General features: G+C 39.3%; 3 protein-coding genes and 1 long non-coding RNA gene across 5 annotated transcripts; all 4 read right to left on the reverse strand.

Annotated features, from left to right (window-relative positions):
* Nucleotides 1-204: 204 nt before the first annotated feature.
* LOC122670791 (erlin-1-like) lies at nt 205-5675 on the reverse strand. Of its 2 annotated transcripts, XM_043867775.1 has the most exons (9): nt 5532-5674; nt 3870-3993; nt 3701-3768; nt 3242-3301; nt 2975-3133; nt 2507-2653; nt 805-1019; nt 567-675; nt 205-474 (listed from the first exon to the last, which is right to left on the reverse strand). In XM_043867775.1, the coding sequence occupies exons 1-9, from the start codon at nt 5643-5645 to the stop codon at nt 394-396; spliced, it is 1077 nt and encodes a 358-aa protein (XP_043723710.1). In that variant the 5' UTR covers nt 5646-5674; the 3' UTR covers nt 205-393. The 2 variants fall into 2 exon arrangements, with proteins under 2 accessions (XP_043723710.1, XP_043723711.1); XM_043867776.1 differs by lacking the exon at nt 2975-3133 and having other exon boundaries at nt 5532-5675.
* A 9378-nt stretch (nt 5676-15053) lies between these two features.
* On the reverse strand, nt 15054-17581 carry LOC122672115. The gene is made up of 4 exons (XM_043869613.1): nt 16792-17581; nt 15829-16696; nt 15468-15672; nt 15054-15323 (listed from the first exon to the last, which is right to left on the reverse strand). The coding sequence occupies exons 1-4, from the start codon at nt 17579-17581 to the stop codon at nt 15054-15056; spliced, it is 2133 nt and encodes a 710-aa protein (XP_043725548.1).
* Nucleotides 17582-19024: 1443 nt separating this feature from the next.
* LOC122672725 (mitochondrial-processing peptidase subunit alpha-like) lies at nt 19025-36273 on the reverse strand. The gene is made up of 13 exons (XM_043870199.1): nt 36199-36273; nt 35218-35460; nt 34847-35143; nt 34570-34737; nt 33692-33859; nt 33499-33579; nt 33224-33290; nt 30328-30425; nt 20402-20474; nt 20239-20309; nt 20069-20118; nt 19587-19699; nt 19025-19500 (listed from the first exon to the last, which is right to left on the reverse strand). Exons 1-13 carry the CDS (start codon nt 36238-36240, stop codon nt 19448-19450), a joined length of 1524 nt encoding a protein of 507 aa, XP_043726134.1. The 5' UTR covers nt 36241-36273; the 3' UTR covers nt 19025-19447.
* Nucleotides 36274-41810: 5537 nt separating this feature from the next.
* LOC122672614 lies at nt 41811-62811 on the reverse strand. The gene is made up of 3 exons (XR_006334442.1): nt 62800-62811; nt 62444-62448; nt 41811-41906 (listed from the first exon to the last, which is right to left on the reverse strand). It is a non-coding gene; the product is annotated as an uncharacterized LOC122672614 (long non-coding RNA).
* Between the last annotated feature and the right edge of the window lie 9278 nt (nt 62812-72089).

Here is a 72089-nt window from a genome sequence, read left to right on the forward strand (position 1 = left end):
CTTTCTGGATTGTTCAAAACATAAAAGACTGAATATTGATAGTAGCAGCATCATAGGATCACATTCACTGTAGGACTTGATTCTCTTAGGTGGGGCTCATTGAATTGCATGTTTTTATTGCCCAGTAATTGTAGAGAGGTATACCCAATACTGATAAGAGTACAAACACGTGAACAATTCATTTTCATTATTGATATCAATTAAGAAGAGTTGGAATTTACAATCCCTTACATCTAGTAGCTCAAGATGCACCATATAAAAGTGACAAAAACACATGAAATGTATTCTGAAAGAAACAGATTGTCCTTCTGTTTACCCCTTTCCCCTACCTGTGTCTAGCATTATCTGTAAAGTGTCATCTTACCTGATCATGAAGTTAAAATTGATCAAAACCTACATATCTGAGCTACCCTTCCTTGGAATGTCATTCAGAAAATTTCCGAGCAATCTCTGATCAAATACCATGCTTGGTACCTACACAGCAACATCAATACCATGATTACACACAATAGCCTGGAATAGTTAATATTGAAGAGAGCAGCCACAGATGAAGTATGTTATCAAACCTTGTCTCCAAAGAAGATCTTGGAATTATTCGTTATAGCTTCAATAAATTTCAGCTCAAGATACTCAGGTGTAAGCTTCAACTTGTTTGCTTCTGCCTCTTTAATCACTCTGGAAAAAGGAAATCAAGGATTGTACTGAGTGTATGTAGTATGACCACATCCATTGTGGAGATTGTAGAAAAGGAAGAGTTGGGAGTTCCACTTTCCTCTATTTTTTAAGCAGCCAAGAAATTTCTACCTGTAAAAGTCAGCATCAGTCAAGCTCTTCTGCCGGGCTATGTACATTTGGTTCTCTATTTCCTGCTGCATTCTGGCACTGTCCTTCTCCATCAACTTCTGCTCCATGAGAATCCTGCTAACCTGGGAATTCTTTTCTGCCTCTGTTAAAGCCATTTTCTTCGCTGTCTCGGCCTCTTTCTCAGCAACCCGTTGTTTCTCCATGGCAATCAATACCTACACAAGTAACACTACTCAGCCAGAAACTCTTAATTTAAAACATTATGAAGTAGAAAATCTACAAGTATTTAACATCAGAGCCTCAGTTAGTTTGGCATTAAGAATAATTAGCAAGATAAAGTCAACCAACCATGAGATAAATATAGATAATAATCTACATCCTGTGAGTTGGATTCTAGCAAAAAAGAAGGGGGGTGGATTAGCTCTCTGGATTGAGAACTTTCAGTCAAGTGGGTCACAACATGTTGCAATTGCAATAATAAAATTCAGAAGGAACTGGTACAACATGTAACATGAGAGTTTGATCATCAGTTGACCAAAACCGAGAAGTGCTAGAATAAACCGAATGAACTAGAGTCAACCCAATTGAACTTGAACCCAAACCTGATGGTTCTCAACCTCAAGATGACAAAGTTCACTTAGGATCGGGCTGATCAGCACTCTCCCATAAGACACCTGACAAATCCTATAATTAACTTAGAGCTATTAACTCCAGAGTAGTCCCTTCAAAATAAAGCCAAGTATATATGAATACAAGATATAACACATACACATCTACAATCTTGGAATTTGGGTCAGCTAAGGTTATGCAAGGCCTCAACCCAGGCCCAAGCCAGGCTCACATGGGTTACCATTTTCTGACACCAAGCCAAAACCAATGCTCGATCATGCAATCCCAACCTAAACAGAAGTTTCGGTTGGCTCCAAGTTGGCAGTCGTAGATGCAACTATAAAGAACTTACTGTGAGTATGGTGAAACAGATATGGCAACAATGGCGATTCTCAGACCATCTGAGCCATCCGGGTCTCACAATGCTGTACACACTCACTCTATTGGCTGTATACTTACTGTGACTACTAAATAAAGATAAGAGAATTTTTGGCTAGCAAGTAGCAAGTATCAGAAGTGTATATAGAAACAGTCTGGCAGATAAGTTGGCAGTTTACGAAGACTGGTAAAGCTAAAGCTTGGGCAGTTATGGATTTATTAATTTCTAGCAGCCCCTGCCCCTGTCACTGTTATGGAAGGCCACTTCCACATGAAGAACTTATGAGCACAAATAAGCACTCCAAAGGTATAGAGAATCAAAGACAAGCTTGTATCATCATATGAGAGCCCAACTGTTTCTTTTAGGCAAGGTCTATGGGAAGCAAATCCCATTGATGGACATGCTGACTACAAAAGACATGCATTAACCTCCTCCCCTTACTCCATGATGTAGTATGATATTAATTAAGCCTCCTGCCATTTCCTTGCCTATTCTAATTTTCAGATATGGTATTTAATCACCAAACCAAAAGGAAAGCAATGAACCAAAGGAAAGGGGAGGGAGGGGCTACTGACAGAGTTATTGATGGCATGGTGCTATCAAGGACTGGACTGGAAATTTCAGACTTACTGAATTCTTTCTCCATGTGTTTGAAAAAGTTCCTCCATGATCCCAAACTAGCCCATGTAATATTTAGACAGAAAAACCAAATACCTTAGTGCGTTCCTCTTCCATCTGTTCAAAATTGCGCCTTATGCTATCTGGAATTTTGGGTTTTGTGACACGCACACCGATAATTTCAATACCTGGGGCATAACGTGTACAATCATCCTGAAGATTTTCTTTCATCTTTTCATCAATCTGAAACAATTCCATTTGATAATTTTGTCAATTTTAATGAATGTTGCATAAAAACATAAAAGGTTCAATCTAGAAAAACTTTAAGAAAGAAAATTTACACAAAAAACATGAAAACACTAAAGAAATTTCAAGTGCAGTCTCGTGATTTGTCATCCCATAAAATCAGTCTTTGATTCTGACATAAGCAACCAACAGCAATTTCTTAACTGGTAGTTTGCAGATCATCGATATAGGGCATCCATGAGAACCTTCTTAAATCTCAAGTACCTTTTACAAGCTAACATAGTTAGCATTAACAGAATGCATGGTTCAGTTACTTGCCTGATCAAACATGTCTATATAAACTTGTTGAAGGGCATGAACACTGCAGAACTGATTGATTTCATGATGGATTTTATCATATATCCATGTATGATCATATTGTACCCCATAGTTGAGTAAAGTCTCATACACATAATCCTTACGAAGACGATTAACGACCTAGAGAAGCATTACAACCAATTCAAACACATGTCAAAACTTGGAATAAATGACCAGGACAATATTCCAATAGGCAATGAAAGATACAGAACAAGTTTTGAGGTTTACCTCTATTTTATCAAAAGTGATCATAACACCACCTTTTGTTCCACATGGGATGTCCTTAACCTGTTTATTGGGAAGGAAAGAAGACATATACGATGGTTAACAACTAAAGTAAAAAAGCACAAAAGAAATGAACACAATCCACAATCAAATAACAGGGAATCTTCACTTAGAATCCCTCAAAATGATACCGGCACATTTACAAGCAAGGTAGGTCTTCTTGTGCTTCCAAAACCATATATCAATTTGGGTGTTTGTATTCCCTCCGGAAAACAATTCGGCAAAAGGGTATGCCTTGTGGAACCATACATCTAATATGGCTGGAAGCATCATTATTGTCATCTCAACTGCCTACATTTTTCCTTTAGAAAAAGATGGCTATCAGCCTCCAGAAGAAATTTGACCAATGTCATAATGGCAATCTTAATATCCCCCACAGCCTAAAACGATAACAATATGCACCTGATCTGTCTGAATGGTCACTTGAATGGGCTCAAACTGAGTTATCAATGGCAGCTTCAAATGAAAACCTAGAAATCAAAATGACATCAAGCACAGAGTTTGTAGGCCTCAGCCCCTATACTTGAAACAAAAGGGTGTAGAGTTGGACCAATACAAAACATGGACAAACCTGGATCAGTAATTGTTTTTAGAAGGGCACCCCCCCTCCAATACACACCAACATGGCCTTCTGGAACTTGATGTAAAATCGTAAAGCTATTGCTTGTAGCTGAAAATGATGACGGGACCAAGATCTGCAATTATTATGAAATCACTGGTATGTTACTGGATTCAGTTGAAATATTGAGAGAAAAAAATTCTACTTATATGTGGTTTTGAGAAACTTTACCAAAGCAAAAAGAATCCATTGTAGTCTTTAGCTATGGTCTCCGTTAAATATCGTTTTTGTAGATTAAAATTTACAGCTATTGGCACAGCATGGCCATTTGTATCTCGTGGAAAGAATTTCTTACATGGGAAACACTATAGCTGATAAATTTTTTTGCAAAAATGGTAGTATTTCATATACTCAAGACTTTAAGAGCCTCCTTACCTGAAAAGAATTGGCAGCAAACTCCTGTAATTGACTACGAATTTTTTTTTACTGTTTTGACATTAGAATCTATGGATATGAGTAATCAGCGAAAGAGTAGACTTGGAGATTTGCAGGACCCAAGAACCTATTACAACAGTTTCATATTTCATTGGTTCCATCTACATGGATTCCATAAAAGTTCAGATCAGGTACTTGAAGAGCTCTGGAAGAGTTCCTTAGTAGTCACAACAATGTTGTGTCACAATCAAAAGGGAAAGGGTGTTCTGAAAACTATGCATGGGATAGGAAGGGCAGCCTAGAGGTTGGAGTTGTCAGACATAACATACACAGATGTGAGGCAGGCATACTTCATGAACACCTTGTTGACATGTACAATGAACTATGATAAGCAAGAACACCAGCCACAAGGGTACCAGACTAGCTGATCCTTCCACACCAGCATCCATCTATCATTTCCCAAAATCTTGATGCTAGGCCACCCCTGTCAGGTTCAACTAACCATCTAAATCTCTACATTTTTAAAGCCTACTTGTAAGTTGGATGGCTGAGTGCATAGCCTGCAATGTTTGTAGTGCTAGCATTACTCACCATCTAAACGCAACCATCTTAGCTCCCAAAAACAATTAATACCATTGCAACTCTATAGGATAACAATTTTATCTCAATGCCACTACTTTGTCATCATTATACAATTGCGTCTCAGTTGCACTTTCATATACATATTTCATTTGTGGAATATAAAATTGCCTACGTGAATAAATGGGGAGATTAGAGAAGCTTAAGTAAATGTTGACACCTTTTTTTTTTCTTTTTTTCTTTTTTTTTTTTGGGGGGGGGGGGGGGGGTTGGGAGGTGTAGGGGTGGGGGAGGTGACTGAACCAGCAGAAGCAATGGGCCAAGTGCTTGACTGAAGCGAAAAAATGTTCCAAGAGCTGATTGTTTATAAACCGTTAAATGGGTTTTCCAATGGTTTCCTAAGTTGGAACTAAAAGTAAGACCTAGACTACTCTGAAAATAGAATAAAACCTAGTTGTATAATCGGAAAAGAATCAACCACATAGAACAAGTTCTAACCCAACAACTGCACCAAAGGAGAAAAAGAATCCAACACTAAAATTAAAAGATGGAAATAAAAATATAAGTTTTGATTGCGATTCGAGGCATACAACCAAAGAATTTTTCGACCATGAAAGAATGAATCATGCAAGGAAAAAAAATGGATGGTATGAGTATTACCATGGCAGCGATGGAGAGGAAGGCGATCATTGCAGTAATATTGAAGGAGGAATCACCTGCTCCTCCTCCAGGAGGAGGCCGAGGAGCTCCCACTCGCTGCTGCTGTGGATCCATATCTCCAAGCAGTTCGACACACTTCTACATTTACTAACTTAGAACTCTTAGTCTAGGTAATCCAGATCCTCTACCGACACTGCCATGCTGCCATGTATGACTCGGCTCTGTTTCCTCCCCTTCTCTTTCTTTTTCCCGTCATTTGTGGTTAGAGTTACCAGCAGCAAGACAGCGTATTACACTCCACGAATGAACGGGGAGATCCGGAATTCCGGACTAGGTGCAGGAGGCTTCTTTTGTAACAAAGGAACGTGAGAAAGTACGAGAACGGCTCACAGCCGTTCAGATGGAATCGACTCTGTGGACCTACATAGAGTGGATTCCATCTAAACGGCTGTCAGCCGTTCTCGTACGTTCACGTTCATGAACCTGAGCCCGACTCCAAAGGAAATGGGTTATCCACTGGGGCCAATTTGTTAGTGTACTCCTATCATCATAGGATAAAAATCCTCTACAGTACCTACATCTTGCAGTGCAGCCTCCATAGAGTGCCACGTGGCCAGAGTGGATCGTATGGTTGTGATTCCTTTGGCACGTTTCAAATGGAAGACCCATTTAGACTACCGGGTTGAGGTTTTTCCCGCCCAACAAGTGAAGAGAAACTCATGAAAATTGAGTTCAAAATTCCCAAATCCCCTGGCCTCTTCTCTCTCTCTCGACAGTAGCTTCCCCTGAGATCTTCGAGCTTTCAGACAGAACTAAACCAGATCTCCTCCGGCGGCTTATCCCTTACGGCTTAAGCCTATTTCGCCAAAACATCTCCACAGGTTAGACATTTGCGATTTTTTGTTCAAGCTTTGTTAAGAACCCTAACTGATTGCCATCAATCAAGTTCTACTGTGATTTTTTATCCCATTTTCATGAGTTTGTCTTCTTCGATGTGTTTGAAAAGCAAAACGATCCGTCTCGCACTTGGCTCCACTGGCTTGAGAATAAGACTAGTACTGACCTGCTAAAGTTGGGATTTGATTGCCCAATCGTTGGAATAGAACTGAGAAGAAACCTTGCAAAAAAACCAGAGGAAATAATGGCAAACACAGTATAGTAGAGACCCTCCTTATGACTTAGGTAATCCATCCACTCGGTTGAGGAGAATCCACTCCTTAAGAGTACTGTGAATCCATACAGTTGAGCAGTAAACAGTAATTTTACTGAACTGAACTTGTGTCTGCAATATAATCAACAAAAATAGAAACTATTGTACATGACTAGAAAATAGAAACTAAGTTGGTGCTGCTGGAAATCTCTATAACTGGTACAAAAGTATGACAGTAACAGACAATTTTATGGCTTTATACACACATCCAGACAATAATGGCATTTCAATATGCTTCTACAGTTGATTTATAGCAGTATTTTTCTTCATCCTGATTAATAGATGATCTAAAACAGGTTGCCCTTCTTTGCCATAGGCTTTTTTGTTTTCATAGGACATAGAACAGTTTTAGTTGAAGGTCTATTGTCATTTTTTGTTCTTCCTCCTGACTAAGAGATTATCTGAAACAGGTTTCCCTTTTTGCAGAGTATTGATTGTCTGCCTTTATTTGGTTGATGGCACAATTTTGGGTCATGTGTTGTTGATGGATTAATGTTAATGTTGTTGAATTAGATGTAATGGCCTAAATATCAGTCACCCACCCTCCATGGAATTAGATTAGATGCTAGAAAACTAAGTAACAGCTTTATTATGATGTCCATCTTTCTTTCTTCTCCCCCCTCTCCCTCCCCCTCTTAAAATACTCTACATTACTTTTGGGTTCCAAAATTAAGCACTTTAAATTGATTCATCATGTTTGTTTGTTTTTTGTAGCATTCAGATACTAAGGTTATTTTGGATATTACATCAATCTAATATAATCATGGAAAATCGGACAATAAGCCCTGAAGCTGAGTTAGGTGGAAATGTTGAGTGTAAACCTCAGATCGGTATGTTATTTTATTCAAAAGAAGAGACTTATGATTTTTACAACAAATATGGAGGACGTCTTGGTTTTAGTATTAGGAGAGATTATGCAAATAAGAGCAAGAAAGATAAGACAACCATAACTTCACGGAGATTTGTATTTTATAAAGTTGGTTATCGACAAAAAGATAAGCGAGAAATTTACACAAGCAAGCCACGAGTTGAGACAAGAACAGATTATTTGGCACGGATGTCCATATATTTGTTAGAAAATAAAAAAATGAGTGATGCGACTTTGTTGAAGAACATTATCACATTCTTCATCTACCAACCTTTATCATCTAATGCCCAATATGGGTCTATATTACATTGTACAAAACAAATTCATAGTTTTTGATGTAAATGCTACTTAATCTAATATATATAGCTTTTTTTTCCATAAAAAAAAAAAAACCTACTACTCATATGATGTATTCACAGAGCAAAATTTCAAACATACATAACTATGAAATTGATTTGGTTGATGATTCGGAGATCAAACCTAAGGCCATACTATTCCATGGGTATGGTCCAACCATTCTTTTACAACTTGAAGCTCAAACTTAAGAGCAGCAACAGATAAGTCCTACAGAAAATGCCCCATCCATTGCTTGAGACTCTAACTCTTTTGTATTGGTCAAATCCTCTTGGGTATTGTTTTTTGATGAAAGTCTCTTGGGTATTAATAATAAAAGTAGAAAGAGAAATATATCGACAAGAAGTTTCAAATAAAATTGGTTAATATGGAACCAATAAATGAGAGAATCAATTACTTTTTCTGCTAGGATTGCTCCATTCCTCAGGTTCACAATGGTTGAGCCCAGTTGTCATGATATCCTTTACTAGTAAATCATATTGGAAAACTGTAGGACTTTGGATACCTAAGTACTTAAATCTTTGGGTTAGATATTTCTACAAGTAGATCCATTTTGACAATCCCAGTCAAGGTTTCGATGTAATCATTTTTGAGTAATGTTGCAAAAAAAAAGAATAAAACTTATAATCTCTCACAACATGGAACAATGTATGAATCTTGAGGGATTCGAACCATCATACTCTGGATAATTCCCAGGTGTTCTCCCATTTTGAGCCAAGGATTCACCTTTAAAAAAAAACATGTGTAGGTTCTGATTGTAAATAACATAAAAAAAAAAGAAATATAAACTTAGTACTTACCTCAAACATGCTCAAATTGGCCAAACACTCAGAAGTAACATAATACATTAGTCAACACAAAACACTATTAGAAGTAACATGAAAATATGACAATACATTAGTCATAACAAAGCATTGTTCAGACAATCAAAATTGAAGACATAAATTTTACCCAGACGTTGCATAAAATACATAGCACGAAAGAAACAATATCCAAATATAAAGAAAGATGGTCATTCCATAGTAATGGTTGAGTAACATCTGGTCCACAAGTATTTGGTTATGCACTTGTAAGCCAGATGCTCGTTGTGGAGCAACTGAATTCAATTGTGTGCGGTTGTTAACACTTTCATGTGATTGGCATGTCCCTGTGTCTACTGTGTCTACAATCCCCAATTCATTTCCTGAAATCTTATCCACCCAGATAAAAGCCTCTTGATGTTTTCCACTGACCGAACATCTGTAAAATTGTTGCCCAGGATTTTTTTACATATGGGAATTCCTCATGACCATCCTCCCTTGACCATAGCTATACATCGAAGGTTGTTCATCCAACCCTATTAAAATATAAGCTGATGGAAAGAGAGAATACCAGATTCATATGTGATCAAAAAAATAAGAACGATAATTGGAATTGGTACAACAAACCATGAACAATGTAGAAACCAAATGTAAGCTAATGAATGTATACATTCATGAACAATGCAACATTGGACAAAAACTAGAGAACTCAAAAAAAAATCATAGGGGAAGGAACTATTATATAGATGTAGCGGAGGAACCACCTAAAAATTACCGAAAGCAACCAAACAAGTATCAATTTCAAAATCTACTGGGAGAACCAATTAGGGTTTATGAAGTCCAACCCCTAACCAAATCGAGAATGAGGAGGTAATGGACAGATAAAAGGCTGAGACCAGTGGAGCCAAGTGTGAGATGAGTGGTTTTGCTTTTCAAACACATTGGAGAAGACAACCTATGAAAATGAGATAAAAAAAAAATCACAGTAGAACTTGATAGATAGCAAACAGTTAGGGTTCTTAAGAAAGCTTGAACAAAAAATCACAAAATGTCTTACATGTGGAGATGTTTTAGAGAAATAGGATTGAGCCGCAAGGGATAAGCTACCGGAGGAGATATGCTTTAGTTCCGTCTGAAGCTCAAAGATCTCAGGGGAATATATTATCGAGAGATAGGGAAGAGGCCAGGGGATTTGGGAATTTTGAACTCAATTTTCACGAGTTTCTCTTCACTCATCGGACAGGTAAACCTCAAACCAGTAGTCTAAATGGGTTTGCCATTTGAAATGTGCCAAAGGGCTCACAACCACACGATTCACTCTGGCCACGTGGTGCTCTATGGAGGCCGCACCGCAACGCACTGCAAGATGCAAGTACTATAGAGGATTTTTATCCATCACATCATCCACATGTCATACCCCACCTGAGGCTCGTGTTTTTTTTTTATGAAAACCCGAGGCTCATGTTGCACTGATAGGATTTGGGACTTGAAATAGGTTTTAAACTTGTATGTTTTCCTTTTTTTTTTGGTAGAAAAGAAGGCTATTCATTTATGCGCGCCCAACGCCAAACAAAGGAAAACAAAATACATAAGATAGATAGAGAGCATGATAAACACAAGGTATGAATATACGGTATCCAAAACCAAGGAGTGGAAATTGACCCAGTCTCACATGCCATTGATTGGGTCATCCAGAGTAGGGGATGAATTACAACCATATCCCTAGAGAAAAAGCTGTAGACACAGCTAAAGATAAGCGCATGCACATACGTGCCAATAAAGGGGGGCCCATACGTACTGAACAGACCAAAAACACCAGACTTCCCATGCGTGTTGACATGCTGCCACAGTCTAATTTCAAACAAACTTGCTAGAGAGACAAAGTTCTGCTGGATCGTCGAGTGGAGCTTCAATAGACAGTTAAAAAACCATCTGAAACGTTGCCACAGCCTACTTTCGAACAAATCCGCAAGGATCTTCTGGATCGGTGAGTGGATATTCATCCCGCGATAGGAGAGGTATGGTGAAGGTTGAACAGCAGCTGGAGTTTCTGAGTCGATGATAAACTCAGTGTCACCAGAACCTAGGTCAACCACACCTGCAAACAGACAAACAAAGAAAATGGAAAAGGCGGGGAGGTGATAAACCTTGAAAAAAGGGGTGGGTTTGTCGTCATTGTCGTCGGCATCGTCAATATCGTCACCGACGGTTCCAAGGATCATGGTGAACGGAGCAGAGAAGGAGAAGAGAAGTAATACACGCATAAACGACGGAGAAGAGACACGCCCAAACGGCGGAGAAATGGCACGCACAAACGGCGGAGAAGGGTTTCTATCAAGAAACCGGATGATGCAAACTTTGTATAACCGAGAAAGGGTTTCGGATGAGAAACCAGGAACTCGGCCGATGACAAGGATCAAAAGAGGTTTCGTTCAAAATACAAGTCGGCGCCCAAACCTTTAATTCATAGGGAGATCAAAAGCAGGCAAAGCAGCAGCAGGAGGTCAGGATCTTCATCGTATTTTGACGGCGGCCAAAACTATCTTGATAAACCCTTGTGAAAAGGGGTTTCAATCGATGTTCCTGCTTGTATTTTTCCCCGTTAGACCAAGTTTTCCTTCACCATGGGTGAAAGGAGAATTCCTTCAACCAGCTTTTTAGGGTACAACGTATTAGAATCATAAATACTACACCACTGAAATAAAGTACATGTATTATTATAAGATACAATGTAATTATACTTTATACTAATATGTATATAGTATACCTATGTATGGATCTACCTTATTTTATTAAAAAAATACAATAGATTGTATAATCCAAACTGAAATATGATATGTTGGAGAAAATAGGAAAAGATTCACGCCATTTTTGTTTCTTACTAGAAGGGAAGTTGTAGCACTTAGTGAAGAACAGTTGTAGTCGTCAACGATCAAAGAGATGATCGAAAGGGGAGAGAGAGAGAGAGAGAAAGTGTAAAAGTGTCTTGGTTCTCTTCAGTTTGGATGAATTTCCTATAACCTAGACACAATTATGTGGATTAAAGCAATTCCGAGTGGATTCATTATGGACAAATTCGTGGAAATCCACAACCATGAACTCGCTACCAAGAAAGACACATTCAGATTGCGGTTACATCAAGCATGGACTCCTGCCAAGGTTTGGATTAGAATGAACTGTAGTTAGCCCCAATCATGGTCTAAAAAATCATGCAGAAGTGGGAACTAAATGGAAAAGGTAGTGATAACAGTCATTCCAAGTTATGCCATGTTATTGCTGAAGCTCTTGCTAGGAGGGCCTTGTCCTTAGTAAGGAGGACAAATTGGCCTTTATCCGATCCCTGTCTCTTTGAAGATGGGAGTGCATCTCGCTCTTTTGAATATACTAGTTTTTAACCCAAAAAAAGTTATGTCATGCGCACCTTCAAGCTCTCAAAATCTACCCTCAAACAAATCTCAAGTGCAACCTCATATTTCTGATGGGAATAAAAAAAAAAATAGGAGACCAAAAGATGCACTCGATTAGTTGGCAAAAGCAAACTAGATGCAAGACCTACTCAAAATACTTCCTACCTGGCCAAGATGGGGTGGGGACCAATTACAAATTGAACTCCCTCTTGAGCCAAGTTATGAAGGGTCTCTTAGATCATTATCCTCTCTGGTTCCCTGCCCGAAACAGTAGTCCAGTTCCTCTCATAGGAGACCGAAACTGACGACCTAACCCCCTGCCCGAACACACTGCCCGAGTGAGGTTAAGTCGTCATTTTTACCTCCCTATGAGAGGAACTGGACAACTGTACCGGGCAGGGAACCAGACAGGATAAGAATTTGGGTCTCTCTACTTTGCTAATAACTCAAATTTTTTTCAAGCAACCATTTTTAGCCAGCCTTCATGGGCATGGCGAGGCTTAATTCATGGTCGTGACCTCTTCGTGGTAGTTTTCTTGGTCCATCGGCAATGGTCAAAGTCCTAATATTTGGGGAAAGGGGGGATGAATGGGTGTCAAGCCCTCCCAATGGGAAAATCCAAACCTCCAAGCTCCTGAACTGCTCTTTGATTAAGGCTTTTGAACTTATTGATGGCCAAAACCGGTCATGGAAAACTGATATCATCAACCAAGTTTTTCTTCCTTATGAAGCTGAACAGATTTTATAAATACATCTATCATTGCAAGTTAGAGAAGATAGACTTATTTGGGTTCTCAACACACATAGCTTATTTACTATAAAATCAGGGTATCATCTTCTAAAAGGCAAATGCTCATGAGGAGCTTCTACTAGCAATAACCAAAAGCCAATGGAGTTTTGAAGAAAACTTTGGAAGATAAATGACCCTCCAAAGCTAAGTTTGTTGTCGTTGTCACGATGCTATTGCAAATAGAAGCAACCTCCGGCGCAGCAAATGCAATGTTGAAGCCAACTTTCCAAGATATCCACAAGAAGAGGAGACAACAATGCATGTTGTTCTGCAATGCCAATTCACAAGATCAGTATGGTTTGTTTGTCCTCTTTCTTTGTGTTCTAATGCCGTCAAGCATAGTTTATCACCTGGCTTGAGAGTTGATTCCTTAATTCTACGAAAGATCTTTGGCAAGGTTGATTCTACTATGTTGTAAGAGATGGGAATCTGGTTTATCAGGGCCGAGAACTCCAATGAACTATTATTGATTATAAGAACTTGTACAATCTGAATTCAACGATCAGACACCTCCTCTATAGTACAGAAGAAAGACTATGTTACAAAATTTGCTTAACTTCCACCAATCCCAAACCCTTCCTCTTTTAAAGAGTTCTAAAACACGAGAGAATTCTAAAGAACTCAACTTCTCAAACAACTTAACTACTTTCTGTTTCTAACTCCAACTGTTGCCAGCTCATTTTAGTTAGTTACATAATCAACTAACTTGGCGTGCCTTGACGTTAGTCGACGACTTCTTCTAGTTGGACCTACACTTTCCATGGCGCCATCTCCAGCTTCAATTGTCTCAGATCGGGACATAACAATACCTTCCCCTATATCAAGAACCTTGTCCTCAAGGTTCAGCTTTGGATAGTCGTGTTGCAAAAGCACCAAGTCCTCCCACGATGTGTCTTCAAGTGCTAGCCCCTCCCACTGAATGAGAACCTGATGTAGTTGAATACCATTGTGTTGGATGACCCTGCGATCTAAGACAGCCAATGGTCGCACAATAGGATTAGCCCCTTCGGACATTGTAGGTAACGGAACTGGTGGAACCATTGGGTCTCCTTCGTAAGCTTTCAACAAGGAGACATGGAAAACCGGATGGATCTTGGCCGCCACAAGTAACAACAGCCGATATGCTACTTTCCCAATCTTCTTCTGTACTATGAAAGGCCCATAGTATGTCCTAGCAAATTTATGAGAAGAACGTTAAGCTAAGGAATTCTGTCTGTAGGGCTGCAACTTCACTGACACCCAATCCCCCTCTACAAAGATAACATCCTTCCTATGTTTATTGGCCTGAGTAGACATCACTTGCTGAGCATGCAACAAATTATTCTTCAATCGCTGCAGAACCAGCTCCCTATCATACAACTGTTGATCAACAGCCTCCACCTTGGACATTCCGGGATCATACCGCACCAACAGGGGAGGTGTCCTCTTATAAACTACTTCAAATGGAGTCATATGGGAAGAGGTGTGGAAAGAGGTATTAAACCAAAATTCAGCCCAAAGCAACATGTGAGTTCACCTAGAAGGTTGATCAGCGACAAAGGAACGCAAGTACATCTCCAAACATTTGTTGACAACCTTAGTTTAGTATCTGTTTGAGGGTGATAAGAACTGTTCATTCACAATGTAGTGCCTTGCAATCGAAATAGCTCTCTCCAAAAAATACTCAAGAATACAGGATCCCTATCACTCATAATGGATCTTGGAATACCATGTAGTTCACAAATTTCTAATGCAAATACCAATGCCACATTTACCGCAGTAATAGGGGCAAAGAGAGCATAAAAGTGAGAGTACTTACTCAGCCAATCTACCACCACAAAAATAACAAATTTACCTTGAGATAAAGGTAAATTGGTGATAAAATTCATTGCCACATCCTCCCAAATACCCTCAGAAATAGGCAAAGGCTGCAAAGACCCCCAGGAGCTGTAGTTTGATGCTTCATTTGTTGACAAACTACACAACTTCCCACGAAAGCCTTGACATCTTTTCGTAATCCAGGCCAGTGAAATAATATGGCCATCCTAGCCACAGTGCGGGTGATCCTTGAATGACCCCCCAATCAAAGAGGAGTGAAACTCTGCCAATAATTTTTACTGAATAGTATAATCATTAGGGACCACCAACTTGCCTTGAATTAATAACAAACCATTCCTAGTAGAATAATCCACCACCACAGCGTTGCCTTCCACCACTTGTTGCCATAGCAACCTTGTAGAAGCGTGAGAAGGATGAATCACCTTCAATTGATCCAACACATGAAAGAAAGGTGCAGAAAAACTCATGAAAGATATTGATTCAACCTCAGGCTGTCTGGACAAAGCATCAGCTACCAGGTTTTCCCTCCCCGGCTTGTACACAATCTGATATTTGAACCCCAACAACTTGGTAACCCATTCCTGTTGCTCACGAGTCTACACCACCTAAACCATCAAGTGTTCGAGGCTTTTGTGATCAGTCCGAATCACAAACGGATGTCCAAGTAAGTATTGTCTCCATTTCATTACGGATTCAGTGATGGCATACATTTCCCTGGCATAAGTAGCAGCCTTTTGCATCTGCGAAGTCAACTTCTTGCTAGAGAAGGCAATAGGGTGATAACCAGAACGCAAATCCAACTTAGAAAAATAGGTGGCTCCATGTAACTCATCTAACAGCTCATCAATAGTGGGTATAGGAAATCTGTCGGGTATTGTGATGGAGTTTAAAGCTCTGTAATCAGTACAAAATCAACAACTTTCATCTTTTTTCCTCACTAAAACCACAGGTGATGAGAAGGGGCTAACACTCAGTCTGATTATCCCCTTATCGAGCATTTCTTAAACCAATTTTTCAGTTTCAGTTTTCTGAAAATGAGGGTACCTATACGGTCTAACATTAACAAGCCTTGACCCTGGCACCAAGTGTATGGAGTGATCATGCAACCGATTAGGAGGTAAAGTTGTGGGCTCAGCAAACACATCCTCAAACTGCCGTAACACTTCTTCTATCTCAGTATTGACAGTGTTGGGATTCTCGGTGAGCATCCAATCCTCAACTTGTTGCAATTGACACCACCAATCTATAGCTTCTGCCTGCACCAATCTTCTTAAACAATTAAACTGCGCAGGTGCCTTTTCCAACATCACTTCGCCTTGCAAGTGAACTTGTTGGTTCCCCCATTGGAACTCCATAGTCAAATTCCTGTAATCACTAACAATTGGCCCTAATGTTTCTAGCCAATCCACCCCCAATACTACCTCAGCCCCTTTAATGGGTAAAACATATAAATCCAACTCAAACTTATGGTGTTGCAATTTGAGCAGGACCTTTTTGCAAACACCTGAACACATTAGCAAATCCCCATTTCCTAACATCACAGGAAATGGCTCAATATAGTATACCGCCACTTTCAAGTACCTAGCTACTCTTTCTTGAATGAAATTAGTGGTGCTACCTCCATCAATTAACACCATGACCTCCTTTCCAACCACCCTGCCCTTGACCCAAAGTGTCTTGGCCGATACAGCTCCCTCCAAAGCATTATACGAAATCTTTGGGGTACTTCTACTACACTCTCCAGCCGTAGGCACAACCTCAGACCGTTGTTCGTCCCTCTCACTTGCATCACTATCCTCCTCCCCATCATCATTAGATGTTAACATCAAGAGCTGTTTCACCTTGCATCTATGCCCAGGTGAAAATTTCTCTTCACAATTATAGCACAGCCCTTTATCCCTCTTAGCTTGTAGTTCAGCTGGAGTTAGCTTTTAATAGGAAGTTTGGTTACTGTAATTGAGGCAACGGATGGTGCAGCTGCACCACCTGGTGAAGGGTTGGTGATAAAATTACCTCCACCCTTCCAATTTCCCCCTCCTTTCCTAGTTAACTTTCGTAACTCAAGCACCTTAGCCTCATGAACTTTTGCTAAGGCTATAGCTTGCTGCAATGATTGTGGTCTAGCCACCACAACCTCAGTTCTGATTTTAGTCTTCAAGCCCGAGATAAACACACTCACAAAAAAACATTCTGGTAGTCCATCAATTTGGGCATACAAGGCTTCAAACCGACCCTGATACTCAGAGACACTTGTAGTCTGTGTCAACTTAGCAATTGCAGCCAAGGGATCGTCAAATTCAGAGGGACCAAATTGAATCATAAGTTCTTGAGAAAAAACTTCCCAAGAATCACACGATTTGTTTCTCAACAACCAATGGAACCAATGCAAAGCTGAACCATCTAAATGAAAAGAAGCAAGTTCTACTTTGCGATCATCAGGAACACTATTTAAACACATGTAACTTTCAGCCTTAAATTTCCAATCCACCGGATTAGCACCATCAAATCTTGGAAAAGTGATCTTCAATTGCTTCTCCCAAGCTTGGACGACCTGTCGATTCCCTCCCAGGCCTCCATTGTTGAATTCCCTCTTGTGCCGCCCTGGATTTCTTGTTCCTTGCTCCAATTGAGCATCCATCGCCGTAAGCTTCAGCGTCAGATCTTGAAAAGCAAGTTGCTGATGAGTGGCCAATTCCTCTAATCTTCGTTGCTGATCTGCTATCCTCTGATCTTGAGACAAATGCAGATCTGTGAGTTTCAAAATGGCCTCCTCCAATTTGGCAAAGCGAGTACCCTCAGCCATGAGAAAATGAAAGCACCAAATGCAAGAAATGAGAATCTGGTCCCCAAATGTAAGAGATGAGAATCTGGTTTATCAAGGCCGATAACTCCAATGAACTATTATTGATTACAAGAACTTGTACAATCTGATTTTGAAAATTAGACACCTCCTCTGTATTACAAAATAAAGACTGTTTCAGAATTTGCTTAACTTCCACCAATCCCAAACCCTCCCTCTTTTAAAGAGTTATAAAACATGAGTGAGTTCAACTTCTCAAACAACTTAACCACTTTCTGTTTCTAACTCCAGCTGCTGCCAGCTCACTTTAATTAGTTACATAATCAACTAACTTGACGGGCCTTGACGTTAGTCGACGACTTCTTCTAGTTGTAATACCCGCATTTTCCATGGTGCCATCTCCAGCTTCAATTGTCTCAAATTGGGACATAACATATGCCCTTTAGCAGCTGAGCGCTCTGGAAATCCAGAAATGCCTTTATTTTCGAAGACACCAAAGAAAATCCCCAACATGTAGTGGAGCGTTCTTTAAGATTGATGAGAAGCACAATCGCAGCTGTCTTCAAAGATGACTTGGATATTCTTATTGCCGAATCTCTCCTAGAAATTCATAAAAAAAATCACATCGTTGGAGGCAAAGGCAACAAGAGAAGGAATGTTTCTTGCCCTCAAAGTTGGGATTTGTCATCTAGAGATTGAATTTAGGTGAATTATTAAGGAAATTAATGAAGGAACCCCAACAGTTGAAACCATTCCTCTTGTTTCTTTTAGGCATGTTTGTGAAACAGCGAAGTTAGGGTTAAGGAACTCTTTCACGTCATATTTTTCTTCCTCCTAGACGCTTGACACTCCCTTTATCTTCTCTATTTAATGAAAAATGGTCAACCACCATCTTCAGAATTTAAGATTAATGGACATGATGTTTGAGTAAGCAAATATGGAAAAACAGGTGTGAGGATGAAAGGAAGTCTCTCAACGAACCATAGGGAGGGGGGGGGAGGTGGGGGGGACAGTAAGACTGCTAACAAAGCTACCATTCTATGCTTCATTATATACACGCCGAGCATGATAATATGAATCACCAGTTTAACATTCTACTGCTCATTATATCTAACACAAAGCTCATAAGTTTTCACAAAAATGAAGTGATGCATCAGGCAAAGCAAATTGGTGCATTCAATCACCACATTCTTCCTTACCATTAAAAAACAATCACCACATTCTTCCTCTCATCAGAAAGAGGGGGAGGGTAGGGGAAGATTACTACATTCTTCCAGTGTTGGCACAATTTATTTTCTGAAGAAAATAGACTCGCATGATGGACGATTAAAAACATCACCATAAAACCATCAAACTCAGGAAACAAATATGAAAAATTTTCCCCTGGCAATAAACAAAGAATTACACCATAAGATTACTACATTCTTCCAGTGTTGGCACAATTTATTTTCTGGAGAAAATAGACTCGCTAGATGGGACGATTAAAAATACATCACCATAAAACCATCAAACTCAGGAAACAAATATGCAAAACTTTTCCCTGGCAATAAATGAAGAATTACACAAATTAAAACATGAAAAGGTATCTCACCCATCTGATCCAGGATGATCCCCACCACAGACCAACTTTAGGCAAATCATAAAGTCTCAGCATCAAAGCATCTGCTGCACAGGATCATCAATTTTATTGATCCTAACAAGAAACTCTGTTCAGATTTCCTCTTCCTTTTCTTTTTGCATTCTTTTTACTATTTATTTCGAACAGCTATTTGCCCAGGGAAGGGGTGCATCGAACATGTAAAAAGACGATCCAAAATCGCAAAAGAATGATGCCAAGCAGGATATAAGCCTAGCTGAGTCTGTCATTTCTTATTTTGCATGGAACTTGCTGCTAACGGAATCATAGCTAGGGACATTGATAACTGCCAAAAAGAATAGGTTAACATCACAATCAGACACTAATGCAATCAAGAAAAAGTTGTCCACCATATGAATGCAAAACAATTACCATCTCCCCATGACGCCATTGTGAGTGGTGAGGAAACAATTTTCTGGGCAATGGAGGTAATATCCTTCAAAGTAACTTCTTCCACAGCCTTCAAGAAATGCCCCACAGGCTTCCTGCAAAAGATATTAAAAAAATGTCTTTATAAGATTTATGCAATTTTGGACTACAAAATTAAAATGTTTGTAGTGCATCAATGATATGCTGCCCTCTTTTCATCAAACCTAATATTACCTTTATATTTCACTAGTCTTCATATGACGTAATTTTTACCATGAGTACCCTGCTCATTTTAACAAACTAATTTTGTTTCTTAATGTCCCCAATATCATTAAACTTTGTTAAGAAATTACTAGTGCTTGGATGCTCCCAAAATGAATAAATATATGCATCATCCACATGTTGCTAAAGTAAGAAGAAAATCCATGTGCAGAATGCACAAGGAAATTAAGTAAAAGATAGTGGGTGATTGATCAAGGATATACCTCTCCCCATATGTCAAAATCTGCCGTCCCATATCTTCTGATGCAACACTCTACATACACAACCAACAGCTTGCAAATAAAAGATATGCTTGAAGTAGATGAAAACATACAACCATAACAAAATCACTCAAAACTCAAGTAGCTGTCAGCAATGCAAACTAACTACATACTCTAGATTCTAGATTCATCAAAACCGCAGACTTGGTCGTTGCTTTCGCACGATCCAGCTGTGTTTGGTCGACTATAAGACGAGAACAATATAATATCAGAAACGAGTGACAAGGACATTTAAACCAAAGAAATGGAAGCATTGAACAAAGAGATTCATCAAACCTTGTCCCGGTGTTGCAACTGCAAGTAGTTCTCTTGCTGCTAAATCAACAGCTTTTGACACGAACTCAGAGCCCTAGAGCCAGAAAGATGAAATTATCATGTAGAATAATGAGGCAATATAAAAGGTCCACCCATGAAGATAAGAAATTTCACCAGACCAGCACAAGTTTAGCAAATTAATTTAGATTATAGCGAGGCAAGGGCAGGGGAAAGAAGGGAAAGATTCAAATTATAGCTGAATTTCATAATCCCTGGCAACTTCAACGAGTACAAAGCATAAAAAAAGTTAAAGTAGTTTTCAATAGACAAGGATCCTTTAATACAGAAACTTGCATTTGAAAAGAGCAATGCAGATCAGACTGACCCTCCTGTCATCTGCACTGGCCGCCCCATTTATTAAATCATGAAAACAGGAAACATAAAGTTTTTCCATGGAATTGCCCTTGACCAAATGCAACATCAACCAAGAACGGGGTAAACGAGGTAGACACCATTTCCCTTACAAGTGATCTTCATTGATATATTCATTTTTGGATTGGATCTGCAGACGCAATTTGCATTTTCTTTGGATGGACAAAACCAAAGAATTATTTTCATTACTGTGCAAGTCATATGTACGAGGTGCACTATAGTATCATCTAAGCCCATAAAAAAGAGACAAAGTGAAGGCACAGTTGGCTAGCTTTGTAGACCATTTCTATCAATATGACTTCTCTTTTCAGTCCTTTACCATGTTGAGTTACACCATCTGCCTTAAGGTCCTGATCAAAGGGTTTAACCAAAAATGCAACAAACAAATGTTACACTAAGAGAACACCCTTCATTAATCAAATTAAATAAGAGATAATGTCACAGCACAAATTTTCATTCAGATTCTCAATCGGTCATAGTCGATTAACAAAAGTAAAGTTATCTCAATACCACACAAAAAAATGTTATCTTAACATCTAGCTTAAGATAAATAATTTTTTTACCAAGCACTACTCTTGTAAAAAGAGAATAAAGTATCAAGTTACATGTACCCGAAACCCTTTTCTTTCCATCATTTTGCGTTATTGCCTTCTTTGATTAGTGACAAATATGTGGAAGCCAAATGATATTTCATTAAATCATGAACCGTCTTACCTACACTGGTCAATCCTTGATGGCATATTGAATTTGGCAACTGGTAATTAAAAGAACACTAGAAAATGAGGTAAAAATACACATTATGTAGATAGATTCCCCTAAATGATGGGCGCAACAATGTCAGATGTAAATGTTCTCTCCCTCGCTCTCCCTAAATGATGTCAGATGTTCTTATTTTAATGTATGCTTGCTTCTCTTTTGCTCTTGCTCTCTGAGCACCCTGATACTAAGAAAGCAATCCATCATGAAGGATTGCCTTGTCACCTAGATGCCGCCTTGAGAACCACGTCTGATGCCCACCATTTGTTGGTTCTATCAAACAACTGTAGGACTGCTGAACCAATAGACATTTATAACCATCCACTTATTGATGTTTACATCATTTTCAGCTTTGTTGAAAACGTGGAAGCATGTGACATATTCAATGATAAATATCAAGCTTCAAACTTGCACAAATGGGAACAATGAAGTGGATGCAGGTCGACACTCATCAAACCTTCACACGGCACTCAAACATGGTAAGATGGGCACTTATAATACAAATACAATAAGAAAGGAAATATATCAAGGGCCAATTCAGTGGTCTTCTGAATTATAATACCTTGATAAGAATCTGTACATTTAGTCCCCACATTAATTTGGAATTGATTTTGAAACATCAATAGGCACAAATTACCTCAAGACAAAAAACAATTTCTCAAGTACAAAATACTAAGCAATATCTGAGATCACAAAAATCTGACAAAGTAACCATGAAGGGGAAAATGGAATATCTATCCGCTGCCACATGATACACGTCGTATAAAGTAAGGTTTCATAGATCAGGACCTAGGATCAGATTGTCCCTGATCTATCGTAAGCTATTTCATAGAAATTTAAGGAAAGCACGACAGCTGATCCTAGAAGAAACTAGGATAGGATCAGACCGGACTGATCCTGATCCAATCTTGGGATACGTGACTGAATTCATGGATCCAAGTCCTCACTCCTTGATATAAAGCATTCCTGAATTCAAACAACAATTCAGCCTTATCCCAACTAAATGGGGTCGGCTACATGAATCCCAGAAGAAACATAATATTAATAATATAAAGTAAGGGAATGTGCACACAAACTCTAGGGCATCGACCCAACTTAGGCACGAACTGCATCTTAACTGCTCAAAAATGAGCCCTAGACCTCGAGAATGGAGATATAAATAATACAAACAGTTCAGATAAAAAATTATCACTCACAAAGGTCCAATGAAAAACAGCAACAAACTGGGGGAGGGGGGGGAATGAAAGTGTGAAACTTGGAGTTGTGAACATAGTAATAAAATAACATTCAGAGCAACGACAATGCAAGAGCATCCTTAGATACCAAAATGAAGGCCACGGTTTGCTTCTTAGAATAATAGATCAATTCTAAGTAGCAGGGTCATTAATGTAATATTATATTGACTGTTGTATTGGATTAAGACAGGTTACATGGGTATTTTCAATTATTATTTGAATTTAAAGTGGGTCCCATTAGGAGTAAGCTAGCTGATTAGGGTCTTTTTTTTTATTAGTGTTGTAATATGGGTTCAAGGGTAGAATTGTCCTAAGGGTATTTTTGTCCTTGTACCCATTCCAGAATGTTCTTCTCTTCATATAAATAAAGATGGCTATAGTCACTCCGACTCAAGCCAGTATTCACGGAATTCAACAATTAGCCTCAATTAGGATTAGAACTATTATTTAGTGGCTGTCATGGGCTACGTATGAAACCTGAAAATCTAGATTTTTCTATTTCAGTTGGGAAAGAACGGCGAAGTCCATCCGAACTGTCCAATGAAGAATAAGAGGAGAGCAAAGCACCAATGGTCGAAGACCCCACCGTGGTATGCGCCAATAAGACCACCAAAAGCCTCTGTGGCACTAGTGGTACACACAAGGAATGGTTTATGGATCTTAGATGCAAGCAGGTCCAATAATAAAATTTGTGATCAAATTTGAGATAAAGGAAGCAGCTATGTTATACAACAACAACAACAACAACAACTCAGCCTTATCCCAACTAAATGGAGTCAGCTAAATGGATCCTTGCCCTCCAATCAACTCTATCCGAGGTCATACTTGATACAAGGCCTAAACTATGCATGTTTTTCCTCACCACTTCCCCTGAGGTCATTTTAGGTCTGCCCCTAGCACTTTTAGTTCCTTCAATTTGAATCAAATCACTCCTCTATATTGGGGCATCCAAAGGGCTCTACTAAACATGGTCATGCCATCTCAAACAACTTTCTCATAGCTTATCATGTATCGGAGCTACTCCCAAAGCAGCTCTAAGAAGATCATTCCTTACTTTATCCTTCCTAATTTTGCCACTCATCCATCTCAACACCTTCATCTCCGCTATACTGAGTTTATCTATATGATGATTCTTAACTGCCTGACATTTCGCACCATGCATCATATCCAGTCGTATGATTGTCTTATAAAATTTTCCTTCAAGTTTCAAAGGAATACACCAATCACACAACACTCCAGACGCACCTCTCCACTCCATCCATCCTATTTTAATTCTTTGTGAAACATCATCCTCTATATCACCTTCTTTATTTATGATTGAGCCTAGATACCTAAATTAATCACTTTCTGGAATCTCTCTCTCATCAATTTTCACCACCTCATTATCCATCCTAGTGTAACCAAAGTTACACACTATATACTCCGTCTTTGTTCTACTTATCGTAAAACCTTTTAGGTAGAAATATGATCAATGTAAGGAAAGGGAAAAGAGATAAGCCCAATCTGCTTGGGATGAATAAGAGAGAAGAGAAAAAATAAAGTCTCTGATACCAATCCCATATGCTAAGCTCAACAGCTCCAAAACTCTTAATAAAACTCATATTCTTTATTCAAATCAATCTCCAATTGATGAGGGGTGTATCACATATATAAATTCCTTTTAAATTTCTAAATTGACTCATAAAAGAGACTTAATCACTCACCCTTAATAAATTAATTAAACTTAAAACAGAACACTATCACATTTAAATGCTAATCCCGTGTACCAACTTTATCCCAATTTTATGGGCTTATAAATTAAGCTAATTACAATGAAACCGAAAAGAAAAAAAAAAATAAAAGGCTCACCTATAAATAACTACCCAAAGGTCAATTTCAAACCACATTGGACTGCCAACTGCTCCTTGGAAGGGTCTACACTTACACAGGCACAACCATACAGGATTAATGTCTAATGCAACTGCATCAGCTACAAGTTACTCTTAGCTGTCTAGGAGTCCTAATGTTAGTTAGATTAGACTAGAATAAGGAGTCCTATTCATGGCAGTATGTTGTTTTCTTTAATTTCTTTTATATAAATATGTCAACCCCCCCCCCTCTTTTAAGTTTAAACATAGTTGTCAAGGCGTCGCCAAGGTGCCACCTAGGCGTCCAGGCGGATTTCTAGGTGCCTAGGCGGCTGCCGTCTTATTGTAGAGCGCCTTGCACTGGTTTAATTGGTATCGAACCAGGTTCTGGCACCTTATTTATGCCAAATATCATTTAAGATAATACTATTCATAAATAAGCAAATACCCCCTATTTGAATCCAATAAAAATAGTTAAAAAAATAAAATTCCAAAAAGATAAAAAGTCAACCCCCCGTTCAAGAACAAAAATTGGATTTTTGGCGGTAGGTGAAATTTTCAACTTTCTAGTATTGGGGTTTTTTCTCAAATCTAAAAATTCCATAAATCTTATTATGGTAAAACATTGCTAAAAACCAAAAAGTGCGGTAAAATATTCATTTGTTTTGACATCTTATAAAATATTTTCATTCAGACCAATTTTGACAGCATTCGCGCACATGAAATAAGGTTTGACAGGAACATAACTCCTTCAATATAAATCAGATTTAAACAATCTTGGATTTGTTGGAAAGCTGGTTTTGTGCCCTACCTAATACAAAAAAATCCCATGTAAAAAAATAATCATTTGATCAATCAAATTTATTAGAGAACAAGAACATTTCCTAAATCGAGAGCAGGTTAATTACATAATGATAAGATCATATTTTCTAGGAACAGTATAAACCAAATGTGAGACTAGGCATACCTGAAAAATAACCAATTCCAAGAACATATAAACCAAATGTACGTTTTGATTGTTTCAAACTTCCAAAAGCTTGCTTCTTTAGTTCTGTTGTCTTCTCTTTCTATGTTGATTTTTGATTAGTCAATGTGGCTTAATATTGATTTTTTATGACTCGGTGTGACTTATTGTTGATTTTTTATGATATAAGATACATATTGTAGCATGCTAAATAATGCTAGAAAAAAAAAAAGGAAAATGTTAGAATATATGTACTCCAGAATACCGTGGGGGTATTCTGGTCCTTTTGGGGTATTTTTATGTTATTAAGTGTACTTAGCTTATGTCAGCTATGTGGGTTTTAGTCCCACATCGCCTAGCTTAGACTATTTGTAATTTCCCCTCTATTATAAATAGAGGGGCTTACCTATCAATACAACAAGCCATTCCATTATTTTATTCCCTCTCTCTGACCCGCGGTTCAACCAACATGGTATCAGAGCTGGTCTGATCTAGGTTAGAGAGAAGAAAAAAAACCCTATTTCTCCCTACTCCTCCATCGATCTCTCTCTTCTTCTCCCTTTCTCGGTTTTCTCCTTCTCCTGTTCTTCTTCTTCTCAGCCTATAAAGGGGCAGCACTAATGAGGTAATCTGAGTATATCGATGAGTTAGTTGCTGCCCTCCCTTCCTTTAAATTTTTTTATTAAAAAAAAAAAACCTGCTCGAACCCTGCTGGAGCCACATCTGCGATTTGGAGTTCCCCTTTTCTTTGGAGATCAGATCTCTCTCACCTAATGAAAATTGATCCTCCAATTTTGGAGCACCCTATGCAGCCTTTTTCCAGCCCTATTTTGCCCTATTCCAAAACCTAACTTCGCTTTTTTTTGTCTCTCCATCTTTTATTAAGTTTTCCAAGCATAATCCCCAAATCGATCTCACTTTGTCAGGGTTTTGAAAAACCCTGACTCCAATCGATTTTAGGGCTTCCCTTGTCAAATGCAGCTAATTTTTCAGGGATAATTTCCTACTACTACCAGCCTTAATCGACCTCAGTTTGGCCACTATCTGATGGCTGGATTTGTACCTACAGCAAAATCTTCTCAAGTTGCTATTTTTGGTTATCTGTTAAAACCCTGACTCAAATCGACATTAGGGTTACAGGTTTCAGTTTGTGCTGCCTTTTGGAGGGATGCTTACTCCACCTACAAGAATCACTCGACCTCAGTTTCAACCTCTTTCCAAGTGTTTGAAGACCCCTAACCCCAATCGATCCATCTTTTCAGGGGTTTTCAAAACCTTGCCAAATATCGATTTCAGGGTTAGGGTTGATTGTTGCTATTGGAGTTTTTTTGGGAGGTGTTTCTACCATCAAGAAGGACATTCTACTTCAACTATTCCTGACTTGACAAAGGTCTATTGCACATGATAGCTGCTGCCCTATTTTTCTGCAATTTTTTGGTGTTTCTCCCACGTGAAGATCAAGTCTCAATTACCAAAGAGATTGGTTATTCGAACTGGAGATCCATTCCAGCAGTGGTGGTCAGCATCTATTACCCGAAGACATCAGTATCACCTTTGACAAGTCATCATCACTTTGTTGAAGCCCCCTTCCCTACAATCGATCTTCCCTTTCAGGGTTTTTTACAAAACCCTAACTATAATCGATCTAAGGGTTAGGGCAGTCCACTATTGCTGATTTTTTTAGGAGAGTTTTATAAAAATCAGAGGAGTATTCAGCCCCTATTTTAGCATCATTCATCAGTTCTTTTTGGAAAAACTCAGGTTCATTCTTATGGCTCAATTTCTCCAATTATCAACCTATTTTTCTTACTTGTTCCTATATGGCTAGCTGCTTCAACTACCTATTGATCTGTCTGGTTATTTATCTTACATTTGCTGGTTAATTTGAGCTTTACTACCTACATGGCTGGTATTATTGTTTGGTTTCTGTAAGCATGACTGGTTGATATGTTACTGCTGCCTTTATGTGGTATCCTACTGCCCTATTATTCTGACTGAGTTTCCTACTATTGGAGATCGAATTTCTTTCATTCTTGAAGACTCGAATCTGCTATCCTAGAGATCAGTTTATTTGGGACTACAACAGTGTGTTCCACGGTTCTTGGTTGGAACTACGAACCTATTCAGTTATGTGAAGCTTTTCTGGTCCATATCTGGCTCACCTTGGAGCTTGAATCCTAGCATTGTTACTAATTCAGATCTGATCCAATTTTTGTTGAAGCTTCTACAATCCATTGCTGTCCAGATATCTTTGTTTGTTCTTTTAAGCATGTGGGAGTTTATACATTGGGGTTTTTGCACACTTGTTCCTCCTTGTTTGAAGATTGATCAAGCCTTGAAGAATGGAGCCTTTCCTTACTTCAAATCAGATCTGTATACTTGTCAGATTTGAATATTGGAGTTAGGAGTTTCTCCCCTGCAGGAGTTTCCATCAAAAGTGTTTGTTTGATCGTTTGAAGATGGTTGGAGATTTCTGTGTTGCATTACTTACTCCGTACTTCATTATCCCACTGCTTTTTTCTTCACCACCTCCCAAACCATCCCTTTGGCATAACCCATAACCACCTTGGAAGTTAATGGTATTCTATTCATTGCCATTTCTTCTTTTTCCATTACCCTTGGCAGCTCTTGGAAAATTCTGGAATATTATGTTTTGCCCTATATCTTTCATCATCCCTGTTATGTCCACTTGTATTACACGTGAGGGGGGGATTATATACAGTATACCTGCAGCCATTGCAGAAATCAGAACTTGCATGAACACTTGGTACAAACCATAGAAGGTCAGAGGTTTCACCATTGCCAATGGGTATCTACTTTGTTATTGGGTTGAGTTTGCCGCAAGGGGGAGGTTGGTCTTAAAATTTTGAAGATGTTTGGTTTTTGCCTGCCTATATGAGGTTCTACAGTTGGGTTGTTTTTCCGCTGCTTGCTCTTTACTGCTGCCTGATACATCTGCTCGCTACCCTAGTCACTTATCTTCAAGATTATCAGTCCGATATTCATCATTGGACAACTGCTGAAGATTGGTGAAAGTTTACTGATCAAGTCTGCCCAAGTTTTGAAGATCTAATTTTACAAGTTCTTGAAGGTTTATTTGGGAGCTGCGTTCATCTTGAAGCTGGATTCTGCTACAACTTATCTTTTCCCATTTTATTCAAGTTGGGCATTAGTACCTTATATGCGCCAACTTGAGGGGGAGTGTTAGCATTGTTATGGAGTTCTTTTTTCCTTTAGTCCAAGCTGGATCTTCTTTCTTTAATATTAGTATAATCCAGCTTAAGGGGGAGTGTTAGAATATATGTACTCCAGAATACCGTGGGGGTATTCTGGTCCTTTTGGGGGTATTTTTATGTTATTAAGTGTACTTAGCTTATGTCGGCTATGTGGGTTTTAGTCCCACATCGCCTAGCTTAGCCTATTTGTAATTTCCCCTCATATAATAGAGGGGCTTACCTATCAATACAACAAGCCATTCCATTATTTTATTCCCTCTCTCTGACCCGCGGTTCAACCAACAGGAAATAAACAATAACACTTCGGTGCCTTGGTCGCCTAGGCGAGCGCCTTGTCACCTAAGCGCTTAAGACACCCCTCCAACACCTTGGGTTGCCTTGCCGCCTTGACAACTATGAGTTTGAATGAAAATAAGAGGGATATCCAAGAGAAGGGGGGCACCAATTTTAATGATTTGTATGTGAGAGCTTATTCTACTTTCTCTCTTCCTCCCTTCCCCGTAGATCCCTTCCCTCTCTCTCTCTTCCTTCTTATTCTACCAATTCCCTCTTCTTTTCCTAATTTCTCACCTCTTTCCTCTCCCTTCAGTCTCTTCGACCGTGTTTGGTAACACTCCGAAGAAGTATTTCGAATGTGTTTTGCTTTGCAAGAACAAAAAACAGAACAGAAAAGTGTTTGGTATGTCCGATTCTTTTTCTATTGTCACAAAGTGAACCGGGCTATGGAACACCAAAAAACAAAAACAAAAACACAAGCAAAAAAAAAGTAACTTTGTTGTTCTAGAAACAAATTGAGATAAACACAATTCTCTCTCTCTCTCTCTCTCTATTTATCTTTCTGGCTGTTCGCCTTGTAGGTGATTGACTTCTCAACTTACCTATTTTTACAACCACTTCAGCTCTGATGTTTATCTTTGCCTAGGTTTCGAGCGAATGACAATCTGATCCACTTTGATTTTCTTCTCTCTCATGCTTTGATCTTGTAATATTATGGAATTGCATTTATTTGACTCTAATGCTCCAATTTTAACTTCTACATAAATCACAAGAGCCACTGCCATCTTCTGGACTTTTCAGTTAGCTAGGGACCAGTGTTAAATATTTTTTGTTTTTCATTCCTTTCCCTGTTATTACTTTATTATTTTCTCCTATTGCAGGCCATAGTAATTACCATAATCAGCAGGCATTAAATCCTCTCGACAGATCCAATCCTTCAATTCTCAGATTTTCAATATTTTCTGGGTCTGTTCAGTGGCCAATTTTAGTCCAAATTCTTTAATTATAATATAGGATAGCTGGCTGCATCAAAAGCTGTAGCTCCAAACCCATAACTCCAAATTTTCATAATTCAATAGTCAAGAAAATATAAGTGAGAAATAGTAGAAAGACAATTTAGAGATCTAGTAGGAATAAACCCAACAAAAATTTTAAGATATCTATGCCCCAAAATAGATGAAGTGAGGAAAGTGTTACTCACCGTCGTAGCATGAATTCCAAAGATGCCAGTATCATTGTAGATGCTGTTAAATGCAGAAAACGACTCAACTTGTTGATACTCATTCAAGACACGGAGATCTGTTAACATTAAGATCAGTAAAACAAATCAAAAGTATGCAACAGCCAATTAAAATGTCCTTCATTATTAAAGAAGAATATGAGTGCACTTGTGTGTATATGTGTGTGTAGTGAGAAATCATTACTTGGTAATTCTGAAAATTTCTACACTTCCATTCATGGATTGACATCAGTGGAGATGTGATGAGGACATCACTCGGGAATTTAGGACATATCAGAGGAGACACAAGCATAAACAGCCACAAGTCACTTCATTGTGGCTAGATGTCCTGTGTGGACGCAAATTTTTGTATACTTATGTGTAGTTAAGTAGTTTGTTTTATTTTGTAGAATTTTATTTTATTTGGTGTCAAACTATTATGCACTAATGTTGTAATGCTAAGTGTAGTTATTAGGAAGTCATTGCTGGAGAAGTAATTATTAGGGAGTTATTGTGTAGTAGTAGTTACTGCTGGATGAGTAGTTATTAGGGAGTTATTTATCTTTTTTTTTTTATTTTGGTTTTAAAAGACTATGTATTCTATGTTGGAAGGCAGTAAAAATATCTTGGAACTTGTGAGCATAGTTCAAGAACTCGTCGAGATCTCGGTAATATCTCGGTTTTTCAAAAACCGAGATGAGATTGAAGGCGAAATGGAAAAATACAGCGTCTTGGCGGAGATCTTGAGATCTCGGTGGTCTCGGTGGGAAACCTTGGTATACAAACTCTTATTTATGCAAACCTTGGTATATAGACACTTATTTATGCCAAAAAGCAGGACAGACACTTTTTCATTTACTTAAGATATTATTCATAAATAAGCAAATATCCCTCTATTTGAATCCAATAAAAATAGTTAAAAATCAAATTTCATAAGGATAAAAAGTCAAACTCCAAGTTCTAGAACAAAAACCGGATTTTTGGCAGTAGGTGCAATTTTCAACTTTTAAATGTTGGGGTTATTCTTAAATCTATAAATTTTATAAATCTTAATATGTTAAAACATTGATAAAAACCAAAAGTGCTGTAAAATATTCATTTGTTTTGATGTCTAAAAAAATATTTTCATTCACAACGATTTTGACAGCATTCACGCACACCAAATTAGGTTTGACCAAAACAAAACTCCTTCAATATAAATCAGATTTAAGTAAAGCTTTCCAATAAATCAAATTCCAAAAATAAATAAAAAGCCAAACCAACCCCCCCCCCCCAATTCAAGAACAAAAACTGGATTTTCGGTGATAGGTAAGTGTTTGTCCTAGTTTCATTTACTTAAATGATATTAGGCATAAATAAGTGTCTAATCTATTTCTGGCATAAGAAAGTGTCGGTCCTGGTTTCCCACCACAGTTGTTAAGGCGTCTATGCGAACCAAGGCAATCGAGGGGGTTAAAAACCAAGTCGACACCAACAAGGTGTCGCCTAGGCAAGAGAATGGCGCCTAGACGCCTTGCCAACTATGTTTCCCACTAAGTCAAACTCCTATTTAGACTTTGATTTTCAAAATCCGATAGTGCTATTGTGTTTAAATGGCCCAAAATAGGCTGAATACTAAGTTTCATGACCAAACTAGGTCAAAAACCCACAGAAACCTTCAAACAAGTTCAAAAAAAAAGTGCACCAACTTGTGCGAGATTTTGGTCCAACTCGGTTTTTTGGCTTACCAAGTTGGGCTCCAAAACCGAGTTCTTGAACCATGCACTCAGTGACTCAAGGATGAGTACTGAATATACCCTCCAAGATGGCTTCTTATTTCGAGGCAGCAAGTTATGCCTTCTGAGTGTCGAGTACATCCATCAAAGAGTTCGTCGTATAGAGTTGCATGCCGGAGGTACATCAGGGCACATTGGTAGAGACAAGATGATTGCCATGGTGGAAAAAAGGTTCTTTGGCCCTAGTCTAAAATGGAATGTGGCAAAGATCATCGACTAGTGTTACACTTGCCAAATGGCAAAACAAGAGGCAAAATACCAGTTCTATATACACCATTGCTTGTGCCACATGCAACATGGCAAGACTTGCATATGGATTTCATGTTGGGGCCTCATAGGGCAGTGTTAAAGGACATGACTCTATTTTCATTGTTGTGGACCATTTTTTCGAAGATGGCTCACTTCATACCATGTTCCAAGACATCTGATACTTCAAATGTAGCCAAGCTATTCCTTGGGGAAGTTGTTAAGCTACACGGCTTACCCAAAACCATGGTGTACAATAGGGACGTTCGGTTTGTTAGTTAATTTTGGAAAATGTTGGAACAAAGCTGCAGTCTTTTTGCTGATTAATTTCTACCATATTCAGAATTTCAATTCGAGTTCCTATTCTCAGCTTCATATTTCAGTTTTGAAACGCTACTCTTCTAATGGTTTCCTTGTTAGAGTCAAATTCTGTTTATCTTCAGTTCTGATTTGTTTTACTGTTTCTGGTTTCAGTTTGCTGTTTAAATCACTGATTAAATCCTTTAGAGATTTCTGTTCAGGCCATTTAAATCTTCCATCGATTCTGCAAGTCTGAGATTTTCTACTCGCAGAAGGACTCTTTCATATATTGAAATCTGGCCATCAGAATCACATCAAACTTTGCAGATCTATTCTGTCAACAAAAAGAAACTTAGACCGAAATTGGAGCCTACTCTAAACTGTTTAGCCCTAACTGCCAATAATTTTATGTTTCTGCCTTTCTGGTCCTTTCCCTATTTCCTGTTATCCAATTGAGCTAATCTCCCACTGGATTATCCCTGGTTGGGGATTAGTCCTCATTACCATTATGATGGAAGCTGGCTACTAAAAGCAGAATAAGTCTACGAATGACTCACATAGCCGCGAGTACATCCCTTTCCCAGGTCCCCCAGCAGAGAAAGAGCCACCTCCTCCCATAAGCATCTGTAGGAAAGTAAAATTTATTATTTACCTACTATCTCAACATAAAACACAAAAACATCGCAAAGAAAAATAAAGAGGCCAAATAGAACTAAAACCACCAAGACACAATTCTAGTGCCCCCATCCCAACAACACACACACACACACACAGAAGACCAATCCAAGCACAAAGATAAGCACTTCCGGAAGCAAAGATCAAAACATAAAACCTGAAGCACAGTCAATGTCATGGCTTCTTTCTCCTTATGCCAGCCACCAGGAACTTCAAAAGCAAGGGCAACATGTGTCTTCTGAACTCAGTAAGAAAAGAGAACTTATCAGAAACACCACAAACTAATTCAAGCAGAACACACGAAAAGATATAAAGAAAGACGATTAAGATGAAATGGTTATAATACACACCTCAGAATCAGCTTGACGACGGTAATCACCTCCAACATAGACAGATTTGGGCTCTTCAGGACGAGGGACTTTGGGAAGGTCAGACAGCAGTGGCTCTGCGAAGGATAATAGTTCCTCATGTTCGACTCCAGAAGCTACAAGTACCATTCGGGGTGCGGTATAATTCTCCTGAAATTCTCAAAGCAATCAGCAGTCTGAGAACAAAACAAACTCCATAACTCCACCCATCCAACTATGCATATGCACATAACTGCATATTTGTAGGTCAGTCTCCGAGATTTCTTTGCTAGATGGCCTCTCATCTCAGACTTGACATGCCCAGTCTATAACATAGACACCATTCCCTTTCGTAAGGACTGAATCGGGACATTTTCTGTGAGCATATCCCCCCTAAACAAGCTTAAGCATCCAATTTAGGGGAATATCTCACTTTGTGTTTCTCACATCATTTCCTTTTTTGAGTACCTTTTTTCTATACGTATGGTAATGGTGATTATGATTGAAACCATCTATTAGATGAGGGATACTTGGGTTTAACCACATCAAAGAGCCATGTCAAATCAATTGCATGGCCCATCATTTATTAGAAATTTTTCACATATAATTTCAGCCATCAAATTATTTTACATTATAATTAAAATGTTCCAAAAAAGGACAGCTATTTTCCTTTTGCCATATAACATACTGCTTTTAGGTTAAAAATTATCATCAGGGGATGGGAGTATGGCAAATATGTGGAGCCCCTTGGTGATTCCAGATGAGCTGTCATATGAAGGATCCCTAGCAAACAAACTCATCTCAAAGGAAGACCGGGGGGGGGGGGGGTTTAAAAAACAATGCCAAACAACGAAACATATATACAGTTTTCATCATCTTACAGCAACAAATTCCTCCAAAATTGTACTATTCAATCTGTTCACAGCAGATTCAGGGGCCAAAAGAGGATTAGCCAGTGCACCAGAGTAGCCAGCAGAATGAATTGCCTCCAATAGTAAGCCCTGGGGGTTGTTCGAAATTTCTGATATCTCTGCTTTCACCTTCTGGAGCTGTAGCAGCAGCAAATATAATTTATTAAGAGAGGATCCAGCATTTTATCAAACAACTAATGTATAATAGAAAGACTAACTGAACATGAAGGAAATCATGGAGTAAAACCTGTTCATTAATCTCCCAGTCCAAAAACACTGGGTTCCTCACACTATCAATAAGCAGTTCTACCATTTCAGGAACATATGTCTTCAAAGCATCATAAGTGTATCCCATCTGTTCCCGTGAGGCCAAGGCCATCACATTGCCTCCAATTGCTTCAACTTCCCTGACAATGCGCAAGTGACTCCTGTTCATGGTGCTCTTGAAGGCCATTCGTTCCAGCAGATGTGTGGCCCCCAATGAGATGGGTGTCTCATAAATGGAACCACAGTCAACATATAAGCCAATTGAGGCAGCTGGGTTCTGCTCAACCAATCAATTAAGTTAAAACACATATAAACAAGCACGCACACACACAGACAGAGGGAGAGACGGACCGCTGAAGTTTCTGAGGCAATCCTGACACCATTGGTGAGGGTAGTTATCTTAGTCTTGCCCGGTTCAACATAATCAGGCAGTGGAGGTGGGAGGGTGACACCTGGTAGAGGGAAGTCAAGGGGAGGAAGAGAACTAGAGCGTTCCCCTGTGAGCCAGCTGAAGAGACCACCAGAAGAGGATGCCTTCTTGACTGCAGCACTTGAAGTTGCAAACCTGGCTGCTGCCCTATTGCCTCCACGGCCCTATTCACGCAATTCCATGTCAGACCAGGACACCATTGGATTTCATAAAAGCCCCATATGGAAGAATAGACCAACAAATCATTCAACCACTTAATTATCTTAAACTTAAAGAATTTTAGCAAAACTAAATGTTAACCCAAAACAGCAAAACGCACCCAATCATCTAATTGCTTTGACAGTCACTGTCTTCATTACATCTTAACAATGCACCCATGTTCCAAGTTGGTTCAACAAAAATTAAAAACAAAAAAAATAAAAAGGCGTGGAGTGAGGGTGGGGACACGAGAGAGCGGGGAAAAAAGGCGTCTTTTTTCTTTCCTTTCCACCTATGACCATAGCTAAATCCAGTTTCCTGAATGAAACCCCTTCTTCCATTGATATCCCAACATCATTGTAGATACCAAAACAAACTCTATCTGACATCCAAGCACTGTCTAAGAAAAACTACGAAGTGTAAATAAATCTCATTATCAAAATGAATGCCATCAAATTTACCATCAAAATAGGTTCAGGGTCTTACACAAAAATAGTTTACATATTAACCATCCAGAGGAAAATAAATGAAACGCTGAACACTGATTGGGAGCAATTTAACATAAAAAAATCAATAAATTGACAAATCTTAAATCAGTCAATCAGTAACATAGATCCTTGTGTTCATGAAAATCGTTATTGTTAAACGAAGGAAAACAGATCGATTACGTTCGAATTAGGATTTTTATATACTCCGATACTGACCTTGTTGAGAGCTCTAAGACGTGAGGCTGCGGTTCTATACATGATCGTTTGCGAAAAAACCCTAAAATTTTAGGCTCCCCGCTTCGTCTTGGCCGAGGTCGTAAAGAAACGAGAATAGCTGCAGAAGAAAATACTCAACTCGTTCTAGCGACTTATGTAATTGTCAACTATTTAGGGCACGTGCTTCGCGGCAGTGTGTGCATTTACATCTGGGGCATGTAAAGCCGTTTTGAAAATTCTCGACGTCAAGAGATTCCAAAATTGCCCGTGGTTAGAATTTTAATGGTGTACACAGATCCTACGCTTTTACAAAGGGCGTGCGAAATGACCGCTACACCATACATTTATGTTGAGATTCAATCTTTTTCTTTTCAGTTGGAGATTCAACTCCTACATATGGGAAAAAGTTCTCTGTCCAAGAGTGCGGCCTACATCAACACTCCCATGAATCTATTCTCTCATTCTCATGTGGAAAGACACCTCTGCCCCCTTGTTTTAAGGAGGAGACTCCCGTACAGAAAACTACTTCCCCCTACATATATTGAAATATTACATTGCTTTTCTAAAAACAAAAATCTGCTCCTAGAGAACCCATATACGAATTCAAAAACACCATAGACCATAAAGCATCCCAACATTGGTATGTTCTCATGGTTCATGTGCTTCAACCCAGTGTCATTTTATACATATATTAAAAAAAAAAAGGGGAAGGTATTGGTACACGATAGATTCCGTGTATCAATGCATTCAATAGGGGGTGGGGGTTTATGATCATTTCAGATGGGCATTTGGCGGTACTTCATACAGACCGTGTACATGCAGGACCATGTATCAAAACTTTTGCCAAAAAATAAATCATTTTTGGGTAACTGAAACAATTAACATTAGATGCTATTATAATTGGTGAATGATCAGTACACAAATGCACCACAAGCAAAGTGATCCATTGCAACCTAACAGTCATCCCTATGGAGTACGTAACATGGACCATTACAGAACATTAAGAAGATTGCAATTCATGGCAAATCAACATATTAGGGTGCATGGACTGATTCATCCCCAGTGAGCTTACCAAGGGAATCATAATGCACAAGAATTAACTATAGCAGACTCGATACAGGTATGAGGAACATCCCAAGTTTTAATGTGGATCATAAGAGGTAATACAAATGCTAAGTATGGTCATTCAAATGCTACCCTAAGGCTAGGTGCACCAGAACACAACAATATTGTGTGAGTGTGTTGCTTAACTGATTGCGTTGACAACAATGACAACAACACCAACCATAGTCCAACAATCTCCTCCTTTTGGAATTGTTGGCAGCACACAAATATGCAATGTAACTGACATATTGTAATCATACTCCAACACTCAAACACATAAGTCATTTGCATATTGCACTCTCTCCCCCTTTGACAACAAGTCCAGAGGATACAGGAACTCCCTGCATAAACTCACCCATAGGAGTGTCCAACGCATCTTTCCAATCCTATAGGGAGTAAGCTGTCTCTACAATTACTAATTCAACTTGCATATGTGCCATCTAACATTAAACTCACTCATAGGAGTGTCCACCGCATCTTACCAATCCCATAGAACTAATAATCTCCATACAACAACACAAATGCTCACATCTACTCAACTCATCCTCACTATGTATGGTGAAGCTCTTCACATGCCAAGATATCTCAACACTTGAGATACTTATCCCACTACATATGATCTCTCCCCACTTTGGCATAAGTACTAAAGAACTTGTCAAGTGGCTCCTCCTGAGTCAGATTGAGAGAGAAATATAATAATAACACTGCTCCCCCTATCATATGCATGCATTTGGTCTCACTCAATACTCAAGCCATGTACACGATAGTGCAACACATCAACACTATTATCTACGCAATACAACTCACATGCCACCATATGCTCTGCCACATCTGCAACATATTGAATACATCATCTGTCATATCATCAACAATGACAACACATCCACACAGATATAGCCATATTGAGATCTCATCATCTAATGACAACTCAACAAGTTGTAGAAACTACAACATGACTGCATTCTCCATCAAGTGATGACCTCAATCACTTTTACTAAGAACTCTTCCTACAATACTAGAGTTCACCTAGGGACACTAAAATATCATTAGTCCCACCCAGCTAAAGCCTGGCCATAGATTCAAGAGTTTGAACCAAGCTCTTCTTAAAGGATACCAATAGTGAGAAGGATATTTGATTGAAATAATTGTAGACTGAGATGTAGTAAAAGAGAAGGATTAACAAGAATTTCAATGCAAATTAAAAATACATCTTTCATGCTTTGAAACAAAATTAGGAATAAAAACTTTGGATTTTGGTTTCGTGGGTTTGCTACTTGCGTTATATACTTTAGCCTTGGTTCGATACAAATTTGGTTTGGTATATAAAATTCAATACAATATCGATATATACCGACGGTTTTCTTTGAAAGCAATACCATACCGTATTGATCGAAAGAGATTCTATTTTTCTATACCAAAATCGTACCGAATTTGTACCAAAACTGTTTGATACAGATTTTGATTTTAGTATTTCTTTACAATTGACACCCTTTACTCACCAAGGATACAGATCATTATCCTCTTAGGTTCCCTGCCCGGTTCAGTTGTCCGATTCCTCTCATAGGAGGCATAAATGATGACCTAACCCCCTGCCCGAACACATTGCCCGGGTGTGGTTAATTTGCTATTTTCACCCCCTACAAGAGGAACCGGACAACTGGACGAGGCGGGGAACCTGATAGGAAAAAAATTCCTGAGGATACATGTAACATATCTCCCCCTCCTTCGATTTTTTTTTTGGTTTTTTTTGGAATGGTCATCCCTACGGTGTGGGTTCCATACATTCCCAAATAGTAGTTGTTGCGTCAGAAATCCTGTTGGGGCGAGTTTTGCCTGCACGACAAGGATTAGCAGAGAGGACCAGTCGTTGCCGATGATCTCACTCCGATGCTTAAGTTAGATCTCTGAGCAGCAGTTAATTCAATGAGAATTCAGATAGATTGGTTGTGTGTTACCTCCCTTACTTAAGGTGGTTGTGAGGTAGAATCGTGCCTGAATAGGTAAGCTAGAATATCGGAGTGGAGTGAGACTGTTGTGGAGTGAATCGTGGGATAGTGCTTATCTGTTACTTGCCACGCGCCTGATTAGGCGTGATGTGGGCGAGAATCTCGGACCATGTTGGTCCATGCTAACTTGGTGTTGTTTATGCAAGTTATAGAGGTCGTTCCTCATCTGCCTGGCTGTGGCCAGAATGTTGTCGTTTATAGGCGAGCACGTTGCGCCCTAGTGGTGCGGGCTGGGGTGCAACCTGGCACCCAGCCCCGTACGTTATTCACAACTTGGTCCTTTCTACGAACAGGGGGAGCATGCCAGTTCGCGCTTTGTCAGCTGCACGACCTCGTCCTAGACTCGCGACATCGCTGGCTCTTTCTCGCTATGTCTGGTCCTTTGTCCTATCAGTAGCTAATGTACGCAACAATATGTTTAGTTATGATGAATGTAATCTCCTTCAAGAGGAGGACAGAGAACAAAAGGCAAATATGGTCTTGGTGATAGGATTTGGCTCCTGTCCTGCAGTGGCGGGAGCTGGAGCGTCAAACACCTTCTTTAGATGCTGCCACGTGGACTGTTTAACATCCAACGGTTCAAAATATAAGAAACCAAATTTAACCCCAAACTCCTTAAGATTCGTCGGGTCACTCCCACTCTTACCCTAACCCGAATCAGATGACGCTTCTAACCTCCAACCCTGCTAACCCTCAACCTCACAACAGCTCCCCTGTTCCTAACACCTCACCGCCATTACTCCTCTTTGTTTGCTGGATTCCGACAAGGCTCATCACCGCCAGAACCAGGTATTCCGACGAAAAATGATGGTGACTCTCTTTCTTTCTCTATCTTTCTCTCTCTTTCATTTTCGTTCTAAACAGGAAACCATAACTCGAGATTTGTTCTTGGTAAAGGGGAAGTGGAAGAAGAAAGAAGGCGAAGATTAACGGTTTGCTCCTCTTGTGTCTTCTAGGGTTTTTACCGGTTGTCTCTCTGCAAGCGAGATGGAGTTTTTATTTCTCATCTCGACATGTGTTTCAGGGGCAAGAAAGGGTTTTGCAACAGCGGCGAATGTCGCTACCAAGAGATGATGTTCAATGAGGGAATGGAGAAGCCTGAGTTGGATGAAGATCGTGGTATCTGTGCTTGATGCTTTCTCTTTCTCTCTGTCTCTTCCCCTACTTCAAAGGGTTGCATAAAAAGTTTCAGCTTGAAGAAGGGTTTAATCATCTGTAAAATGTCAATTTTTCTATAAATACCGATTATTAGTGAACTAAAGGAGAACTGAGGTATCAATTATCAATCGATCCGAGGAGATTAGACAGAATAGATAGATTCGAAGATGGCGATTAAGAGAAAGACTACTCTGTTTTTTGGGTACATTGAATCTACTTCTATTTCTCTTGTTCTTTTAATTCTCCTTCTTTTGCCTCAATTGTTGTCTCTGTTTTCTCATACAAATTAAAGAAGCTGAACGATCAGAAGCTTGGAATATTGTAGAGTTGGATTTTGGTAGTGATTTATGCTAGCCTCGCTGGATCCCTTGAAGAAGAGGACTAATGGCGGTGAAGAATATTCACCCAAAAAAAATGATGGTGAAGAACAGAGAGAGGGTTCTTTCGGGTTAGGGAGTGACCCGCCTTAACTAATGGTTAAATGGATAAAGTTCATGATATGACTTTCAAACCGTTAGATGTTAAGCAGTCCACATGGCAGCATCTACAGAAGGTGTTCGACGCTCTAGCTCCCGCCACTGCAGGATAGGAGCCAAATCCTTGGTGATATAGGACACTGACTCACTGGCAGTGACTGATGTCACTGTTCACAGTCGCAAGGTTACAGCCTTACGGGGCAAAAGGACGGAAGGGGCGAGCTTAAGAAGAAAAATCCGCCAAAGTGCTTGGTTGCATGGGGTACCACGCCTTGTCTTCGCACCTCAGCTTCTTATGTTGTTGTCGGTTTTTGCCACTCATCCCTCCAGGCACCGGACAAAGGGTGTTTGGCCTAAAAAGTCCTTTGTCTACCTTCAAAAGGCAACAGATCGAATTCCTCTAAAATGCCCGCCCTCCGAATGTTGGTTTCTGGTTGCAGCTATGATGTTTAAGCCATGCTTGACTGTTTGCTTCCATTCAAGCGAGAGATTAGCATTAGTTGGATTTGTTGAGGTCAGTGCCTCTCCCTTAAGCGCAAAAACTCTGATGCTACGTTGCGTAGGAGATGAATAATCATTAATGATGACTCTCTGAGTGGGCTTGGCGCTAATGATCAAGGAGGAAACGCATAAACTCAAGGGGTGGATTTGGGGTTTCGGCAGATGTGTTTCCATCATTTATTCCAAAAGAAGCCGAGAGTGTCAGACCCATTAGCTCGAAAGTGGCTAAAAGGGATGAGCTGCTGCCCTGAAGGTGATTCATTTCTTTCTTTCCTCGCTCCAGAATAAATTATATAATTGCAGTTCCTTACTATTCATTCATTGTGTCTGAAAGTGGTCCATTTGGTTGGAATGCCTTGGGGCTTGGGGTTTCGGCAGATGTGTTTCCATTATTTATTCCAAAAGAAGCCGAGAGAGTCAGACCCATTAGCTCGAAAGTGGCTAAAAGGATTGAGCGGCTGCCCTGAAGGTGATTCATTTCTGCCTTTCCCCTCTTGTAGTTCTATACTATTCATTCATTGTGTCTGAAAGTGGTATATTTGGTTGGAATACCTGTTATTTCAAATGGTTTAGTGCTTGTGTTTGTGTGGTATTTGGATTGCAGAAGAATAATGTGACTGCTCTTCATTTTGTTGGGAACAAACAAGTGGGTTACCTGAATGCACAGCTTAATGGGAAATAACATAGGTAACCTTGAAACCGCAAGTGAAGTTCCTCCTCCAAATAATAGTCCTTCCTCACTTGAGCAATGATAATCGAACTGGGTCAACTCTTGAACCTTCGATTCAATGCAAATGAACATCATGAACTATCACCAATGCAGACTAGGGTTGCTCAAACCCAAACCACAGCCCCAAATCTCAAAGAGAAAGAGAGAGAGTGTGTGGATCGGCCAAGGGGGAGGGGGCTCAAGTTCGGCTAGCAATACCTTGCCCCTCCCCCCCTTTGGTGTGTTTATATATTCCTTAATCCATTAGGGTTGAGGTCCATCCAAGTATCAGTATCCTAATAGGAATGGGTGACTTGTTGGTGACATTCCTTGGTCTGCAATCCTACTTGCTTCTAAAGTGTGAAGAGGTAGAATCTAAAAAGGATTTTGTGATCTTTTAATTATAGTTGATGATTTTTATCAAATAAAAATAAAACTATAAATAAAAGATCAACATTATTATTATTATTATTTTTTAATTTCCCTATAATTGTCGTGCATGATTGAACTCTTTAATTTGCACATAAAACCCTCCACTAAAGTCAACAAAAAAAAAAAACCCTCCACTAAACAATATCTCATGATGAACAATTATGAGTCTAGCACACCGATAGATAGTCCAAAAGACACCAACCATTGGTGTACTAAAAGTCTAAAACCTGTAATGTGACATTGTAACAATAAGTATAGATAGTCCAAAAGACACCAACCATTGGTGTACTAAAACCCGTAATGTGACACTGTAACGATAAGTATCTCTGTCACACCCCGGCTTGGTTTATAAGGGCCAAGTGTGACTGGATGTGTCTCACATCCAACCAACCCACCAGGATCGCAAGTGCTGTACTCTATTCACAATCTCATTCACAAATACAGAATTCAAATGCAGCGGAAACAATTAAATATATGAATAAGGCAGTAAATAAAGAAGATCTAGTGATAACAACTGTATATATATTCAAGTGAATTGAGTTACATATTAAGTTCACAAAAGTAACCCAAAACCCAAAAAGACTTATATACATTAGTCTATACAAAAGTGTTGTACAAAAAGAGGGAGGAAGGATGTAGCCTGTTAGCCAGGCGGCTCAAGAGAAAGCATAATCGTCGCAAGAGCACGAAGCATCGTGCTCCACCAAGAGAGGAGTGTCAACTCTGAGAGTTGAAGGTGAGTCCTGTGTAGAGGAGACTCCCACAGAAGCACTAGAAGCAGTAGTAGACATATCATTTGAAAAATATAAGGATCCACGGGGGTGAGCTCCACTGAGCCCAGTAAGGAAATGCATGCAAACATAACACAACAGTCATGATGAATGTCCTAAGTAAGCATGCCCCTAACATGGATACTAAGTCGCATGAGGTATAAGTACTATTGTAATAAAATACTAGCCTCGGTCCTGGAAACACATAACCAGACGTCGGTCACCTGAGCGAAAGCATTCTACTACGGTGGAGACCCGGCAGCTCAGGCATCATACATCTGACGCTAATGGAGCCCTAGTGACTAACCCTACTGTTTGTTCCCACAGCGGAGCGGATCGCTAACATGGGACAGTGAATGGCATTCCGGAATTTACCCTTCGGACCGACCACGGGTTATCCAACACCTCTTCCCCTGTTGGTAAGGGACGTAGTACTGGGTAAGGTTTAATATTTCGCGATATCTCGGTATCGCGAAATACGACCGAAATATTGCATTTTTTCTGCAATATTTCGAGGGTCCATCTCGGGGGGTATTTGGCCATATCTAGGCCTGAAACTTCATGGACAACCTTATTTAAGCTTAATAAACACATTTAAACCATAAAATTGTAAAAATGTGAATTCAAATTGGTGTTTTGGGCTTGCACCCTTGATTGATATACGGTCGCCGACCCTAATGTATAAATAGTTAAATACACATAGATTAGGCAGTTAATATTTAATAATAGTATTTAACTTCATCACATATCAAGTTAAAGCCAATACACATTGATGAGTACCATGATTCTCGTAAACTTCATAATATTTAATAACTCGATTAAAGCCTTAAAGGCAATACACTAAGTGTCAAAGTTAGTAAGTCACAAGACTCGCAACTCGTAAGTCACAACTCACAAGTTCATAGATCAATGAAATCACAACTTAAGTTACAAATTACAAGCGCTAAATCGCTAATAGTAGTTCTTGTGCCTTCCTGGATCAATCCCACTTATGCCTCGCCTGGAGTCGACGCCCATCGCTTCTCTGTTTGAAGGACATATGTGGACCACGGTATAGAATCGGAGAAGAAACGAGTGTAGTCATCCACAAGTGTCACGTAAATGGAATCATCAACATACTGTAGGTAACCTATCCTAGGATATAAACTAGGGTTACCAATCGATCCAGTCCGTGAAGAAGATGATCCACTGTGATATGATGTTGGCGCCGTCGCAAGAGGCGATGGCATTGACTGCATGTATGGCTAGTGAGGTTGGTAGCTAGGTCCGCTAGGGTATGCAAAGATGTTATCTACAAAAGATGATCCAGTATGTCCCTGGGACTGGGATTGGTAGTCATAGTCCCATACCCCACTAAATTGCCCATATGATGATGATCTATATCCATATCCACCGTAAGGTTGTGATGCACCATAATCCGATGCCAATGGAGTGGTATGTGCGTCAAAAGATGGGGCACGCCAATGTCCAGTCGGTCCTCCCTCCCTATCACCCATACTCAAACCACCAACAGAGCTAGATAGGTTATCAATGTCCATGTGATCAGGTTGCAATTGTGTTTGTTGACCCCTACGCTTCCTGTTGTATGTATGTAGGGGGCCTCTCGAGGGTGGGGGTGTGGGGGCACATGCTCCGTGGTCCGTATCTTGTGTGGCATGATCAAACTGTCTCTCCAGTGAATCGGAGTGGCTCTACAGGTGCCGTATCCTGGGCCTCCTGGCCTACCACATAACGCTCTCGCATGCCGTCAAATTCTTCACCAGCATCACCACCACCAACATCACCACCACCAGCATTACCACCACTAGCATCACCATCACCACCACCAGCATCACCATCATCACCATCATCATCATTTGAGGACTTAGACCAATCTTCATCATCAGCAACATTGCCACCAGTGGGCTGGAATGGTATGGGTGAGGCTTCCCTTGCATGTATTTGACCCTCGTCAGCCATATACTCGTCCACATTAGCACCAATCTCAGAAGCTATCATGGGGTCTGGCCTACCTCCCTCCTCATCCAACACTGGCTCACCTCTCTCCTCACCCAATCCACAATAGGGTCCTCATCGCCGAGTCAACTTGAAAGATGTCGGCTAGATCAATGGTGCCCCCTCGTCCCTCATGTCCTATGCGTATGTGTTGCGTTTCAGCCTCAAGTTGTAGTGCACATACACCATGTCAGATAAACGTTGAGACCCTAATCTGTTGCGCCTCTTGGAGAGGATGAGTGCAAAGGTACTCCAGTTCCTCTCACAACCAGATGCAGAACATGTTTGGGCAAGGACTTTAATTGCTATTCTTCTTAAGTTTTCAGCCGATTCCCCATACAACACCCACCATTCAACTGCATTACAAGTTTACAACAAAAAAGATATGTGTCAAATGTTGTTTCAACTTTCAACTTTCAATACATATGTAATTTAAAACTTAAAAGAATTACCAGCATCACCACGTGCTCTGCCTTGTATCGCAGCCTCAGTTCCAAAACTTCCCAATGCATCCCTAAATACCTTGATCTACACCCATGTGGAAAATTAGTAAGTACTTCTTCACTACTTATTTGAAAGCATCAATAAGTTGAGTTTCCAAATGAACTCACCTCATTGTTGCAAATTGCTTGTAGTGCACCATCTGGCTCCAACTTCTTCACTACTTGTTTCACAGCATCAATAAGTTGAGTTTCCAACCCAAGCCTATTATTATATTGATACTTAGGGTTCAAGTAGTATGCTGAAATATGACATATAGAATAGAGGTATTGTCAAATGCATAGGTAATTAGTAAATAATAATACTATGAATTAGTAAACATAAAACAAATTTACTCACCACCTTATGTAGTGGATGCATAAGTTGATTCTCCCAATGAGCATTTATGATATCTAAGAAGTGTTTGCATCTGCGAGGAGTCACACTATAGACACTATCTTTCATTAAGTCTATTGCAGCATATAGGACTGGCATGGTTGGGCCCTTCAGAGCGGAGTCAGCAACATTTAGAAGCAAACATGCTTCACCACTTTGCTTAGTTTGGTCCAGAAGTCCTCAGATGACATCGTTGCTTGTGCTTCCCTCCCATTTGCAGTCTTGGAACCCTTCCATTCAAACCACTCCTCAGAAGCTAACATGCTTCTCAGCCCGGCCTTCTTTGTCTCAATGCTTTTGAGGGCAATGTAGTTGGTGGCAAATCTTGTGATGCCAGGCCTAACCAAGTCACCCCCACATTTTCCCCTCAATAGATTGAGTGCATAGGAGTGATTGTATACAAAGTTGGTGACTTGTCTTGCACTTTCAACCACAGTCTTCACCAACTTTAACTTTCCTATATCTTTTAGCATTAAGTCAATGCAATGGGCTGCACAAGGAGTCCGAAGAGCTGGTACTTACTATTGTTCATCATCTTCTCACCGCCGCAAGTTACTTCATCATTCTGCATTACAACTGGACAACATTCTCAATACCCACATCTTTTTCCACTACTTCCTTTAACAATCAGAAATATATTTTGCATCCTTTATCTCTTTGGATGCATCCACAGATTTGAGGAACACTATCCTCCCATCACAATAAACCATGAAATTGATGATGGATTTTCAGAGGCCCAGTCCATCCATCCGCCATTATAGTCACCCCATATGTCTCCCACATATTCCTCATCTCACTAATGTACTCATCAATCTCACTCTTTTGTTGAGGTAGATAAACATTCATTACCTCATATGGGGTGGGGCCCTTGAATCCTGGGCCAGCCCGCAATGGTATCTATCATGGTATCATAATGGGGGCCTTGTGCAGTGTTCTTGGATGGTATGGTATAGCATCCACTTAGCTATGATTCTTTAACCAATCCCTTCATCCCCTTCCATGCTCCTTTGATTCGGGTCGATCGCTTCCTTTCTTCTTATGCAATTTAGGATCGGATGTTGATGGTGGTACTGCATCTGGTAGAGGTGTTGGGCTACCCTCACACTTTGTGATCTTTTAAAAGGATTCAAAGTTCTAGGACCTCCGAATCGCCGCTCCTCCACTACCCCTACTCTTTGTCTCGTGATCATCTTGAAAACTTACTCTACTCCTCAAACAGTCCGCCTAAAATCCCTAGCCTCCTCTCTTGTTTGTATGTCATCGTGCATCGCAATGTCATCATCATCATCGGAGGAGTCATCATCATCATCATCATCATTGTATCGTCTTGCTCCTCCCATCGAACTCCTCACTGTATCCTCAAGTTGTTCTCTTATCCTTTGCTTGTCAGCCTTCCTCTTCTTTCTTCCCCTCAAACTATCACCAATTTCCCTGGCTACTTCAGTAGGGACCATATGACAACCTACAACATCTTTAGATCCTCCAGTCAGATGTTGTTTAAGTCTACTGGACCCACCTCCCATAAATTGCATGTGACAATAGTTACATATAGATTTTCTCTTATCCCCATCAATGGGAGTGCCATGTAACCATGCAATGTCACCCCTATGCTGGCTGGCAGGTCTCTCTTGTTCCCTCTGTTCTCTTTGTTCCCTCCGCCCCCTTTGTTGACTACTTTCCCCCACATTTTGCTTGCCCTTCGCACGTTGTCTATCACGATCCGCCATAATGATACTTGTTTACTGCAATGTAAGTAACACAAATAATTAAAATACTTAATGTAGATGCACTTCAATTGACACTTTTAGATTACTAATACACTTGTATAGTTTTTTAATAGTTTTCCCCTAACCCTTATATTTTTCACATAATTAAAACCAATTTTTTATATATAATGTTAATATAAGTATTGACCTAACACAACAAAACCAAAAATTAGTAAACATAATATACATGTAATGCATTTCAAAACATATAGAAATAACTTTCATATTTTTTCATTATTTTTTAAACTTAAAACTCATATTTTTCCTTATTTATTTCTGTTTTTTTCTTTTCATTTTTATATATTTTTCTTAATTTCCGAAAAAAATAATTATTTAAGAGCAGAAAAATAAATCCGCCACCGTGAAGCCATAGATCGGCCATTAGTGTCTAACATATATTTAATTCATTACCATCTTAGTCATATTACCCCTAATTATTTCCTATTTTAATTGTAGGAAAATGAATTCTTAAAACCAAAAAAAAAAAAAACAAAAAAACATATGGAAAAAAAATTTCGACACCGTGAGGCTATAGATCGGCCTCCGGTGTCTAACATATATTAATATCATCACCATCCAACAAAATTTGTGCATAGTCTTTTCAAAAAAATAGTTTTAGAGGAATATAATTTACCTTAAATAGTGGAAAAAGGCTTGGATGATGAGCTTAGATGACCCTCCGATGAGTTTACCCTCCGATGAGTTTACCGGCGAAAATCCGACAACAATGTGCTTGAACAATGGCTAGAGTGTTGGATGAGAGCTTGGAAGAGTGGAAGAATAGGCAAAAGACTGAAATTCCTTAGCAAATGCAGCTCTCTGTCGAAATATGGACCGAAATCTGCGAAATATTGTATTAAAGCCCCCCTTCACGTGACACTTTAAGCCAAAATACCATATTTTGTCGATATCTCGTGAGATATCGAGATATCGTCAATATCTCACGAGAAGTCGAGATATCGACGAAATGTGGTATTTTTTCATTTCGATCTGATTTCGCATCTCGGTAAGCTCGAGATATACGAAATTAAGCGATATTTCGGCGAAATATCGCGAGATTTTGAACCATGGTACTGGGTTATGAAGCATCCTAGCCTAATGCATTCTATTCATGATGGCATATGTATGTACAGTTCAATTTTAAAGTAAACAGTGCATCATTAACATCAATTGTATAGTATCAAGTTATATCAATGCAATGCAGTATGTCAATGCAACTTAATCACATGCAGTCTAATGCCAAAATTATAAAGCTAGTAAACTACATGATCAATATAGTATTAATGATGCATGGCATGGCATGGCATACAGAACAGGTAGAAATTAAGTCAACAAACACTCATAAATTAAGTTAAATTCCCTTACCTGAAGCTGTAGATTAGACTAAGTCAGTTACCCTCCAAAGATCCCAGCAATACAGACAAGAACAGGGTATACAACCCAAACACAGTCCTAAAACATTAGAAAACATCAAGTATTAGGGTCAGGAGGCAGGCTAAGGTCCAACCAGGGTTCAAGGGTATTTTTGTCCAAAATCACAGAACCGGAGTCAGGGGGCATATGAACCGGTCGACCGGTTCAAACCCTGGTTCTGCATCCGATTGGAAAGTCAGAATTGGGGTTTTTGTTTTAGATGCATGGATCTTCACATGCATGGGTCAAATTTCATGATTCCAGCCTATTCTAAGGTGGGTCATGACTATTTAATAGTTTAATTTCAAAACTTAATATCAATTTGAGGGTTTGAACAATCAAACACAAATTAGCAATCTAGGGTTCATAAATTGAACAATTCAGCTAGGGATTGGGTTCCTATGGGACTGCTTTCAGGTCACAGCCATATCTGAACCGAAATTTGGTTCAAAATAGTGTTTAATTAGGCAAAATTTTATTATCAAAGCTTGGTTTACAAGCTTTAATGGCTGCCAAGGGATTAGGGTGAAATTAGAGCTGGGAATTGGAGGAAAAGAAGATGGGAAAAGTTCAGATTAGGGCTTACCTGTGTATAATCTCTGAATTCAGTTATAGACAACACAATTGTATGCAGCAAGATGACTAAACTGCAGCCAAACTTCCAAATTCAGGTGGAGAAGCAAAGCCCTAAGGTAAGGCTTCTTTCTTCCCTTCTTCTTATTCTTCTCTTTTCTCCTTTCTTCCAATATTTTCTCCAAAGTTCTAAAGCTGAATTCGATTCTCTTAGTTTAGGAATGAAATGTGAATAGTGAAATAACTTATACATATATAGTGCTTTAACTAGGGGCTGTTTGCTTATTAAGACTAAAAATCTGTTTTTAGAATTAGTTCTTAAAACTGATTTCTAACAGAATTTCGTACCTATTAGTTAATTCTATTTGTATAATGATGTCATATGACATCAGGGGTAATCCGGGTTCGGTTAACTGTTGGAAATAGGATTCCCCACTGGGGATGTGGGTCCCACAGAGGTAAATTTACCAAAATACCCCTATAACTCTAATTGATCAGTTCAACACATAATAAATTACAAAGAAATTATACTTACAATGGGTTTAATTGATGGAGAGGTTCTACATGCTATCCAGGCAGCAGATCAGACACAGGTAGCTCAGGTGCGGGGTTCGATCGAGGTCCTCTGACTCCAGAAGGGTAAGTTGGGAAGAATCCCTGGAATCCTCCATAGGAGTGTCGAGGGATTCATCTGTATCCTCGACCGATGCAGCCCATAGCATCGAAGCGACCATATACTTAGAGCTGGAACCTGAAATCACACAAGTTCCAAAGTTTAAATTTGTTGCGGTTTTCACAATCTCTCAGGTCAAAGGGTCAGCTGGTGATGAGTATACAACAGGCTGTAACACATGCAAGATTTGTACAAGATTCTTTTTAATACACATACATGATGTGTAATTACATTTATGCCTTGAAGTCACAATGTAACGACCATATGAACAGGATTTCCGGTCCCATTCTTAATCGAGAACTGTTTTGGGTGAAAACCCATGGAACAATCTTATAAGCTTGTTATGAAATTCATGCAATAATATAAAATTAAATTTATTTATTCAAATTGACTCGGGTTTGATGAACATACTCCAACACATTTTCCGAGTATTTCTTTATTTTTCTTCTGTCCTAAACTTCCTTTAGTTCCGTCCTTGTCAAAATCTTCGTTGTTTGGACGATGAATTGTAGATATGTGTAGTTTCCAAAGCCCCCACTTGCCCTCTGAAAGTTGCTTCAGAGCTTTGAAAACTCGAACTCTCTTGGTCTCTGTTTGGATGAAGGGAAAGAGAAGGAAAAGAAACAAGGGAGAAAGTGGAGAAAATTTTACTTTCTAACGAGTGTTTTGTTGGACGTAAAATGATAGAGAGTTAAACTTTCCACTATTTTCCTTTGATTTTGACTTTTAAGAGGAAAATAGGAGTGTCAAATGCAACGGAAAGTATTGCACATTCTAGGGAAGTTCTGAAAATGAGGACAGCTTCAAGCGTAGCTGACTTGAGCCTAATACAGTAGAGCCTAGCCTCCAAGAGGTTTCAGAGTTCGAGACCTCCTATTCCTCATTGATGTAGGACAAACATGAAAAAAGAGAGGCCAAAGCACTGTTCATGTTACTGTTCACGCGAACAGTGTCACAACCCTTATATTGCCTTGGTGTGAATGCTACTAGAAAGACCTCTGGGCCCCAACACCAGATCGTGTTAAGACTTTTTAGAAGGGTCAATTTTGTCTATACGTGGGAATTTAGGAGTTTAGTTTAGTTTCTATTTTCAGAATTATTCTCTTAGATATTTTTTGGTTGTCTATTAAGCAACCTTAGCTCAGTTTAGTTTCTAATTTTAGATTTAGAAAGTAGGTTTAGCTTTTATTTAGAAGTTTCTATTTTCAGTTTGTTTCATCTTTCTTGCAAGTTTTTAATTTTTTCTTACTTAAAAGGCAAACATAGCTGCCCATAACTATGTAATGTCCTTAGAGGCCCTCCCGGACGATTAATGAAGTTGATTTGAGATTGCTTATGCAAGTTTTATTGTCCCAACTGTTTGGATGAAGGGCTGAGAGAGCCTGGCTGGTGAGAGCCAAATCTCCTTATCTCTTTCCACTTCTTCTCTTATTTTCTCTTCTTACCCCACTCGATTCCCTTTCCCTGCTGCTTTCCTGAGACTGCTGCAAGTGCTGTGAAGACTCTTGAAGGCTCTAATCAATCTTCAATTCTCCAAAGTTTGCTGCTGTTGCAAAACAATCAAAGGAGGCTCAAGGACTCCTGCGGCGCTGCTGTTCCTGCCCTGTTTCTCCAGCAGATTTCAGACTTGAATATCTCCTCAACCAGCCATCAAAATCAGTTGAGTTTTGGAGTACAAAACACACCCACCGGGGCCTCCACTCGATCCAAGTTTCAGCCTCTATTACTGGCTGGATTATTCTACAGCACTTACCTTCTAATTCTGAGTTTTACCTTCTATTTTCAAGACCAACTCAGATCTCCACTTCTGACCATCAGAATTGGACCAAATTTGGAGCACATATTCACCCCACCAAGGCTAGCCTTCGCTCAGATTTGGAGCCCATTCCCACTACTGGTTGCTCAGATTTGATTACTTTCTAATTCTGTCCTCTGTTGCCATTTGTGGGTTGATTTGGGGCTAGGTTAACCCTAATCTAGTCTTACATTATTCATCTAGTCTAGGAACCCCCCCACCCAAAGAAAAAGTTCTGAAAAAGTGATTGATTCCTTCCATCCAACCAAACAATGGAAAATATATTTTCGTTCTATTCCACTCTTTCCCTTGTTTTCCATCCAACCAAGCGGATCTTTGAGGAAGAGTCTAAATTGGTCTGCTTTACATTTGTTTTGCCTAAAATGATTGGAAGTAAAAGCAAGTATGGAAAATTTTTAAATTTCTGTTGATTTACAATCACAACACTGTAGATGAGCATGATGCCACATGCAGTTGGTATCCCTCTTTGTGGTGGGACCAATTGAAAACCTAGGATGGCCACTGTGCGTATTTTGCCACTGTTGAAGTATATATCAAGCACATAGCAAGCAGGCAATCTCGATCAGAATATTCCATTATTCTGATCGAGATTCCTCCTATGTCTCTTCTATTTGTGTTTTATAATTAGGATTATAAAGTCCTAGTTTCTAATTTCTGTTTAGTTTCTATTTTCCTATTGCAACTAAGATTGCTAGTAGGGTTAGTCTCTGTTTTCCTTTTGTAACTAGGATTCCTAATATGATTAGGAATTCCCCTTTGATCGTAATCTTTTCATATAAATAAAGGCTGTCAAGTTCGATTATTCTTGACAGCACTCCTCCCTTCTTCCACTTCTTCTCTTCTCTTCCTTTCTCGGTTCTGGTTGCTAAAGGGGCATTCTACTACATGGTATCAGAGCACAATCAGTAATTGATTGTTACTCTGCGATTCTGGTTTGAAGGTCTTTTCAGATTCTTCTTAAAGGAGTGCAGCACCCTATGCTGCATATTGATACACATTAAACCCTAGATGGTGTTTTCAATTGAAAACTAGGATCTATTTACTTATCTGCTATACATGATCGATTGGAGGCTATTCTTTTCAACCTGCGGTTCTTCTTGAAGATTATCTTTATATCCTAATTTGGATCCAGTCAGTGGATCATTGCTGCAGTTTGAAGATATTTTTGCTTCTTCTTCTCCAATACCCTAGCTAGGGTTTTCTTTCTCCAATCAATCCCTATTTTCTGGTGAAGAGAGTGGGTTCTGTTTCTTCTCTCCCAGAACAACACTCGGTTGTCTAATTTTGGTGCTTTTGGGTTGATAAACCTTTGGAAGGATTGTTCTCCATTGCCGGTTGTCTTATTTGGGTTCCTAAACCCTCATTCTGCTACTGTAAAGTGTGTTGCTGCTGCTATGCTACTATTTTAGGGTTCTAAAACCCTTTCTGCTACTGCTAAGAGTGTTACTGCTGTTCTGCTGCTATTTTAGGGTTTTCTAAACCCTCATTCTGCTGCTGTTTTAGGGTTTTTGAACCCTCATATTGTCCCTGCTGATAGTACTACTGCTTGTTTAGGTTTTTAAACCTAACATTGCTACTGTCGATTATATTGCTGGTGTTTTTGGGTTATTTCAAAACCTATGGCTGATCCTAAGCCACCTACGGACAATGTCCAAGTTCAGATCACTACTATTAAACTCTCCAGGGTTTCAAATTACCTATTATGGGCCCAGGCAGTGCAAGCTTACATTCATGCCAAGGGCGAACTGAAAAACATTACAAATGATCCTCCTCTTCGTGATCTTTAAGGATCCTACCACAATCATTGCTCATGATGAGTGTATGCGTGATCATTCTATTATCAAGATATGGTTATGGAACAATGTTGAACCTGCTATTGCTTCCAATGTGATGTTTCACTCACTTGCTAAGGATGTTTGGAATGACTTGCGTGAAAGCTTCTCTCAAGAAAGGAATATCTCCCACATGTATGATCTCTATGAGAAACTCTTTACCTTTCAATAGGGGGATAAAAGTATAAAACCTTGAATGAATACTTTGTCAGCTATAAGGTCATGGTTGAAGAACTCCAGATACAACAACCTCTAACTACTAATCTGGAACAATTGAAACAACAAAGAGCTGAGTTCCATGTTGCAAAATTAATAGCTTGACTACTCCTGACTACCAGTCTGTGAAGAGTCAGTTACTCACATGGGAGAAGGTTCCTTCTCTCAATGAAGTGGTTTCTCGTATTAATCGTATGGCTTATCCATCCAAACCTGACAATACATCCAAGGACAACTCAACTTTTGTTGCTAATCATGGTCGAGGACGTGGTCGTGGCCTTGGCACTGGTGGACGAGGTGTAGGTTCTCAAACCATTAACAAGTCTTCTCGCTAGTGTTCTTATTGTGGCAAACCTAATCATACAGTGGATACCTATTGGGCCATGGAAAACCTGATTGGGCGAATGAACTAGCCAATGTTGCCATTACTGACACTAATACTGAGAAATTTAATGGTGATAAGAATCAGAGTCCCAGTACTTCATCATCTGTATCTCAAGATGATTACAACTAGTTAGTCAAACCCCTTCAACAACTTGAAGCTGCAACTGCCTCTACCTGTACAACTACCTTAGCTTATAAAGGTAACTCTGCTTTTTATCCTTCTGCTACTTCATGGCTTATTGATTCGGGTGCTTCATGTCACATGACTGGTAAGTCAAGTTTGTTCTCTTCAATAAATCAAGTTTAAACCCCTTCCAATGTTATCCTTGCTGATGGGTCCTCTACTCAGGTGGCTGGTCATGGAACTGTTTCTCTAACATCCTCCATGACCTTCTCTCATGTTCTTCATGTTCCTAAATTACCTTTAAGTCTGTTAACTGTCAGTCAAATTACTAAATCTCTTAAATGATCAGTAACCTTCTATCCCTCTTACTATGTTTTTCAAGACCTTCAGATAAGGAAGATGATTGGTGGAGGGCTTGAGCTTGATGGCTTATATTACTTGGATGGCACCGGACCTTCTACTGTAGCTACGTCTACTACCACACCATCTCCTATGCAATGACATCTACGTCTTGGTCACCCATCTCTACCTAAACTCCAATTAATGGTTACCTAGTTGCAAATCTACATCTCATCTTGAATATGAAGCCTGTGAATTAGGCAAACATCACCGTGCCTCCTTTCCTGCCCGTACTACACCTAGAAGTTCTTCATTGTTTTCTTTAGTTCATTCTGACATTTGGGATCCGTGTCGAGTTTGTAATAGGTTAGGATTATCTTATTTTGTTAGTTTTATAGACGATTATTCCCGTTCCACTTGGGACTATATGTTGAAGGATCAGACTCAATTTCTTACTATATTAAAAAATTTTATTAGCAAATAAAAACTCAGTTTGACATCTCCATAAAATTTTTTGGTCTGATATTGCTCTTGAGTACACTCAAATTGAGCTTTCTGACTTTGGTCTCACTTGTGATGTTATTCATCAAACTAGTTGCTCGTACACTCCACAACAAAATGGAGTGGCCGAACACAAAAATAGGCACTTATTGGAAGTAGTCCGATCCATTATGCTTCACATGAATCTCCCCAAACGTTTTTGGTATGATGCCGTCCTTACTTCTTGATACCTTATTAATCCTATGCCATCCTTTGTCTTACAAAATAAAATTCCCTTTTCTATGCTTTATCCCAATAGTTCTTTATTTACCTCTCCACCACGTGTTTTTGGTTGTGTCTGTTTTGTTCATATTCTTCATTCTGCCATTGATAAACTCTCTCCTGGGTTTATTAAATGCTTTTTTCTTGGTTACCCTCCCACTCAACAAAGGTATAAGTGTTTTGATCCGGTTTCTAATAAACAGTTTATGATTGCTGACGCCTCCTTTTTTTAAAATACTCCTTACTTCTATAGTTCGTCTGTTAAATTATTTATCCACCCGTGTCCCCCTTTGGATAGTCTGCCGTGTTAGAGCTCCTGTATGATATTCATATTGTTTCCTCCTTATCCTACAAGGTCGGCCTTTTAGAGGAAGCGGTTTCTACATGGTATCAGTCTATCAGAGCAGGCAGGGGTCACGGTATCGAGTCCCCCTGGGAGCGGGCAGGTGTTAAATTATTTATCCACCCGTGTCCCCCTTTGGATAGTTCGCCGTGTTAGAGCTCCTGTATGATATACATATTGTTTCCTCCCTTTCCTACAAGGTTGGCCTTTTAGAGGAAGCGGTTTCTACATCTTCTATATCATCCACAATAAACAATTAAGTTCTAGGTCCACCCTTACCTGTTACCATACCCATTCCCTCACCTCCACTGGCTCAAGTCTCTCACCGTCGTCGCCGTTGACCACCGACTTTACCAACCGTTACTACTTCTATACCAGCCTCCACTGTCCCGAGTCCCGACCACTGTTCCTGGTCCATCATACCCTGTTCCTACTGTTCTGGACATGCCATCTATTGCTGCAGATGCCGCTCCTCCCAACACTCAATCTGATTCTGATGCTGAGGTCTCCATCGACTTATCGGCCGCTGTTTTTAAAGGTACTCGCTCTTGTACTCACAAGTCCAACAAATCCTTATCTGTTTATCCTATTAAGCAGTATGTTTCCATTTCTCATCTTTTGCCCCACTATCATCCCTTTGCTTCTACTTTATCTACTAACTTTGTCCCTAATCCCACTATGAGGCGTTTTCTCACCCTGATTGGAAGGCTGCCATGGATACCGAGATGGATGCTTTATTATCTCAAAGTACTTGGACTCTGGTTTCCTTACCTACTGGGAAGGATCTTGTTAAATATTGATGGGTTTATACTATTAAATACAATCTGGATGGTTTTGTTGAGCGGCCCAAGGCCCGCTTGGTTGCTAAAGGCTATACTCAAACTTATGGTGTTGATTACTTTGAAACTTTCTCGCCTGGTGTCCACCTGAATTCAGTTTATATCATTATTTCTCTAGCCCTTATATCAGATTGATATAAAAAATGCTTTTCCTTATGGTGATCTTCAAGAGGAGGTTTATATGGAGTATGTTGCTCAGGGGGAGAATTCTACCAAGGTTTGCAAGCTTCATAAGGCAATCTATGAGTTGCAACAATCTCCAAGAGCATGGTTTGATAAGTTCAGCTCCATTGTTACTCAGGTTGGGTTCTCACAGTGCTACTATGATCATTCCGTTTTTGTCCGTTGTCAAGGTTCAAAGGTGGTGGTGATGGTAGTCTATGTGGATGATATTATTATATTTGGTAATGATGTTTTTGGTATTGCTCAAGTTAAATCATATATTCATCAACTTTTTCAAACAAAAAACTTGGGTGTTCAAGTATTTCCTTGGTATTGAAGTTTTGCGAAGCATGAAAGGTATTAGCTTATCTCAAAGGAAATATGTCCTTAGTCTTCTGACTAACACTGGAATGCTTGCTTCCAAACCAACAGATACTTCCATGGACCCCCAGCAAAAGCTTGGGTCCATTGAGAGTGATGATTTTTCAGATGTTCATCGGTATAGAAGATTGGTTGGGAAACTCATTTATGTTACTGTCACCCGCCTAGATATATCCTTTGCTATTGGAGTTATTAGTCAGTTCATGCAACATCCAAAGAAAATTCATTGGGAAGCTGCTTGTTGTGTGTTGCAATACCTAAAAGGTGCTCCTGGTAAGGGTCTCATTTACTGACCTAACCGACATGCTAATTCGGTTGGGTTTTCTGATGCTGATTGGGCTGGTGCTGCTGATGATATATGTTCTACTACTGGTTATTGTACCTTTGTGGGTGGTAATTTGGTCATCTGGAAAAGCAAGAAACAAACTACTGTTGCTTGATCAAGCATTGAGGGTGAATATCGGGCAATGACACATACTACTGCTAAGTTGATGTGGGTAAAGTCATTGCTCCAAGAGTTGGGATTTCCTATCGCTCAACCTGTTTTGTGATAATCGAGCCGCCATTTATATTGCAAGCAATCTAGCGTTTCATGAGAGGACTAAGCACATTGAGGTTGATTGTCACTTTGTTCAGGATGCTGTTATGAAGAAGTTGATTTCTACTCCGTTTATTTCTACTACCAATCAACTTGGTGATATGTTCACTAAGCTGCTGTTTGGAACTGCCTTTCATCAAAGTTGTTCCAAGCTGGGTCTAAGTGATTTGTACGCTCCAGCTTGAGGGGGAGTGTTGAAGTATATATCAAACACATAGCAAGAAGGCAATCTCGATCAGAATATTCCATTATTCTGATCGAGATTCTCTCGTATGTGTCTCTTCTGTTTGTGTTCTATAATTAGAGGATTATAAAGTCCTAGTTTCTAATTTTTGTTTCGTTTCTATTTCCTATTGTAACTAAGATTGCTAGTAGGATTAGTCTCTGTTTTCCTTTTGTAACTAGGATTCCTAATATGATTAGGAAATCCCCCTTTGATTGTAATATTTTCATATAAATAAAGGCTGGGTGAGAGAGGCTCTCAAGTTCAATTATTCTTGGCAGCATTCCCCCCTTCTTCCACTTCTTCTCTTCTCTTCTCTCCCTTTCTCGGTTCTGGTTTCTTAAGGTGCATTCTGCTACAGCCACTATCATTTGATGAGTATGACATGGTGCTTTCCATCTAAAAAATGACTGAGATACTACTATTTTATGACAAATGCTAGTGATACAGTCTTAAAAGCTCGTAAAAGCATATGGACAGACCTCAACAATGAAAGGTATCCAAAACACTGTGGGTCCCACTGCTTCACACAGTGGGGCTCACTGTGTTTTGTGGGTATGGCATGTCCTTGTGCCTTTGCAGGCTTTTTACCCCATATCATTAGCATGCCTCCTATTTTACACGGATAATCCACCATTCCTACTAAGATAACCATAGGAGAAGTGGACATGCTTAGGCTACGTTTGGTAACGGTCTGAACAAAGAACACCCGTTCTTGATTAGAAACGTTCTTTGGTGTTTCTGGTCTGGAACAGTGTTCTGTGACCGAAAATGACTGTTTGGTAACGGTCTCAAGAACGTGTTCAGAACGAAAATGGTGTTTCGTAAAATCTGTTCTTCCCTATTTGATATTAATTACAATAATGCCATTTCCTTGTAAATTATACCAAACAATACTTGTAAAATCCTTTTTTTCTTATCAACCTTAGCTTAAAATTAAATATCTCATTAACATAACCAAAGTAATTATAAAAATATCCCAAATTTCAAAGATGCCATTAAAATTCGGTTCTTGTGTGGATTAGTGGCATAACTGATTATGCTATGAACAGTTGAATAAAAAAGGCCTTGGTGGATTCGAACCACCATCCCCTTGGAACATGCTCATGTTCCAAGTGCTCTACCAATTTGAGCTAAAGACCCATCAAGTAGAGATCCAAAACAGAAATACAGCAAAAAAAGTCACAGTAGCATGAATCTCTACATGAGAGGAATGCAACGAGCAAAGGTCTAAAACAGAAATACATCAAGAGAGTCGCAATGAAATGCATCTTTGCATGAGAAAGTTAACAAGCAAGATTTCCATAATTGAAGTATGGGCAGTGGAGTTTTCTCACGCCGAAGAACCTTCTTTCCATTGTTGTGCTTCTGCCTTGTACAACCATTACTTCAAAACCCTCCAGTTATATTTCTTTCCTCGTCAGTTACTCACTTCTCTTCTTCCACTTCCTTTTTACACTATTCTATGCAAAACCCACCTCCTAATAAGTAGAGAAAGAGAGAGAGATGCATGGGTTCAGTAGCTCTCATAGCAATATGATGGGTCAATGTTCATGTGGGCTTTTCCACCCTCAAGGGAATTGCTTCTCTGTGCTATTCTCCATGCCTAACCACATGTCCATCGATGAACCAGAATCTTACACCATACCCTCACCTTCATCATCTGTGGATTGCACCCTTTCTTTAGGGACTCCATCCACTCGCCAAACCGAAGAAAAATCCATCGGCAATCACCGAAAATCTCTGTGCTGGGATATATTCCAGACCAACAAGCCTCATTCATCAACAAACAAAATAATATCTGAACATAGAACATGAAATAAAAATGCAATTTAGAATTATGAAGTGTAATCAAAAGAACTCAAGTCTTTTTTAACACATTGGCAGAATTCATCCACATGATGGGGTTTGTGGCTTCCATGATGGTAATAAGTCATATCAAGAAATTTTGAAGTGGAAACTATTTTTAAAATTTATGAAAATCTCTTTAGTTAAATAATTTGCTTGTTTAAAGTTTAAAGTTTAAACCAACACAGTTACCTTTGCTGTAAAACACTTTCTCTGTAGAAAGAAATGAAGCATTCAAGTGTGATACTATGCATGTTTAGCTATGCTTTTGATTCTAAATTCTGAGGCTGAATTAAAAATTTATTAATGGGTGACAAGTTTGGTTTGGATTCTCCAACTGATTCTAGAAACTAATGGGCAAAATTACTTCACTTCTAGAATCTGACTCAAAGGGAGATTCTGAAATTTCGGGACGGCATAAAGTTTATTTCTTTGATCCTCTCTCTTTCCTCGAGCCTTTTCTCGTCGTGGATATCCTAAACACTGACAAAGATTGTTACAAAGAAGACTTGCTCAGAGGGCAAATAAAACCAGAAGACATTCATTTGGGCAAATCTTCAAGTAATTTTCAAAGAGCTGAACTTCTATTGCTGAAATTCTCAGCTCTCTCCTATCTTCCTTTCATTCTCAAACTAAAAAGCACAGTTATACAAAATTTGCATATTGCTCATTCCTAAATTAACTGTATACTGAAGAAACCTATAATGAACCTGAAACAAGGAGGCAAACAAGATTGTCAACTCATTCTTTTCTTTTTTTTCTTCCTTTCTCTGTGGACCAGAAATCAAGAAATGACTCACAGCCACCTATGGATCTGTTTCATTTCTCCTCAAAATCCACATCAATAATATCAGGTCCTGAACTTTGTGAGATGTAACTTATTTCGATTCATGAGCTTCTAAGGAAAACATTACAAGCTCATGAATCGAATCCTGGTTAATCAAGGGTTTCTCAAACCATTCACTTGGCATAGAAAGAGAGAGCATTTCATCACATAGAGAGAAAAATGGAAAATAACAACCAATACAGATAAATAATTAATGTTCTTCTGCTAGATGCTGTTCTGTTTTCTTCTTCAGTCTACTATTCTGTGATCTAGTTTGAAGTTCTGATTTCAAACTCTGTTTCAAAATCCTATCTCCTCATCAAGTTTCAGTTTCCTACTTGAAGTCAAATTCTACAAAACCCTATTTTCTGAATTGAGTTTATAAAAATCTGGTTTCATAATCCTTAGGTGACTTTGAACCCCATCATAACCATTAGGAGAAGAGGAAGGTTGAAAGTATTAAAAGGATAAAGGGGTCATCGAAAATTAGTTGGGCTGCAGTCATCTCAAAAGGATAAATTGGAAGTCTTATGTAGTAGAATCCCGATGCCTTGTTTGCGAAAGAAGACCATATTATGGTTAACATGGATAATGAAGGCTTCATGAGAGAACCTGAGAAACCATTTGTACATTACTTTCTCCCCTCACCCAAACACACACACATATTTAATCTTGCAGCAAATCATGAACAACTTATCATTGGACTTATAAATTTTTTGTCCACCCTAAGAAACAGAATCCATCAAGTTGCATTAACACAGCAAATAAACAAGCCCAGATAACAAGGTAAAGCAAACAAAGCAGAGAGCCACTCAACAAGATAACGTACAAGTTACAACCTGCATAGAATGGCCAAGCCATACTCAGAGACCTTCACATATCAAATTATTTATGAATCTGAGATTTGTTGACAATTAATAGGCCTAAACTCTAATCCCTATTTCACCATATTTCATTCGTTGCACTTCCATATCATGTCCATTTGATGCTTCCTTCCACCTTCTCCTTCCACACACACACACACAAATAGAGAGAGAGAGAGATAGAACCGGAATACCAAAAAAAATAAATCTAACACAGATCATACAATTTTAGGTAACAGTAACTAAAAATCCCTAAAATCCATATCTAAAAATCAATTTTGCTCAAGAAATCCCTAAAATCCATACCTTTTCGGCTGATTCCTTCGAATTATAGTGATGGTGATCCAATTCCTGAGACATAATGGGAGTAACAGTTATGAGTTTGTCAGATCTTGGCTTTCCAAAACCATAAAAAAACTTCACAAAACAGAGACGACCGAGAGAGAGAGAGAGAGAGAGAGAGAGAGGGAGAGAGCGAGACAGAGATACAGAGAGAAAGAGATAGCGAAAGAGCGAGCGAGAGAGAGAGAGGGAGAGAGAGCGAGACAGATGAGAGAGTTGAGAGACAGAACTCACCATGAAGCTCCGACCACAGTTGCAGGTCTCCTCCTATTCCCCAGTTGATCGCAAGAGAGAAGCCCTTGAACTTCAAACGCAGTACAAGAATCACAGGTTTTCCCCTTTTTCGTTGAACGTAGCCCTCAATTATTTGTTCTCGTTCTTTATAGACCGTGTCTGAGACGGTCTGTAAAGAAAGTTCTTTTAATGAAGATTCCTTCCGGTTCGTTCTGAAAGACCAAAAAAACGAACTGGTAACCCAAACACTTTTTTAATGTTTTTTTGTTCTCAAAGAACGGAAGAACGGCAAAGAACGGCGTTCAGACTGTTACCAAACGTAGCCTTAGCTTATGCCTCGTTCCTAGTATGACCTCAAATAGAGCTGATTGGAGAGCTAAGATCCATGTGGTCGACTCCATTTAGTTGGACTATGATGTTGTGATGCTGTTGTTGTAATACACTCCTTTTCGAGGCCTGGAGCAGAATGTTGGGCAGTTACGAAGCGGTACGTTGCTAAGAAGGGTCGATGCACTAGAGTTTTGTCAATGTTGTATGCCCCTCCCCTTTACTTACTTTATTATTAATATGCTGTCTCTTCTAGGATCCATGCAGCCGATCTCATTAAGTTGGGATAAGGCTAAGTTGTTGTTGTAATCCACCATCCCTTCTATCTTGGGGAGTGAGTTTCCTATATACTTCACATAGGAAATCTTTCATGCTTCTGGGTATAATTATCGTTTGGCAGCTTAAACTGCATCTGAATTCAATGGACATGTTGTCAACATCATCTAGTCATGTATTAAAATTTTAATCAATTTGACTTCCTTATATTTTATTATACAGTTCCAAAAATTAGTTGAAAAAGTTAATTCTGTTTGGGATTGTTTAGATAACAGAATTGTTTTGAATAAGTGAAGTTAAAAAGTCATATGGTTAAGATGGACCTCCAAAATTAGCAAATGGCATATCTATGAAATTCCCATCTACTCAATGATCAGAATGACAAATCATCTTGTCCATGTAGTAGAAAAATTATCAGCTTGCAGGAAGCCTTTTCCCTTTTATCTTTTATAATAGGTAATAGGTTGCTGGCTGGGGCACTCAACCTTTTCAGTTGTTCTGCCCATTTCAGCCATGTGGATTCATTACTGATCATTTGATCGTTCTGATGGTTGGATAGATGAGGAATCCTTTGGGAAGCCGACATGTAAAATTTGGTGGTTCATTTCAATCATATGACCCACCATGAATGATGTTTTTTTTTTGAAAATGGAATCTACTCTACGAACAGTCCAAAAAAAAAATTTACGTTTTAAAATAATTTTCGAAGTATTGTAATGAAAGACTAGATTAGGGTTAACCTAGCCCCAAGAAAACCTACAACACAAAATTAGAAACAAAGTCAAAATTAGAAGGTTTAAGAATTCAAACCAAACCAGCCTGTAGATGACTCCAAACTCAGGTTGAGTGGAGATGGTGGTGAAGAGAATCTACACTCCAAATTTCAGCTAATTCTGATGGCTAGGGGCTGAGATATGAAGAAGATCCCAAAATAGAAGGTTAGGGGAGAACTCGCAAACCAGAGAGAACTAGAATCCCAAACCAGGGATCGAGTGTAGCACTTGATGTGATTTATTCCTTCGACTCTCAACTGATTTCAGTGGCTGGTTGTGGAGATATTCAAGCCTGAAATCTGCAGCAAAACCTTGGCAGAACTGGAATCGTAGGAGTGATTATGGCCTCCTTGTGTTGAAGCCACAGCAGCAGCTCTTTATCTCAATTGATGGATCGAACTGGGCCTTCAAGGGAACCTCCAGCACTTGTAGCAGTCATAGGCAGCAGCAACACAAGTGGAGATCAAGCAGGGACTATCAAATTTGCACAACGCAATCTCAAATCAACTTTATTAAAATCGTGGGGGTGGCTTCTATAAGCCTTACAAGTATATAGAGGACAATAGCTTGCCTCTCAAGTTACAAGGAATTACAAACTAACTTGACAATGATCTAAAATTAGTACCTAGGAAAATAGAAACTAAATATAGTCTTCTAGAAGTGCAGCAGCTGGCTCTCCTCTCTTGTGGGCCCCACTGGAATATTCCTCATCAAAATTGAAGACAAGTGGTCCCCACCATAAGTACACATCGGCCAGTAGCTTGTACTAAAAAAATGACAATAAAAATAGACATTAATACCCCTCACGATCTGGGTTTGAAAGACCCAGCAACTCCCAGCCCAAAAAGGCTGGCCCAGCTCAAGGCTGGTTGGTCCATTGATTGCTTAAGTGAACCAACCCTCTTCTTATGCTTGTTTCTAGCATGATGCTTTCCAAACGTCAGCTTGTCTAAATCATATTTTTATAATGTGGCGATGTGGATTACTCTGGAAATTAAACCATTGCTAGATGATGGTGTGGACAATATGTTTACAAAGTTTAAGTGTCCACCAATATTATCACATGGCAAATCACCCAAGAGAGTTGAAGGAGCGTTATCTAATGCACAGCTATATCCCTTCTCTCATAAAAAAGGGATATTTCTCCATATAATTAGACTTGTTTACATTAAGATTGTAACCATTTGATGTGGACCAAATAAGACAAAGAGCAATTATGGCATATGATGTCATTGTATACTACAAAACCTTTTAGTTATGATGTGTTGTATCATTTCTGCCCTCTACAGTACGAAGAAGATTGTCCCCACTATGTATGAAAGGAGGGCAATTTGGTATGGTTATATTCTCAGTGTAACCAACCGTGGTTACATAGAGCAAAACCTTACCGAATTGCCCTCCTTCGTACACATAGGAGAGGGTGATTTTCTTCGTACTGTAGGGGCAGAAATAGTATTACACATCATTTGTACTATAAAATAATTGCCACAGTTGCTCTTTGTCTTATTTGGTCCATGTCAGATGGTTACAGTCTCAGTGTAACAAAAGTTAAATTGACACTTGAAATTAAAAGAAAGGCAGTTGTAAAGTTATTTTTCAACTTTCAGGCAGCTTATAAGAAAAATCTCTTGTATCAAGTACCTGTGGTAATTTACCCTCCTTATATTTCGGAATGGGTAAATTATTATGGACTGCCTGGCTTCAAAGTTTTTCCCCCAAGATCCCTCAATGTTGAAAATTCTTATAGCTGCAATTTTTTTGTATTTAAAATTTATTTAACTTGCTAAGAGAATGTGGAAATGAGTTTTTGCAGGAAAAGGGAAGGCCTTGGGCATTTGTTTCTAGGGATGGGTTGGGCAGCTTCGTAAAGTTGTAGAGCTTTGGATATGGATAGTTAGGTTTTTCTTTATCATAGTTTACTTAGATGTTCTAAATTAAAAAAGGAGCTGTAGTAACAGATTAACAGTAGAGTAAATTATAGTAAGCAGTGGAGGGTATAAGACTTATCTCTGTCTCTGAATGAGTATTTCCAGAATTGAAGAAAGTGTTCCTTGAAGTCTTCTTGTAGTAGAACCGATGCGAGTTGAGTCGTTTCAGAGAGAGACTGTCCTTGAGATTGTAAACACCCCTCTAACAGTGCAACCGGTTAACTTGTGTTTCAATCCCCAAGATAAACACCCTTCCAGAATCACAGTATTATTGCACACAATCTGTGATTAACACAGGGATTCGGATGGCTATGCTCAATAGTGGGTTTGAATACAGACTCTGATTATCGTAAGAAAATAGTATACAGAATGAAAACAGAAGAGAATGTTTCCAAGGTAATGAAGGATGGGAGATCGAATTGTACATAGAGGGGCTGTCCAGAATTGAAGTATTTATAATAAATAGTGTCCCCTAACGTATAGGTGTACCTGTACACATATGTATCTAATGTACATATGTATCTGTAAGTATGGAAGGTTGTGTCAAAACACACATCCATATGGACAGATATGTACCTTGATATTTGTATTTTACTTAAGACCAAAAGCATGGGCTTAAGCCCATTACAAAATAATAAGGCTAAGCCCACTTCTAAAAAGATAAGTGGACCCACACCCACACCCACACCCACACCCTCGACCTTGACCACAGCCACGACCACAACCCGGCCCAGCTCGGCTCGGTGCACACGTGCGTGTGTGAAAACCACCTGGGCATAAGAGAGGAGAGATGCCTTGACCAATATGGGACTAAAAGTGTTCCTTTACCTTTTTTCTTTCTTACAGAGCAATATGGGTGGGTTAAGACTTTTTTGAAATTTTGACTCAAAATTCAATTTAAATACTACTACTATTCCTCCACAAGTTTCAAAATAGTGGCAAAATGCAGACCAAACTAATGAGCATATTAAACATGGTAGGACACATCACTGTAGGTGTCTTTTAGACTTGAACCTACATTAGGCCTGATGAGCTACACTACAGAGTACAGGTGACTTGAACCTTTCCTCATCAATGTAGCCGGTAGCCCACGAGCCATATCCAACTAGTCGACCCTCGCGACATCCCTTTACAAGTAAACATTTTTCACCGACCTTGTTACCATCTCAGTCTCATGGATACGTAGAGAGTTCACCCTTAAACTCTCATTGGTAGGCAGCCTCATCTCCTACATCCACTTAGGTCAGCCCATAATGTGCCCCACAATTAACATACCACCTCATGAGTATTTGGCTGATTAAGAGTTTATAACTAATCCTCCTTTCTTTGTGGTGGTACTACTTTGACATCTAACCAGAATGAACAAATAACAATTGTAGTATTCAAGTCATCCAGTGACTTCGTTATTACCCTTTGAACATAATTTTAGGGATCTCTTATCACATAGGTAGGGTGTCCATCAAATGACTTATGTCATGGGCCTTAGGCTCATTCCTTTAGATGATTCGTGAGTTATCTTTGTAGGCAAAGACTTTGTGAACATACCCACCATATTTTTGTTTGACCTCATAAAGTCGATAGATTGTTCCTTTACTTATATACTGCCATACAAGATCGTGTCTTAGGCAGATGTGTCTCCTTTTCCCATTATATACTTTGCCTTTTGCTTTAGCATTAATGTCCTGACTATCATAATGTAGTGATATAGATGGCACAGTGGAATATCCGCCATCAAATTCCTTAGTCATTCGGCTTTGGCACCGGCTTTTTCTAAAGCCGCAGACTCTGGTTCCATGGTGGATCTTGTATCATAGGATTGTTTTATCGATTTTCAAGAAATTGCTCCACCCCTAGTATGAATACATATCCACTTTAAAGGGCACTATAAGTTATGGTCTGCATTATAGTCGAAACCTGGCTGTACTAGAAAACGACCATACTTTTTAAGTAGATTTTCAACATAGTGTGCTTGAGATAATATAATCTCATTTCCTCTCCTGATGATTTTGATGCCAAGAATCACATCAGCCTCTCCCATGGCCTTCGTATCGAAATTAGACATGAGGAGACTTTTAGTTTGTTTCACTATGTCTAGACTTGTTCCTATAATTAACATATTATCTACAGAAAGTATGATGAATACACCTTTACCTTGATTGAACTTACTGCACACACACCTATTGTAACCATTTACAAGAAAACCATTTGTTATTAACACCATATCAAGCTTCCTATGTCATTGTTAGGTGCTTGTTTAGGCCATTCAAGAATTTCTTAAGTTTATATACCTTGTGTTCTAGTCCAGGTGTAACACAACCTTCCAGTTGTTTAATATATTTCCTCCTCTAAGTCTCCATTTAGGAATGTTGTTTTTACATCCATTTCATGTATCACCAAATTATATATTGTTGCCCCAACAATCATAACCCTTATAGTAGCTATTCTTACTACCGGAGTGGAAGTGTCAAAGTAATCTATATTTTTCTTTGGTTTAAAACCCTTGGCTACTAGTCTCGCTTTAAACTTGTGTAGTGATCCACCCGGTTTTAATTTCTTTTGAAATATCCATTTAGTGTTTAGTAACTTGGTTCCCTGTGGAAGATTCCAAAGTATGATTTGCTATAATAGAGTCTAGTTCACTCTTTATAGCCTCTTTCCAAAAGATAGAATCTGGAGATGTTACAACCTCTTTATGAGTGTCAGGATCCTTGTCAACAAGAGAGACAAGACAATCATCTCCTAAATATGTAGCCTTTTATTGTCTTTTACTTTTCCTAAGTTGACCTTCATCCCTTTGTATAGGATCACTTCCCTTTGATACTTCATTTCCTAAAGTTAAATTGCCACTATCTACCTTACTCATAGGTAGGTCCAACTTAAAAGGAAATGCATGCTCAAAATATTCAGCATTTCTGGACTCAATTACAGTATTAACATCAAACACATTTTCTATGGATTTAATGACTAAGAACTTGTATGCCGCACTATGTTGTGCATATCCAATAAACACACAGTCACAGGTTCTTGGACCTAACTCTCTTTTCTTTGGTTCGGGTATCCTACCTTAGCCAAACACCTCCACACCTTCAAGTATTTTAAATTTGGTTTTCTGCCATACCACAATTCAAATGGCAGCAACCCGGATTTCTTGTGGGGTATTCTATTTAATATATAACAAGCCGACAAGATGGCTTCCCCCCGCATATTAAGTGGCAACCTTAAACTTATAAGCAAAGCATTCATCATTTCTTTCAGGTTTTTATTCTTCCTTTTTGCCACCCTATTTGACTTGGGTTGATAAGGGGCTGTGATCATATGGATAATTCCATTCTCTTCACTGAACTTAGTGAGACTAGAGGTTCCATATTCTGTTCCTCTATCAGTTCTTAGCCTTTTTATCTTTCTTCCTAGTTGATTCTTAACTTATGCTTTAAAGGACATAAAGGCATTTTCTGCCTCATCCTTAGTCCTAAGGAGATATAACGTGGTAAATCTAGAGTGGTCATCAATAATTGTTATAATGTATCTTTTACCACCTTTAGACTCATACGATTTAAGATCACTAAGATCACCATGCACTAAATCAAGTAGGCCAGTTTGCCTTACCACTGATTTATGAGACTTATTGGTGAACCTGGCCTCAACACAAGTGGGGCACTCGTCCAACCTACACGTATAGGCCAAGATCCCATGGTCTTTGCACGTGGAGCTCACGCGACATTTCCTTCATGCGGCACCAAGGGAGAAGAAATGTCGGGAAAACTCTTCCGATGCACTTCCCAAGAGTCGAACACTTGACCTCTCTGCTTTGATACCATGTTAGCTACCATTTCACCTAAAAGCTCGAACTGTTAGGGAAGGACAGCGTCAATGTATACATCAACAAATATGATTTTTTAGTAGGCCTAACTTACACATTTTCGAGGTTCTACTTCTTCCTTGATCCTGATGCTGTCTTCGTGGTGGAGAGCTGGTTAGAGGGAGGGGAGAGAAGAGTTGCAGGGGGGAGGAGGAAACACACAACTACACACTCATGTTGAGCAACAAACAATTTTCTATATTCAAGTCTGTACTTCCATTGTTGGAATACAATGTATAAATAAGCAAAAGTCAAAAGAATCCTAATTGGAATGTAAAACTCTATCTCCTAATCCAACTCTAAAACTTAAATAGAATTAAAAAATAACTAGTCTATTGCTATGTATCCTAGATTCCTATCCAAGCAAATAAAAGACATAAAATGAACTAATTACTTCCAACCCATGTTGGACCAAAAACCTGGGTTGGATCGGTTCTGTCTGGGTTTGGGTTTCCAAACTTGGTCATACTGGTCCAACCAGTCGAGTGCTACTGCATCACTTCATTCTTTGTTCTACAACTATTGTACTGGCAGCGATATGTAGTACTTTACACTCTCTGGATTCTTACCTTTTGAGCCTGAGAATTGGGTCGAAGGAAACCTGTCTCTGGGCAATTCAAATCCTTGAACCCCAAGTCCTAACACCCCTCTTGTTGTGACTTGTGAGGAACAAGGTCTGCAAGAGGTCTGAATCTTTAGCTCCCACCGGGTCTATTTATATTCTTCTATTAGATCATCCTTTGGGACTGTGATTGTGTGCCTTCAAGAGGACCCTGCGTGAGGATCTTAACCCCTAAATTTGAGGTGAATTGATTCCCATTTGGGTGAGAGTTCTCACCTCAACTCGGGCCAGGTTTTCCGCTGGTCATGGCTGTTGTGAGGTTGAAGACAACCTCCTGCATGGGTGTCTTTTAATCCTTTTATTTCTACTTTCCTTAATTACCTTTCCCATCCTTAGTTTTGCTTCCAAATTTGTTCCTACATAACAAATACTAATTCTTTTTGTGTCCTTTGCCTTTATTCTATCAAGTGGTCCTCCCCTATTTGGTTAGTTACGACCATGCCACTCGCCCTTGTGACTTTGAGATATTTATAATTCTGCCATTACATTTGTTATCATAGCTCCCCATTTATCTGCATGTACTTTATATTAAGATTCAGCCATCGGATTACACCCAATTTTTTGTAGTCACATTTGTTTGATTGATCATTACACTTGGTCAAAGGATCTACCATGTCAGATTAGTTTTTTCTTGGGTTTCTTGGTAACTTCTATCTGACGGGCATGCTATATATATTGCAAACCAGCCGTTGGATCAACTCAATATTTTGGGGATTGTTGTTATTGTCTGCAAAGAGCATTTGGCCAAAATTTGGGAGATATTAGGCTCTCTAGTTTTGGGTTATTAATACTACTCTGCACTATTTGGAGTCTGTAGGATTGAATGCAACCCAAGGGGGGGTTTGGGTTGTGACCAAATAAAACAAAAGATAACTAATAAAATGCAAACCCAAAACTAATCCTAACAACATCACTCAATGACACAAAAGAGAAAACAAATAAGCAGCAAACATAGAGAGTGCCATGAAGGGTATTACCTGATTGCTTGATGAAGACTACTTGCGAGAGAGAGAGAGAGTCAAGCCCTTACAAACTCAACCACTCTTTCAGGCTGAGTACTCAGACCACCTTGGCCAAAGATTTCCACCCAGGTCACATAGACCAAGGATTTCTCTTAAGCTACAGCAGAAATGGCTTCTTCTCTCTAAAGATGATGTAAGACTTGAGGACAAAACACAGCAGCAGCTTCTCAAGATGATGTAGACAATGATGCTCGAACAAACAGCTCAAGATGACTACACGATTTGCTTTGTACACTTGTTGATTGTTATATATTTTTACCAAGTTTCTTGGGAGTGGTAGAGTTGATTATATTTGTAACAAGCTGGGCATTGTTAACATCTATGCTCGATCTCTCCCTCTCTTGGAGCATCCCATGTCCGACCTTCCTGGGGTGGCGCGGTCGCCACCCGAGGACCCTCCCCCTCTTTCTCTCCCATCTTCTCCTACCTCCCACCATCCATTTGCTGGTCCCCGTACCCCCGGCCTGTCTTGGTCCTCCCTTTTCGGCAACTCCAACTCT

The sequence above is a fragment of the Telopea speciosissima genome, chromosome 8 (assembly GCF_018873765.1).
Source record: "Telopea speciosissima isolate NSW1024214 ecotype Mountain lineage chromosome 8, Tspe_v1, whole genome shotgun sequence".
NCBI classification, from domain to species: Eukaryota; Viridiplantae; Streptophyta; class Magnoliopsida; order Proteales; family Proteaceae; genus Telopea; species Telopea speciosissima.

Coding starts and splice junctions, on each gene's coding strand:
- LOC122670791 (XM_043867775.1), bottom strand. CDS start 5,645: ATGGATCCACAGCAGCAGCGAGTGGGAGCTCCTCGGCCTCCTCCTGGA. Junction 3,302..3,700: donor TGACCATTCAGACAGATCAG/GTGCATATTGTT, acceptor CCCAATAAACAG/GTTAAGGACATCCCATGTGG. Junction 1,020..2,506: donor TGGAAGAGGAACGCACTAAG/GTATTTGGTTTT, acceptor TTACTTGTGTAG/GTATTGATTGCCATGGAGAA.
- LOC122672115 (XM_043869613.1), bottom strand. CDS start 17,581: ATGGCTGAGGGTACTCGCTTTGCCAAATTGGAGGAGGCCATTTTGAAA. Junction 15,673..15,828: donor AGGCTTGTTAATGTTAGACC/GTATAGGTACCC, acceptor TACTGATTACAG/AGCTTTAAACTCCATCACAA. Junction 15,324..15,467: donor TGTATGCCATCACTGAATCC/GTAATGAAATGG, acceptor TTCAAATATCAG/ATTGTGTACAAGCCGGGGAG.
- LOC122672725 (XM_043870199.1), bottom strand. CDS start 36,240: ATGTATAGAACCGCAGCCTCACGTCTTAGAGCTCTCAACAAG. Junction 20,119..20,238: donor TGATGAATCTAGAATCTAGA/GTATGTAGTTAG, acceptor TTGTGTATGTAG/AGTGTTGCATCAGAAGATAT. Junction 19,501..19,586: donor AATGGCGTCATGGGGAGATG/GTAATTGTTTTG, acceptor TCTTTTTGGCAG/TTATCAATGTCCCTAGCTAT.